The sequence below is a fragment of the Arachis hypogaea genome, chromosome 13 (genome assembly GCF_003086295.3).
Source record: "Arachis hypogaea cultivar Tifrunner chromosome 13, arahy.Tifrunner.gnm2.J5K5, whole genome shotgun sequence".
Taxonomy (NCBI): Eukaryota; Viridiplantae; Streptophyta; class Magnoliopsida; order Fabales; family Fabaceae; genus Arachis; species Arachis hypogaea.
Window position 1 is genome coordinate 21,551,187 of NC_092048.1, and position 72,089 is coordinate 21,623,275.

The following is a 72,089-nucleotide window of genomic DNA, read 5'->3' on the forward strand; positions in this document are numbered from 1 at the left end:
ATTGAGTTTTTCTGTTCGAGTTTAGTTTTATATTTTAAGTTTGGTGTCAATTGTATATTTTATATTTTCCTTTAAATTTTCGAATTTGTGTTCTTTGTTTTTCCTGGATCTTCAAGTTGTTCTTGTTTATTTTTCTTGTTTGATCTTTAGTTTTTCTTGTTCTGTTTCTTTTCTTGTTTTTCTTGTGCTTTTTCAAAACATTAGTTTTCGAAAAATTTTATTCTTAGTTATTAAAAAAAAAAAAACTTCTTTAAAACAAGTGTTACATTTACAGCTCAATTGGCTAGAGCGTTGGTTTATGTTCTTGGTAATTGGGTATCTTCTTTTTAAAATCTTTTTTTTTTCAAAAATAATTTTTCTTTGATTAAATCTTGTGCCAAACTTTAAGTTTGGTATTTTCTTGTTAATCTTTCTATAATTTTTGAAAATTTTATTGAGGTTTTCTAAAAATTTTAAGTTTGGTGTTCTTTCTTCATGTTCTTGTTGTTCTTGTGAGTCTTCAAAGTGTTCTTGAGTCTTCCTTGTATTTTGATCTTAAAATTTTTAAGTTTGGTGTTCCTTGGTATTTTTCCTCCAAAATTTTCGAAAACAAGGAGCATTAGATCTAAAAATTTTAAGTTGTGTGTCTTTTGTGTGTTTTTCTTTTTCATCATAAAATTCAAAAATAAAAAAAATATATCTTCTCTAACTATTTTTGAGCAAATATTTCGAAATTTTTTCAAAAAAATTCAGATTTTTATTTTAAAATTTCTATTTTATCTTATCTTAGTTTTAAAATTTTCAAAATTCAAATTTCTTTAAAAAAAATCATATCTTTTTCAAAATTTTATCTTATGTTATTTCAAATTTCAAATTTCAACTTTCAAAATTTCAAAATTCAAATTTCAAAATTTTAAATTCGAAATCTAATTTTCAAATTTAAAAATCAAATCTTTTCAAAATTTAAATCTTTTTCAAATCCTTATCTTATATTGTTGACTTTTTCGAAAATTCAAAATTCAATTTTCAAATTCCAACTTTCAAATTTCAATTTTCAAATTTCAATTTTCAAAATTTCAAATTTCAAAATTTCAAATTTCAAATTTCAAAATTTAATTTTCAAATTTAAAATTTAAATTTTAAAACTTTTTAATTTAAATTCCTGATCTTCTCTTACCTAGCTTATCTTATCTTTTCTAATCTCAAATCTGAAAATCAAATCTTTTTCATATCTTTTCTTTTTTATTTTATTTTATTTTCTTACAAGTATCTTTAATTTTAAGACATATCTTTTTCAAAACTTCCTAACTAATTTCTCTCTCTTTATTTTTTCGAAAATCCTCACACACATCTTTTTTAAATCTTTTTAATTAATTAATTTAGTTTTCAATTTTTTTATTTTATTTATTTCTTTTTCTTCTAATTTTTGAAAATATAGTCAATTTTTCATTTTTTTTATTTTATTTTATTTTAATTTCGGTTTTCAAAAAAGAAATATATTTGCAATCTGCATCATCTCCCTTTCTCCATCATGGACATAAGTGGAAATGAACAGTCTAGAAGGACTCTGGGGTCATATGCTAACCCCACTACTGCTTCATATGGGAGTAGTATCTGTATACCCTCCATCGGAGTTAGTAGCTTTGAGTTGAATTCTCAACTCATTATCATGGTGCAGCAAAGTTGCCAGTATTCCGGTCTTCCACAAGAAGAACCTACAGAGTTTCTGGCACAGTTTTTACAAATTGCTGACACAGTACATGATAAGGAAGTAGATCAGGATGTCTACAGATTATTACTGTTTTCATTTGCTGTAAAAGACCAAGCTAAGAGGTGGTTAAATAACCAACCTAAGGCTAGCATAAGGACATGGAAACAGCTATCAGAAAAATTCCTAAATCAATACTTCCCTCCAAAACGGATGACACAGCTAAGGCTGGACATTCAAGGCTTTAAACAAGGAGATAATGAATCTCTTTATGATGCCTGGGAGAGATACAAAGAGATGCTAAGAAAATGCCCCTCTGAAATATTTTCAGAGTGGGTGCAGTTAGACATATTCTATTATGGGCTTACAGAGAACGCTCAGATGTCTTTGGACCACTCAGCTGGTGGATCTATACACATGAGAAAGACAATTGAAGAAGCTCAAGAGCTCATTGATACAGTTGCCAGAAATCAGCATCTGTTCCTAAGTAGTGGGTATTCCATGAAAGAAGAGGCTAAAACAGTAACTGTTGAACTCAGTCCTGTAGAACAAGTTACTGAATTCAATCAGCAATTAGATTTTCTAACAAAACAGCTAGCCAAATTCAAGGAGATACTACAAGACACAAGAATGGCTAATATGAATATGGAAGTACAGTTGAAGCAAACAAAACAGCAGTTATCAAAACAAATAACAGAAGAGTGCCAAGCAGTTCAATTAAGAAGTGAGAAAACATTAAATACCTCACTTCAGAGCAGCAGAAAGCCAAGAAAAGAACAACTGACAGAGGATGAGCAAAATACTATCCAAAATCCCTCTGAGGACAGTAAGAGCCCAGAGAGGAATAACTCTGGCGTTCAAACGCCAGAAAAGGGTGCAAAGCCGGCGTTAAATGCCCAACCCACGCACAGTTCTGGCGTTCAAACGCCAGGAACAAGCAAGGAGCTGGCGTCAAACGCCCAGTGGAAGCTCAGTTCTGGCGTTCAAATGCCAGAAAAAGGTAGGAAGTTGGCGTCCAACGCCAATCAAGCTTCCAACCCTGGCATTCAAACTCTAGTGAGGGATCAGACACACACAAGTGCTGATAACAATCCCTCTAAAAAGGCTTTCCCAACCACTTCTATAGGAAATAAACCTGCAGCAACCAAGGTTGAGGAGTACAAAGCCAAGATACCTTATCCTCAAAAACTCCGCCAAGAGGAGCAGGATAAGCAATTTGCTTGCTTTGCAGACTATCTCAGGACTCTTGAAATAAAGATTCCGTTTGCAGAAGCACTTGAGCAAATAACCTCTTATGCCAAGTTCATGAAAGATATCTTGAGTCATAAAAAGGATTGGAGAGAAACTGAAAGAGTTCTCCTCACTGAAGAATGCAGTGCAGTCATTCTGAAAAGCTTCCCAGAAAAGCTTAAAGATCCTGGGAGCTTTATGATACCATGCATATTAGAGGGTAATTGCACCAAGACAGCTTTATGTGATCTTGGGGCAAGCATCAACCTAATCCCTGCATCCACTATCAGAAAGCTTGGCTTGACTGAAGAGGTCAAACCAACCCGAATCTGTCTTCAACTTGCTGATGGCTCCATTAAATACCCATCAGGCATAATTGAGGACATGATTGTCAAGGTTGGGCCATTTGCCTTCCCTACTGACTTTGTAGTGCTGGAAATGGAGGAGCACAAGAGTGCAACTCTCATTCTAGGAAGACCATTCCTAGCAACTGGACGAACCCTCATTGACGTCCAAAAAGGGGAGATAACCCTGAGAGTCAATGAGGATGAGTTTAAGTTGAATGTTGTCAAAGCTATGCAACATCCAGACACATCAGACGACTGCCTGAGCATTGATATTATTGACTCCCTAGTGGAAGAGGTCAATATGACTGAGAGTCTCGAATCAGAGCTAGAGGACATTTTTAAAGATGTTCAGCCTGATCTGGAGGATTCAGAGGAATTGAAAGAGCCTCTGAAACTTCCTCAGGAAGAGGAAAAACCTCCTAAACCCGAGCTCAAACCATTACCACCATCCCTGAAATATGTATTTCTGGGAGAAGGTGACACTTTTCCGGTGATCATAAGCTCTGCTTTAAATCCCCTAGAAGAGGAAGCGCTACTTCAAGTGCTAAGGACACACAAGACGGCTCTTGGGTGGTCCATAAGTGACCTTAAGGGCATCAGCCCAGCAAGATGCATACACAAGATCCTATTGGAGGATGATGCTAAGCCAGTGGTTCAACCACAGAGGCGGCTAAATCCAGCCATGAAGGAAGTGGTGCAGAAAGAGGTCACTAAGTTACTAGAGGCTGGGATTATTTATCCTATTTCTGATAGCCCTGGGTGAGTCCTGTCCAGGTTGTCCCTAAGAAGGGAGGTATGACAGTGGTTCATAATGAAAAAAATGAACTAGTTCCTACAAGAACAGTTACAGGGTGGCGTATGTGTCTTGACTACAGAAGGCTCAATACAGCCACCAGGAAGGATCACTTCCCTTTACCATTCATAGACCAGATGCTAGAAAGACTAGTAGGTCATGAATACTACTGCTTTTTGGATGGCTATTCAGGTTACAACCAAATTGCAGTAGATCTTCAGGACCAAGAGAAAACAGCATTCACATGTCCATCTGGAGTATTTACATACAGAAGAATGCCTTTTGGTCTGTGCAATGCACCTGCAACCTTTCAGAGGTGCATGCTCTCTATCTTCTCTGATATGGTAGAGAAATTTTTGGAAGTCTTCATGGATGACTTCTCAGTATTTGGAGACTCATTTAGCTCATGTCTTAACCATCTAGCACTTGTTCTGAAAAGATTCCAAGAGACTAACCTAGTTCTAAATTGGGAAAAATGTCACTTTATGGTGACTGAAGGAATTGTCCTTGGGCATAAAATTTCGAACAAGGAAATAGAGGTGGATCAAGCTAAGGTAGAGGTAATTGAAAAATTACCACCACCCACCAATGTTAAGGCAATCAGAAGCTTTCTGGGCATGCAGGATTCTATAGGAGGTTTATAAAGGATTTTTCAAAAATTGCAAAACCTCTGAGCAATGTGCTAGCTGCTGACACACCATTTATATTTGACACAGAGTGTCTGTAGGCGTTTGAAACTCTGAAAGCTAAGCTGGTCACAGCACCAGTTATTTATGCACCAGACTGGACATTACCATTTGAACTAATGTGTGATGCCAGTGACTATGCCATTGGTGCAGTACTGGGACAGAGGCATAACAAGCTTCTTCATGTCATTCATTATGCTAGCCGCATTTTAAATGATGCCCAGAAAAATTACACAACCACAGAAAAAGAGCTGCTTGCAGTGGTTTATGCCATTGACAAGTTTAGATCATACTTAGTAGGATCAAAAGTGATTGTGTACACTGACCATGTCGCTCTTAAATATCTACTCACAAAGCAGGATTCAAAGCCCAGGCTCATAAGATGGGTGTTGCTTCTGCAAGAGTTTGATATAGAAATAAGAGACAGAAAAGGGACAGAGAATCAAGTAGCTGATCACCTGTCCCGGATAGAACCAGTAGCAGGAGCATCCCTCCCTCCTACTGAGATCTCTGAAACCTTTCCGAATGAGCAATTGTTTGCTATTCAGGAAGCTCTGTGGTTTGCAGACATTGCAAACTATAAGACACAAGGTTCTCCTTCTGTAACCATGGAGAGGAAGCATGAAAAGCTTCTCTCAATACAGAGTCAAACAAAACCCCCACATTCAAACTCTAAGTTTGGTGTTGGGAGGCCACATCCAAACTCTAAGTTTGGTGTTGGGAGGTTCCAACCTTGCTCTGATTATCTGTGAGGCTCCATGAGAGCTCACTGTCAAGCTATTGACATTAAAGAAGCGCTTGTTGGGAGGCAACCCAATGTTATTTAATCATATCTATTTTATTTTCTTTTTGTTATTTCGTGATTTATTAGGTTGATGATCATGTGGAGTCACAAAAACTACTGAAAAATTAAAAATAGAATGAAAAACAACATTGAAAACAGCACACCCTGGAGGAGAGCAGTCTGGCGTTTAAACTCCAGAAACAAGCATCTGTCTGGCGTTTAACGCCAGAAACAAGCATCTGCCTGGCGTTAAATGCCAGAAACAGGCTACATTTGGGCATTTAACACCAGAAACAAGCAGCAGTCTGGCGTTAAATGCCAAGATTGCACAGCAAGGGCATTTTACATGCCTAATTGGAGCAGGGATGTTAAGTCCTTGACCCCACAGGATCCCCACCTACCTCACCATTCCAATTCAAACCATTTTCCTCCCATACCCACCCATCCACACTTCTCTTTCTACTCCCTTCTATCTTCTTGTGCTCGAGGACGAGCAAACCTTTTAAGTTTGGTGTGGAAAAAAGCATTGCTTTTTGTTTTTCCATAACTATTTATGGCACCTAAGGCCGGAGAGACCTCTAGAAAAAGGAAAAGGAAGGCAGTTGCTTCCACCTCCGAGTCATGAGAGATGGAGAGGTTCATCTCAAGGATCCATAGTTCAGTGGTAGAGCATTTGACTGCAGATCAAAGAGCTATGAGGGAGGAGCAACAAAGACAAGGAAGAGACATAGAGGAGCTCAAGAGCACCATTGGTTCTTCAGAAAGAGGAAGACGCCACCCTCATTAAGGTGGACCCATTCCTTAATCTCTTTGTTCTTATTTTCCTGTTTTTCGTTTACTATGCTTCATGTTTAATTATGTTTGTGTCTTTACTATATGATCACTAGTATCTAAGTGTCTATGTCTTAAAGATATGAATGTCCTATGAATCCATCACCTTTCTTAAATGAAAATTATTTTCTGAAAAAGAAAAAGAAGTACATGAATTTCGAATTTTAAAATAGTTTAATTATTTTGATGTGGTGGCAATACTTTTTGTTTTCTGAATGAATGCTTGAACAGTGCATATGTCTTTTGAATTTGTTGTTTATGAATGTTAAAATTGTTGGCTCTTGAAAAAATGATGAAAAAGGAGAAATGTTATTTGATAATCTGAAAAATCATAAAAATGATTCTTGAAGCAAGAAAAAGCAGTGAAGAACAAAGCTTGCAGAAAAAAAAATGAAAAAAAAAAGAGAGCAAGGAAAAGAAAAAGCAAGCAGAAAAAGCCAAAAGCTCTTTAAACCAAAAGGCAAGAGCAAAAAGCCAATAGCCCTTAAACCAAAAGGCAAAGGTAATAAAAAGGATCCAAGGCTTTGAGCATCAGTGGATAGGAGGGCCTAAAGGAATAAAATCCTGGCCTAAGCGGCTAAACCAAGCTGTCCCTAACCATGTGCTTGTGGCGTGAAGGTGTCAAGTGAAAACTTGAGACTGAGCGGTTAAAGTCGAGGTCCAAAGCAAAAACAGAGTGTGCTTAAGAACCCTGGACACCTCTAATTGGGGACTTTAGCAAAGCTGAGTCACAATCTGAAAAGGTTCACCTAGTTATGTGTCTGTGGCATGTATGTATCCGGTGGTAATACTGGAAAACAGAGTGCTTAGGGCCACGGCCAAGACTCATAAAATAGCTGTGTTCAAGAATCAACATACTGAACTAGGAGAATCAATAACACTATCTGAATTCTGAGTTCCTATAGATGCCAATCATTCTGAACTTCAAAGGATAAAGTGAGATGCCAAAACTGTTCAGAAGCAAAAAGCTAATAGTCCCGCTCATCTAATTAAGACTGATCTTCATAGATGTTTTTGGAATTCATTGTATATTCTCTTCTTTTTATCCTACTTTGTTTTTAGTTGCTTGGGGATAAGCAACAATTTAAGTTTGGTGTTGTGATGAGCGGATAATTTATACGCTTTTTGGTACTTTTTTAGGTAGTTTTTAATATGTTTTAGTCACTTTTATTATATTTTTATTAGTTTTTAATTAAAAATCACATTTCTGTACTTTACTATGAGTTTGTGTATTTTTCTGTGATTTCAGGTATTTTCTGGCTGAAATTGAGGGAGCTGAGCAAAAATCTGATTCAGGCTGAAAAAGGACTGCTGATGTTGTTGGATTCTGACCTCCCTGCACTCAAAGTGGATTTTCTGGAGCTATAGAACTCCAAATGGCGCGCTCTTAATTGCTTTGGAAATTAGACATCCAGGGCTTTCCAGCAATATATAATAGTCCATACTTTGCGCGAAGATAGATGACGTAAACTGGCGTTCAACGCCAGTTCCATGTTGCAGTTTGGCGTTCGGCGCCAGAAACAGGTTACAAGTTGGAGTTCAACGCCAGAAACAGGTTATAACCTGGCGTTTAACTCCAGAAACAGCCCAGGCATGTGAGAAGCTTAAGTCTCAGCCCCAGCACACACCAAGTGGGCCCCAAAAGTGGATTTCTGCACTATCTATCATAGTTTACTCATTTTCTGTAAACCTAAGTTACTAGTTGAGTATTTAAACAACTTTTAGAGATTTATTTTGTACCTCAGGACATTTTAGATCTGAAATTTGTAATCTCTGATGGCATGAGTCTCTAAACTCCATTGTTGGGGGTGAGGAGCTCTGCTGTGTTTTGATGAATTAATGCAACTATTTCTGTTTTCTATTCAAACACGCTTGTTTCTATCTAAGATGTTTATTCGCACTTCAATATGATGGATGTGATGATTCGTGACACTCATCATCATTCTCAACCTATGAACGCGTGCTTGACAACCACCTCCGTTCTACCTTCGATTGAATGAATATCACTTGGATTCCTTAATTAGAATCTTCGTGGCATAAGCTAGAATCCATTGGCAGCATTCTTGAGAATCCGAAAAGTCTAAACCTTGTCTGTGGTATTCTGAGTAGGATTCAGGGATTGAATGACTGTGACGAGCTTCAAACTCACAAGGGCTGGGCGTAGTGACAGACGCAAAAGGATCAATGGATCCTATTCCAGCACGAGTGAGAACCGATAGATGATTAGCCGTGCGGTGACAGCGCACCTGGACCTTTTTCACTGAGAGGACGGATGGTAGCCATTGACAACAGTGATCCACCAACACACAGCTTGCCATAGGAGGAACCTTGCGTGCATGAAGAAGAAGACAAGGAGAAAGCAGAGATTCAGAAGACAAAGCATCTCCAAAACTCCAACATATTCTCCATTACTGCAGAACAAGTATTTAATCCATGCTCTTTTATTCTTCGCAATTCATACTGATAATTATAATTGATTTCCTGACTAAGATTTACAAGATAACCATAGATTGCTTCAAACCAAAAATCTCCGTGGGATTCGACCCTTACTCACGTAAGGTATTACTTGGACGACCCAGTGCACTTGCTGGTAAGTGGTACGAGTTGTGAAAAGTGTGATTTACAATTCGTGCACCAGCCACCGACCACCCAGACCCCGCCGCCACCCACCCCCCTTCCTCCTTCCCCCTTCCCTCTTCTTCTTTCTTCTTCTCCCCCCCTAACCGCCACTGCCCACGCCGCGCCACCACCACCACCGCGCCGCCGTCACCGCCCAGCGCCCCCCATTCCTTCCCCTATTACCCCCCACCCCCATTACACCCCCATTTCCCTCCCTTCCTCCGAACAGCAGCTACCGCCACCGCGCCACCCTCTTCCGCCGCGCCGGACGCCACCGCCGTCATCCCCAGCCACCTCTCTGCCCCACTCTCTCTCTTACGCCTACCAGGTTCCGACGAACGCCACCCTTCTATCCTTCGTAGTTAATTCACATTTTTCTGTTTATGTTCGTCATTAGGCTAGTTAGATATGCATGTTGTAGTGGATTTTAGGTTGTTAGGTAGCCTAGAACGTGGTTAGTGGATTTAGTCTGTTTAATTGCGTTGTTCGTGTTTCTTGTTTCATTATTTTCGCAAATCTGTTGTTGCTGTGATGATTGTAATGTTCATATGCTGTACTTTCTTGTTTCTTGCTGCTCTGTACACTGCATTTTCATGTTTATATTCCTCATATGTAATTGCAGCTTTAATTTTGATTCATATGGACTATTTGATTGCTGTTTATTTTCCGGGATAATCCAATTTTAGCCGGAATGCTGCCCAAATTTCTGTAAAATGTTTTCATTCATGTTTTAGTTTTGGCATTTTGAACTCTGCTTTCCTCTACTTTAACCAAACCAATTCATGACTGCCAGGGCATGCTTTCTTATCCCTTTTTGATTTCCTGGTTCCTAAACTGCATTTTTGATGTTTGATTCCAATTTTTGCTTTCTCTATATCTATTTGAATTATCATCACCCTATTTTTCTTATTTGGATATGAGTTACTTATAGCTTCTAACTGTGAATACTTGTTACTTGGACTATTTTCATTATGTTACTTACTTTAACCCATTTTTTTTACTTACTCACTAATGTTAACTTCCTAAACTCTTTTTCAATTCTAACCAACCTAACCTTTCAAAACTTCTCTTCTGATTTTCTTTCACTTTCTCTTAACATTCTAACCATGGCATGATGTTAATTTTTCTATTTAACATGAATTCAATTACATTTTGGATTGTGAATTCTCCTTTTCAGACTTTTAACTCCTATACAATCCTTAATGCACATTTACTTAACTCATTTTCCTTATCCTATTGCTCGTTTGCTACTTTGTGTTTCTTTTGATTCTTTGCCTATTTGATTTTCTATTATTATTATATCCTGGTTTTCTATTTTTCAGGATGTCTGCCAGCCAGAGAAAAGGAAAAGGCAAGGCTACTACTGGCAAACGTAAAAGAGGAGAATCCTCCATGTCCATCATAGATATGATGCATGATGAATCCTTGCGGGAGAAAAATTTTACCCCGCAGGAGAAGGCCGACCAGCTAATCCCTGCTACCGATCCAGTGAAGTTTGCAAACCTATACCTGGAGAGAACTTTGAAGATCCCAGAAGAACTCCAGCAATACACCTCTGATCAGATCAAACAAAGAGGCTGGTTCTTCCTGGAGAGAAACCTGACTGAGGTCAATGCATCTTGGGTTAGGGAATTCTACTGCAATTACTTCAAAACCTTCCTAGATGCAGTGAACCTCAGAGGGAAGCAAATTCTGGTTACTGAAGAGGCAATTGAAGATGTCTTGAAGCTTCTGCCTAAAACTGATCAGCTGGATGGTTATCAAAAAGCTGAGGAGGATATGCGCTTCATGCAATTTGATTGGGATGCAGTCAAGGCCCGGATAGCCCTTGACCCGACCATTCTTTGGATTATGGGTCAGAACACCACCATGCCAAAAGGAATCAAGCGGATTTACCTGAATGATGAGGCTCGGCTATGGCATCAGATACTTAGCAACTTCATTATGCCGAGTACTCACGAGACTGAGATACCAGCCGCTATGATCACCCTCCTTTGGTATGTGATGGAGGGTAAGGATCTGTACCTGCCACGCTTTATCCGGTACCATATGGCCAGGGTCCACGTCCGAGGCACTCTTCCCTTTCCCTATCTGGTTACACAGCTAGGTCGTCGAGCTGACGTACCTTGGGAGGATGCTGATGAAAAGCCACCTGCTGCAGAATGCAAGAAGATTATCCCTTACAGCAGGAACTTTCTGGCTTTGGGCTACAGACCTCCTTTCCTCACTGCTACTGCTGACACAGCCACACCATCTGCCGGCCCCTCTTCTTCCACAGCTACCCCTGCCACCACCACTGCACCTCCACCTACCCCAAAGCCCATCTATCATTTAGTGCACCGCCTGTTTCGACGACTTGACCAGATGGAGCGTCGCAACAAGCGACGCTATGAGCACCTGAAGCTGATGATACGCTCTGGCGACATCCCCTCCGAGCCTGATACACCATCCGAGGCATCTGAGGAGGAGGCGGATGATCACGAGGCAGAGACCCATCCCCAGAGCGAGGCAGAGCAGGCAGGCACCCAGCATGCCGCATCACATCAGGAGGCTCCGCCTCAGATTCAGGCTGTAGACCCCGAGATCCCTATCTAGTCAGCACCTCCTCTGCAGCAGCCAGATCCTCAGACCACCACCACAGAGACTCTAGCTACCCACCCTTCCAGTGATGACACCCTTCACACCCTGCTTGAGTGAGCATCGGGGACGATGCTACATTTTAAGTGTAGGGAGGTCGCCATCTCTGGCGTATTTTTTTGGTGAACCACTACATACTCTTTTTATTTATTTTGCTACTTTTCTGTATTTTATTTTTATTTTTTTTATTTTCTCAGTACTTATATATATTGCGATTTTTATGTATTTTTACTCTAATTCTGCATGTTGCACTTTAGTTCATATTTTAGCCATTTAGTTTAGTTGCAATTCTAACTTATTAGTTATAAAAATTGTGGATTAATTAGTATAGTTTACCCTTTTTAGTATAAGATAGCTTAGTTTAAATTGAAAATATAAAAAGGAAGTAAACTAGGAACTTGAACATAATAGAAACAATCCACCCACCTTGTATATATAGCATTACATGTTAGTTAGTTAACAACATTTCATCAAGGAGAAACACTAGAACTTTAAAGCCATTCAATATAAGTTTTACATTGAGAATAATGGAAATTTTTAACTAAACCTGCATGACATACATAAGTGATAAATGATTTTTGAGCTAGAGAATACACAGCCTGTGAGTTTTGAGCTTAATTGTATGGTTACATTCAAACCATAATATTTTATTCCTGTGTGTTTCGCCCTTCTTTTTTATTCTGATGTTCTTTATTTTGTTTTAATCTATATGTCCGATTATAGAATAGAAATACATACCAAGAGAGTGATTGAGGCCATTATTTGATTTTAGCTCACTTATCCCAAAATAGCCTACCCTTTACATCACCCTTGTTAGCCCCCTTGAGCCTTTAAATCCCTTTTTATTCTATCAGCCACATTACTAGCCTTAAGCAGAAAGACAAAATAAAAATCCCAAGTTGAATCCTTGGTTAGCTTAAGATAGAAAGTGTGTAGTTGTTTAAGTGTGGGAAACCTATTGGGAACATGGATGATAAAAATAAAAAGGTAGAAAAGTTGAAAGGAATAAAATAATTCAAATAAAAAAATTTTGGGAAGCATGCTCATGTGAAATCAAAATAACTGAATTACCATGTGCATTAAAAAAAAGTGTTATTTTTCAATAGTTGAATAAAAGGGACACAAAAAAAGAATTCCCCAAATGTGAAATAAAGCAATGCACATGGGATAAAAAAAATAATAAACATTGAAACATGAGAATGTAACATCAAAAGTGGGAAAATATGGAAAAATAGGTAAAGAAGCTTTGCTTTACAAAGTATGTATGTTAGGTGAGATCTTAGACTAATTAAGGATTCACTTATTAGCTCACTTAGCCTTATACATATACCCTTACCTTTACCTTGGCCCCATTACAACCTTAATTCAAGACCTCAAGACTTTTGTATGTCTATATTCTATAATTGTTGATTGGTTAGATGAAGAACGAAGTTATAGAAAGAAAGAATAAAAAGAAGAATAGAGTGATTAACCCAATAAACACTGAGTGATTATAGAGTAAACACAAAATCCAGTGAGGGTTCAATAGCTCATTAACATATATCTCTGCTTAAATTATTAATTGTCTTGCAAGTTTATAAAATGTTTTTCTCTCCCATCTCAACTGTAAAAGTGCTTTATCATTATCTAAGGTTTGACTATATATATATATATATATACATATGACTCCTTGAGAATGTGAATTAATTCGACTACATGCAAGCTTTATATACAAGTGAATAAAAATAAGAATTGCATGATGCATCATTCATTTAGGTAGTTGCATTTAGATTAGATTGCATTGCATGACATTCCACCACCTCAACCTAACATTACTCTTGGACTTAGCATGAGGACATGCTATTGTTTAAGTGTGGGGAGGTTGATAAACCCATATTTTATGATATATTTTGTGCTTAATCTGAGTGATTTATTCAATCCTTCACCCACTTATTCATATTATTTGCATGGTTTTACTTTCCCTTCCTTATTATGTGATGTATGTGAAAAACATGTTTCCTATGCTTTAAAATTAATTATTTTAATTACCTTTATTTCCATTCGATGCCGTGATTAGTGTGTTGAGTAGTTTCAGATCTTCTAAGGCAGGAATGACTCAAAGGATGGAAAGAAAACATACAAAAATGGAAGGAAAGCATAAAACGGAGTTTGTGAAGAAACTGGTAGCCACGCGATCGCATGGACGACGCGGACGCATGCCAAGCGCGAAGAAGCAGCGACGCAGCCGCATGAATGACGTGACCGCGCGCCTCGAGCGAAACACATATGACGCGGTCGCATGACTGACGCGACCGCGTGACAAGGAAAACTCCGAATGACGCGACCGCATGACCCACGCGGACGCGTGACAGAGGCCACGCACCAGAAATTGCAGAAAATGCTCCCAGCGAATTCTGAAGCCCTTTTTGGCCCAAATCCAAGTCCATAAGGCATAGACCAGAGGTTATGAAGTGAGGAAATGCATCTGTTCAAAGAGAGTCACCACTTTAGTTAGTTTTCATAATTTAGATTTAGTTTTGAGAGGGAGATTCTCTCATCTCTCTTCTCTCTTTAGGATTAGGATTTAGAATTAGGATTTTATTCGCTTTCAGGATTATCTCTTTATCAGGTTCAATATTCCTTTTTATTTACTTTTGCAATTTAATTTATGAATTCTTCCATGTTACAGATTACTCTTTTGAATTAATGTTATTTGAGGTATTTCAGTTTATTATCGCTTTTCTTTACATTATTGTTATTCCCATCTGAAGGCATTTTTATTCCAGTAGATTTATTTTTCTTCTTTTGGTCTTGGTTAAGAAATCAGTAACTCAGGAGGTTATCAAACTCAAGCATGATTGATAATTGTTATCTTTGTTAATTAAACTGAACTTCAATAATCCCAATCTTTTCTTAGAAAATAAATAGGATTCAAAGACCAATTAATCCCTTGACCTTCCTTTATCTTAGTAAAGGTTAATAAAGTGGAATTAAGATTCAATTCTCATCATCATTGATAAGGATAACTAGGATAGGACCTCCAATTTCTCATACCTTGTCAAAAGTTTATTTACAGTCATTTATTTATTTTACTTGCCATTTAAATTACTTGTTCTTCATTTACTTTAATTACTAATTAAACTATTCGCTCCTCATTCTCAAAACCCCAATTTACAATCTCCATAACCAATAATAAGAACATACTTCCCTGCAGTTCCTTGAGAAGACGACCCGAGGTTTGAATACTTCGGTTATCAATTTATTTAGGGGTTTGTTACTTGTGACAACCAAAACGTTTGTATGAAAGGACTTTTGACAATGTCGCGTGGGTCAACCAAGGATGGCTTCGGGCGACACGTGGCAGCACCAGGAGCGTTGGATCTGCACCAAGATCAACGGTTGCTAAAAACTGGAGGCGAGGAAGGCTGACGTCGCGACATGTGGGAGCGTGAGGAACGTCCGATCGGCGCCGAGATCTAACGGCTGCTGAAGCTTCTGGAAGGAGAAATAATGGAGGTGGACAGTGAACTTCCGGCGGCGCGTGACAGCGCGTCCGGTGGCTGATGGCGGCGATGTCGGTGGCGTTGGAAAGCTGACGAAGAGAAGATCACAATGATGCTGGAGGTGACGAACGAAAGCGTCGAAAACAGATCGAAAAATGCGAGCAAAGAGGCACGGGTGGAATCTGGAAGGAAGAGCAACCTGGTCGTGGCAGCGTCTTTCAGTGGCGCATGGAGGCGCGTCTCGAGGCGTATGGTGGCGGTTCTAGTTGCATTGGAATCACGGCGACAAGACGAACAAGATGGTTATAGGGGTGACGAACCAAAGCGTCGAAAAGGGAACGAAAAAAGAGGCCAAAGAACACTGCCAGAATGGAAAAAACAATGGGGCTATGAACTAATATTCATTGAAAAAAAAAGACCTAAGCTCTTGATACCATGTTAGAAACAAGAGACTGAGAGTAATCTGAAAAGTGTATTATTGAGTTGTGATCAAAATGTACAATATACAAGGGGTATTTATAGGTGCTAAATGAATCAAAGTAATAAAGACATAGAATCCTACAATTAATGTACAGATATACTATATAAATATAGACGATACTAATTGATTCTAATGATTCTCTAACATGTGGAACAAGGGCAAAATAGACACAATGGTGGCATGGATGATTTTTTTTGACGTAGTGGCAGCACGGACGGTGGCAGTGAAAAATCGGCATGGTTGGTTGCAGTAGGATTTTTTAAATAAATTGCAAAAAAATAATAGGAAGAGGGAGGATGACAACCTACCTGGAGGGAGGAAAGAGGCAGCTCCAGCGATAAAGGAAACAGTGGCGGCATCAGCAGTGATGGCAGCAGTGGCGGGAGCGACGAAAAACGGAAATGATAGAGCGACCAATGCGGCACAAGGAGCACCAGCCCAGTCCACGTTGTCTTTGAACGCTGTTGGTGGTGGCCGACACTAGTGGAGGGAGCTGCCGGAGGTAGTTTGTTTGGGGGGGAGGGGGAAGAGAGAGAGAAGAGAAGGCCAGAGAGTAGTTCGAAAATGAGGGAGAAAGGGTTTGCGATTCAAATTTAGGGCGAATATTACCGTCAAATTTACTGTCGAATATCCGACGGTAACACTTTGCGAGTGACCAAAATGCAGTGTTACATTAATTAGGGTTACTGTTGGATTTATCTGCCGATAATATTTGCGATAATTTTTCTCCTTTTTTTATCCAATTATTATCAGCGAATTTATCGTCAAAAAAAAGAATCCGTCGGTAACTTTTTTACCTAACAAATTTATTACAAAATCTACTAGTAAATTCGCCAGTAATTCCACTGCTAAATCCGACAAAAATTCTAATGATATTCAACGTTTCTTTTTTAGTGGTGGCTTATCTTTTATTATTTATTTATTTATTTAGCAATTAGTAGTTGTGTCTTTTATATGTTAGCCTATACGATGAGTGATGAATTGCCTCTTAAATTTATTATAGCAGTTTATTGAGATAATTAAAACACAACTTTTTACTCTATTATATTCTTTCATTTTTCGTAGTAATGGTTACTATATTGAATAAATGGTCAAATTGGTTCTTTAAAGATTACGCGATCTTCAATTTGGTCATCGAATGATTTTGTTAAACAAATTCGTCCCTGAAAGATTTAAATTTAGTCACGTTAGTTCTTCTGTTCATGTTATTGCGAACGACGTTAACAAAAGTTGACCTAACTCGTTACGTTACGCATCAGCATTAAAATGACGTAGTTTCTAGTGTCAAAGCCGTGGATTCAAACAACAGCGTTTTGGCCATTGTTTCAGTATCCCTCTCACTTCCATTCACTTTCTGTAACATTTAAGCCCTAACTTCCAGTTCAATGTCGCTGAGGAGAAGATGAAGAAGCATTCATCGCTGCCGATTAAAGCTTCTGACGGGTCTTGTTCGCGAGTTCGTTATTGAGGAGTGGCTTCGGCGCAATGTTGAAGACGTGATTGACATTTTTGTCGCTATTAAAGGTATTTTTCTATTTTTTCTGGTTACTAAAGTTGTTGTTAGGGTTGTGCCATTGATAAAATCTATTTCTTGTTAGTGTTTTTTCCTGGAACTAAAAATATTTTGTGGGGTTAGGGTTTTAGACTTTTAGTTTTTCTTGATTCATGAAAAATGATCAAGGGTTCTGTTTTTTTTATTATTAAAGGATTCTATTGTGTAAAATATTTCTTTGTCCATTGTTTGTGTTTAGTTTTTGTTTTATTGTTTGGTTTTGATTTTTTCGTTTTCTTCTTGGATTTGACTGTTCTAAACGTATGGTTTTTCTTCCTTTTTTTTGTTGTTACTAAACTTGTTGTAGAATTGTGGCATTTTTAAATTTGGTTTGTCTTGGGTTGTTTTTTGTTTTTTGCTAGAACTTGAGAACCGTTTCTAGGGTTAGGGCCGAGTTTTATTCTTGTTGATTAAACAATTTGGTACCTCAAAGTTGATCAATGCCTCTGTTTTTTGGATTATTGAAGTAATCACTATGTATTGTATCAATAAAACTCATTGTTTGTGTTTAGTTTTTATTCTGGTTTTCCTTTGGTTATGGTTTTTGCATTTTGTTTACAAAAGAATCTTCTAACATCATATTACACGGAGCTTTAACTTATGCCGTAAAATAGAGGTAGTGTGGTATTACGACCTCTAAAATAAAATATATACATAATAATATTAAAAAAGAATACAATATACAAAGAACCTTGAAAAATGGATAAAACAAAATCGCAAAATAAAAAGCGCAACGCGAAGAAAATAAGATTACTTGCCATTGAGGCAGTTACTATCAACGGGGGCGTTTACATGTTCTTCATAAGCAACTAAGCATAATCGCCTTAAGAGCTTTGCAGCAAAATTCCCATTTAGTAATCAAACATCACATTGAGAATAACCCACAATAAGGGGCCGAAGCCCAACAAAAATGTTAAAGCATATAGAAAGAAATAACATTAGAAAATTTTAGAGACAAACCCATTATAGACACTATTCGTTCATAGAAATCGACCATATTGTAACAAAACCCTACAAGGCTACCATCGAGTCCAGAAAATGAAAAACCAAACCCAGCAAAGTCTTCATCATAAATGGATGTTTTTTTTAAAATAAATAAATAAATTTTGTATTTATACTATTTTAAAATTATTTATTTTTTATTTTATTACTTATCTCATTTAACATATAACCAAGATATATACCATATTTTTGTTATGCAAATAAAATAGTTATAAAATGATAGTTAGACATATCTTGTTGATAGTATAAATAAAAAGATATTGCAATCATTTGAATTTAAATTGAATTAAATTTAAAAATAAATCAAATTATTACAATCTAAAATATAATAAATTATATCGAATTCTTTTATCTTTTAAATTGATTTAAACTACATTACAAATATATTTTCTTCTAGTTGTCTAATGAACTCATTTATGTGCAAATATATAATAATAACAAATTTGAAAGAAAACAACAAATGACGTAAATTTATGCTTGTGATTGTCTTATTGGAGGCCGCTAGATGTGAGAATAAATCTTTTTAATTTTTTTAATTATTTAATAAAATATGATCCTTCATCTTATATTTTTTTTAAATAGAACAAAAAAAAATATGTAAAAAAAATATTGAATGGTGAAAATTACATCTTACTAAATAATTAATGAAAAAAAAAATTGAGGCCATCGACTCCCCAGCTAGATGTCACTCTGCAAGCCTCTCCACAAAATGTTTTATAGTTCTCTTTCTACGTGATGACATTGGCCTAATAACTATAACTAAAGTTCTGAAATTATTAAACTGATAAAATTAAAAGTTTAATAGTTTAAAAATTTAACTAAAATTAAATTAGATATAATAAAATAATATATTTATTATATAAAATATATGATTTTTTATAATTTATTATTTTTAACTAGTTAATCATAAAAAAATATACTTTTTTTTATTTTTGATTGATTTATTGTCAAATAATTTTTATTTTGAATTGAACTAATTTAATGATCAATTTTCGACTAATTAAATAATCAGCGAATTCGATCCGATTTTCAAAACCTATTAATAACTTAGTACTTATTGAAAGTAATTAATAACTTGGCACCATTAAAAAAAAAAGATGACATAATTTTTCAGAAGTAACAGCAATACCATTAAGAAGAAAGCAACACCAAATTAAAATTTTAAAGCAAAGATAAACAAAATTAGAAGCAACAACACTTATTTTAGAATTAAACTTAATTTGCAAAAATATAATTTCTATGTTCAACCAATAAAATAACTCATGATGACGCAATTAAAAATTACTAGATAATTATATAGAAATATTTATTCTAACTCTAACTCTGTAAAATAATAAATAAAAAAACCAATCTTAGTCATAGCTGATGCTAAAAATATATAAAAAAATGAGTCTTATTTAATAAATTAATAATGGCTTGACAATTTCCCTAGTTGGCATAGTGAAAATCTCACCACCCTTTACCTATTAACCACAACCAATCAAGTGTTACCCCAGCAAAAATGCCTGCAAGAAGAAACAACACCAATATGTTTCCCAAGGCATTTTGCTCTGGTCCCTACAAAATTAAAATAAATCAATCAATATTAACAAAAATTATCCGAATTATGGTATGTCAAATTTGTTTCAAACCTACCTTGTAACCTTTGGGTGCACTAGTAAGAACACAGACAGTGAGATAACCATTTGATAATCCCAAGAAAGATGTCAACAACATCATCCAACCTTGGTCACCATACTTTGAAGTGAAATAAAATGCCGGTATAAGTAAGATACGACTAATTATTGTTGTTGTGAGCAACTTTCGAGACTCCATTTTAATGCATTTCACTAGGGGAATGTATCTTCCGATTAAGTCAAACCCATTGTACATGGCAATCAAAACAAGAGCATACCTGAAACAATAATAGCATTGGAGAATATGTTAGATAATATCTGTATTTATAACATAAGATACATTAGAGATTTAAGCCTCATTTGATGAATGATATTACTGTGTTTATTTTCATGTACATACCAATCGCCCAAACTATGTTTTCCAGTGTCTTCTGACAAGAATCCAGGGAAGATAGACAGTGTTAGAGAATATATGAGGAACAAATCAATTGCATAATCAATGTTCTCCATTAACAATTGCTTCTTTCCTTTCCGCTCTTGTTTCTTTACATCTTCATTGTCCTAAAAAAGAAAAGAAATCTTATCTCATAAACGGAATCATGAAAAGTTTAGTAACTTCTATGAATACATAGGGAAGAAAAAAAAAGAATGGAGTCCTATCCTTTGGGATACATCTATGTATGTGAAAGTAATTCATGGTAATGTAATGGAGTTAAGCTCTAAGATCCTTCAAATTTGGTTGCATGTACTAAAACAGTCTTTGAGATCTCAATTATACAATTAAATCTCTGAATTGACAAAAGTACATTATATAATTCCAAAAGACATGATGAGTCACTTGATAGAAAATTATTAGGGATTAGCATAGTGCACTTTTGTCAATTTTAAGGATATAGTACAATTGAAATCTCGTGGACTATTTTAATGTACATAACTAATTTAAAACATCACTTTGAAATTTTAACTCTAATTTAATGTCCAAATAATTTTATAACCTAATTTGCAAGTCAATTGAAATGCATAATGATTTTAAATTGCAGTATGCAACGGTAACTAGAATGGAGCCACAACCTTGCTGATGTAGCGCTCATTGCACTAATTGTGGTAGCAACTGAAATTTGAAATCATGTTGGAATTGAAAAGAAAAGAAAAGAAAAAGTGGAGTACAGATGAGGTCTGGATGCCAGCGGCTGCAAGATCAGCTGAAACAGTTTTTGCTCCTTCTGATGCTGCTTTTGATCGGTAATACTTCACAATTGGTACTTTGGGAAACACAAATGCATAGAGAATGACACAAAGAAGCTCAAAGAATGTTGTTATGGCAAAGAACAGAACTGCAAATCAAAGGATCAATAAAAAAGAAAGAAAGCATGATCAGTGATTAGTAGTTTAACTAATTTTTTATGTTCCAGAGAAATTATGTTAGTTGGAACTTACGTGCTCCTTTGCGAAGACCATCTTTGGAGTTCTCAAATGCAGCTTTTGTAACTAACCTCAAAGCAGAAGTTAATGCACCCGATGCTGCTCCACCAGCAAGGAAAGACTACAACAAAATGACACCACATAAAAAAGTATGCAGGAGTTAATGGAACTATTTAACACATTCAGAGACACAAATTTGTTTAGAGAAGGAAATTTATATAAAAATAACTTCTTTTTCTGGCTTTTATCCAAAAACAAAAGTATTGGAACAAAAATTTATCTTCTATGTTATATCTTTGTTTAACATCTCTTTATTTAGTGTTAGTTTAGATTGGTTTTTTTAAGTGAAAAAAAATAATTTTTTTATAAAATAAAGTATTTTTATTTAATTTAAAATTTATTTAAATTCGTATTTTAAAAAAAAGTATTTTTATTAAAAAATAAATTATTTATTTTTTTCTAAAAATTAACAATACTTTATTAAAAGAAAAATAAAAATAAAAATGATTTTAATACTTAAAAACTTTTTTTAAAAAATCTATCCAAATATAAAATAATTTTTGTCTGTTAAAAAAAGATTTTATTTAAAAAAATAAAAAAATAAATACTTTTTTCAAAAGTCAATTCAAACCGATTCTTATTATCATAAAAGTCAAAAACACTTATCAATAGAATACGAAAATATGACCCAAAAAATAATTCACATATAACAAACAATAATAATATCATATTTAAAATGAAACTATCTATTACCTAGATCTCTTTTAACTATCTCATGTATAATATTTTAGGTTTTTCTTTATCTTTTATATTCTATCTTCCATCTAATTTACCATTTCAATTGAATATTCTACCAATCTTCTTTTCACATTTCTAAATTATTTAAGATGAGTTGTTACTATCTTTTCAATAATAAATGTTGCTCTATTTTTTTCTTTTATATCTTTGTTTCTTATTTTGTCCATTCGGTGTGTGACCGGTAATCTATCTCATCATCCTCATATTTGTCTCACTTAACCTCTATTCTTACTCACATTTTCCGTCTAACATTCTGTTAACCGGTCTAGTCGCAGTCCAAGAAAATCATATAAAATTATTAATAAAAGAAAGTAACATTGTGAGGAAGTTTATACAGAGCAATTTTGCAATGGTGACGCTGACCTGAAGCAATTCAGGATGCATATATGAAAGGTCTCCCACCATTCCACCTTGGACATGAGCATCTGCTATTCCAAATGCACCACCTACTGCACATATACCAATGAAAGTTCCAATTCCTCCTCTACCAGATGTTGCTAAATCTATCTACAAAAGACATAAGCAAAAATCATGTTCTGACTTCTGATGAATTAAGAGAGTAAGAAAAGTTCACAGACTAATGATCAAGACTTACAACTAACACCAAAAGAGTGGCTGCGAAGAAAAGAATGTATCCAAATAGGTTCCGAAATCTTGTGTTTATTCTTTCTTCGTTGTAGGCAAGTGTTGCAATCGTTCCAACTGCAAATGGCTGGTATACAAGAGTAAGAACTCTTGAGGGGTGATATCTCTGCACAAGAAAGGAAAAAATGAGATCAAAATTACTCTGGATTGAACAACACAACAATTGAATCATCAGAATACTGATAAATTACCGGAAACAAGATAGAGTAGTAATCTGTTATTGTGAGCATACTGTTCCATGAGAAAAGACATCCATTTCCAAGAAGCCAACACACTGCTATTGCTGTATACTTTCCCTTTTGATCATGCCAATAATGAACAATGCATGTTTAATTTCTTTGGTACCAAATAATAGATTCTTTGTTAACTTGACACTGAATCGAAAGGAAGACTTGGAGCAACGGTTGAGTTGTTTCTGTGTGACTTTAAGATCACTAATGTAGTTATTAGGTTAGACTGTATCAATTTCCTTTGCCAAAGCACTAAACCTACTCACTCACACCATAATTTCCAAAGAAAATATGAGAATTAAAAAAAAAAATTAAACCTGAAGTCTCGTTGGAGGATCTGCGGTAACCATGGCTGCCTCGGATACTTCCTTTTAAGCTAGCTCTGAATGAAACAAGTAATTGAAATCTCAATCAAGATAAAAATATGGAGCAGCAACTATGGGTTTAAATTTAAACCACACAAGCAGGGGAAGAATTGAAGAAACAAACAAGGATAACCGTTAATAATAACATTAGAAATAAATGAATGAATAATAGTCCAAATATTCGTTATAGTAGCGCAAGACAAACGATGATTAGTATGATCACCAACACAGCAATATCAATATTCTGCCACATCCATAACACTTCACTTTTAGAATTTTTGAGATGGTTTTATTGTAAGTTATAACCACACATGCATAGTTACCTTCTTTAAAATCTTAGATAACACATAACAATACGCTTTAGATAAACTCTTAGAATTCACTGCCATAGTGACAAAATTTGCAGTATAAAATCAATAATTGATTAAAAGCATACAACGATATTGCTGGCACAATGCGTTTTAATGGAATCCCAGTTGTTTTATGAAATGCAAATTATAAACAAACCGTACGAAGAAGAGATCAAAAGAAAGAAAAAAAGAAATTTAAATAAAACAAACCGTACGAGTTTATTTTGTTATGATCATTCCATTTTGTATTGCATTGCATTGATTTGTTTATTCCCTTGCTGCATTAAGGACGCTAAGAATAAAAAGGCATACATGCCTACCGTTTCGGCCGTTTTGCGGGCAATCATGTACAGCGCGCGCGCCCACACGAATCAAAATGCAGCCCCGATCAAGAGAACATGCCACTGGCCGTTGATTCCCTCCAGTTCGATACGGGCCACGGCCCATCCTGGCCGTCCAATTTCTTGGTCACCATCATTCTCATTTTTTATGCCCTTTTTGTTTAGGGAAACAAAGAAGGGGTCCCTCCTTATGAGGGTACTTTTTTATTCTCTCTTATGGGCCGTGTTTCTTGGTTGTTTGGATCACGTGAAGGGTGAGCTGATGGATAAAACCAGCGATGAGATTAGGAGTAGTTTGGTTCTTACACTTTTTTGGCTTAGTTTTGGATGGGGGGTTGGGTTTGGTATCTAGCTAAATTTCAGGATTCACATTCCATTGACATGTCCTCTATATCTGTACATGATGGGTGCTAGTAAATACCAGGCCTCACATTTTGCATTGTAACAAAGTGCCTTTTTCTTAATTTGTTTTTCCCAATTTTGATTTATGATCTTTTATCAATCAATAGTTGGAACTTGGAATATTCACCGTGGAATCAGGTCATTAATTTTTTACAATGATCATTGCTTCACCTATTCAATAAAAAAAAAAAAAGAAGTTGCTTTTAGTCTAAAGTGCGATCTATAATAATAGGAATAATTTGATGGGTTCATCTAGTGTAAAGATACTTATTCATACAGATTTACAGATTTTTATCTTTATTGAATTTGCTGTGGACACGTGTTATTTATGTAGGAGGCTGATCGAAGGGCTGGGTCAGCCGGCTGGAGTGCACAATTTAGAATGGGGTTCTCATTTTAGAGGGTCCCGTTAACGCTTGTTGGGCCTTCAGGTTTGTTCCCAAAAAGAGTGGGGGTAACCACTCTAGTTGTTGATGTGGGTCAGTCTTCTCCTATCATCCAAAAAAACCCTAGCAGCGTCCACCAAGATTATTGCTATAGGGCCTGGTTATGAAGAAACAATGAGCAACGACTAAAACATCAACGTTATCACATGACACAATAAGATTATTACTCGATGATGATGATGATCATAATAATAATAATAATAATAATAATAATAATAATAAGTAAAATCCTTAGAGAGTATGTTACAATAAATTCAAGAGAAAATTTCACTCTATTACTTTGCGAGATGCTAAAATTATATTCCCCTCCCTTCTATTTTATAAATGTACATTCTCTTCCCTTCTAACTTTTAAAAAATCTACTCTTTAATATATTTTAAATTTTTGTGTTAACTAATATTAACTTTATTCATTTTTTACGAAGAAAAAATTATTTTTTTAAAAAATACCCATTAGCAAAAATTTTATTGATTATCATTAAATTTTGTTTACCAAAATAGTCTTTAAATAAATTATTTTTTTATTGATTAAATTGTATTTTTATTAAAATACTTTTTAAGAAATTAATAATTATATTATTTTTTTCTAAGATACCTATCCTTCAATAATTTTTTAATTATTAAATTATGATTTTACCAAAATTTTTGTTAATAATTAATTTTATATTTTACTATTAATTTTTTTATATCAATAAATATTATTGTAATAGTAAATAAAAAAATCTTATCACTGTTAATATGTATAAAAATTATTATATGTTGATGGTAAAAAATAATCTTACTAAAATTTTTTATTTAATGATAAAATAATATATATAGATATCGAAAAATTAATAGTAAAATATAAAATAATTGATAACAAAAATTTTGGTAAAGTTATAATTTATTAATTAAGAAATTACTGAAGGGTATTTTTCACAAAAAATTATTTAATTATTAAGTTTTTTAAAAAATACAATGTAATCAATAAAAGAATTATTTATTAAAGAATAATTATCTCTAAATAGAGGGGAGAGAGTCTCATTTTAGCATCTCGTAGGGGAATGTAATTATCTCTAAATTCAGAGATGAAACAATTTGCTATTTTTGTATTTAACAGAATCAAAAGATGTCCTATATAAAAAGGGAGCCACTCAAATAAAGGAATTTGGATCCTCTAAAGTTTGAATTTCACTTTAGAGAGTAAAGTGTGATCTTCTCCCCTTGAATAGTTTCTCTTTCATATTTATTATTGGTCCCACCTATGAAATCAATGGTGAGAGATCACACTTTACTCTCTAAAGTGAAATTCAAACTTTAGAGAATCCAAATCCCAAATAAAGATACCTAAAACGTCTTTTATTAAAGATATTTTTTAATAATTAAAATTGAACATAACTGATAGGTTAATTGACCTTAATATTTAAATTAGCATTTTTTAGAGTGCACCAATATTCATAATATATATTTATAGAATATAAATGATGAATCGTATATAAAAATAAGTTGCTTTATCGTTAATGTTTATTGTGATAAGTTTAATCATATCAAGTTTGGAGTTCACTAATTGAAATATAAAATTTAAAATGAAAATAAAAACTAAATTAATTAACCTCAATTTAAATATAAGAATAATATAAGTTGATATTTTTTTTAGTATGAAAATAATAATAAAACTTATTCATTAAATTAATTACATAATAAAAAATACAAATAATTCGTTAACTAAAAAAATAAAATTACTATTTTCTCATATTATATTTTTTTAAAAAAATTAAAAATTAAATTAACTCTTAATAAATTACATATTAAATATTATTATTTATATAATATATCTCTATATAATCAATTATTTTAAAATAATTTAATTTATATTTTTATTGAATAATATTTATTTAAAATTATAATTTTAATTCCCGTGAGCACAGGAGATAAAACTAGTTTCCTTTTTTTTTTTTTTTTTTTTTTGGTCTTGGAATAACCTTATGCTAACTCCATCGGGTTAGTAGTTTCACTATAAGGACAGCTTTTCTTTTGATTTATTTTTCTCCTGCGTTTTTTTCACTCCTTTTTTTTTCCACCACTTCCTTACTTTTGACTTGAATAAATTATTTTTTCAGTCCATTACTAACACGGACCAAACGCTCTCAACAAAGTATATCATTGGGCCATTCTTTGAGGAATACGAGCAACCCACCGTTACGTTGCACGGGCGTTATATGTGTCCCCGTAAGAGCTGCCTCAAGCCAGCCATCAGCCATCAAGGGCCCCCTATGCGACAAATTTGTCAAGCCGCCTCCCTCCAGCCTCGACACCATAACCACGTGTCGCTCACGAACTAAAGCAGAGGGAATATACGAATCTCTGTATGTTCATTCATCTGTACACTATAATTCTCCTAATTAGCTATGAGGCAAAACCCCGTTGATTGATGAATAGTGTGCAAGCTTATTTTCACTTGACCAACCCGTTTATTATTTGAGCTAGCTAAATATTAGTTAATAGGGTATGGACAAATTTTGTCTAAAGTAGGCAATGCACTAATGTGAAACCATAACTATGAAAGAAAAAGAATTCATAAAACTTAGTCATAGTACATGCTGCGGTGGAAAGGGAAAATGATGATGAAATGAAAATATGAAAATATTCTTTGATGGATAATTAGATAGTTATCACATGAAAGATATCATTTTATTTCACTACAATAAAAATCATTTTTAGCGGTCATTTATTTTGTTTTTAGCGGAAATAAAAATAGCTGCTAATATATTTATCGGTAATTAGACATTAGCCATCTTATGCTTTGTCGTTAAAAAGTTTTAGCGGCAATTATAACATTTGCCGGTAAAGACTTTTTTAATGGTCGCAAAAAGTATATAGCTATTAGTGATCATTTTTTTGGCAATTTATATGGCCACCAAAAGTAATTCTAAAATTGCAATGTTATTCATTTTTAGCAGCCATTACTATTGCCACCAAAACTCTTTACTAGCAATTTATATGACCACTAAAAATAATTTTAAAATTGTAATGTTATTTACTTTTAGTTGCAATTATTATTGCCGCTAAAATCTTAAGACCTTTTTTAGTTATATTATACTCATTTTCTTAGAAGCAAAAAAATTTCTTTTTTTTTTCTTAAATCTCAATTATTTGTGTCAACAACAACAACAACAACAACAACAACAATATTATTATTATTATTATTATTATTATTATTATTATTATTATTATTATTATACTGAAATTAATTATTAAAAAATAAAATATTTTATTAAACTCAAAATATTGATACAAAAATTTTTTTTTAAAAAAATAATAAATCATGTTATAAATCTAAACAATAAAAAATGCTACAAGCCTATAACTATGTTTCATCAAGTTAAGCTATAATAGTAGTAAGGGAGAAAATAAAGGAATAAACATAAATTGTATATAAGTAATAAGTTGCCACTGCATCTGAAACAGAATAGAAAATCATTGTCTACAGTAACAATTCAAAACAAACAAAATAAATAAATGAATTAAAAAAAATCAGGAAACCATCATTGACAATAACAATTAAAATTAACAAAACTTAAATCAATAGAATTAGCCTATGCTCGTATCTGAAACCACTTAAAGTGTCAATTATCTATGTGTAATGAATCAAAAAAGTTTGGTTAATCAAAATGAAAACAAACTATATCAAATGTTCTTCAAATTTTTGCTTCCATCTCTCTTCATAGTTTATATACCTTCTGAAAAATATCTTTAAATCTGTAACACTATCAAACTGTAAATGAGTTTAAATATCAACAAAATAGAGAATAAGTTACTAAATCTAATTGTGTTTAGCAGATTGGATTAGCCGTATTCACACAAGTCTGTGACTAGGCTTACAATTACAAATGTTTTATTTATGCTACTAGAGAGATATATAAAATAGTAAATACTCCAATAAAGATTTTATTATTGTCATTATGTGAAAATATTTTATTTTGATCATTAGATAATAAATTATAGGGTTTGATTTTTATATATTATAAAAGTGCTACTTTTATTTAAAATGTGGCCAAATAAATAAATTACACTTTTTAAATAAAAAATTACCATAAAAAATATTTTTAACATCTTCGTTGAAGTAATTATCATATAAAATATCTTTATACATCTTTTATTAAGGGCATTGGTATAATTTTCAAATATTTTAATTTTTAATAACGACAGTTCATTGATAAACTAAATGAAATGCATAATAGACCGTATAGGTCATCAACAATAGAAAGAGATGAGATTTTTCTTTTATTTAAAAAAAAAAAGTAATCTAATTAGGAGTGCATAAGATCCGGCTAATCCTAAATTCAGCTTGGTCTTGAATTTTTGTCTTTTCTAATCAGTTTTATTTTCTCTCTCGAGTTCAAACTATATTTCTAATACTTCTAGTCTAATCCAAATTCATATTCCATATCTAAAATTATATATATTTAGTAAAATTATTAATGAAATGCTATACTTTTCTATTATAATTAATATTTTAAATTATGTAATATTATTTTTTATAGCAATTTATTTTTATATAAATATTATATAATATGTATAAAATTTAATTTTTATGTGTAAAATTTTATTAGTTTGTTATATAATTTTAAAAGTTATATATTTCGGGTTACGAGATTTTTTAAGAGTTATAATATGAAGAGAAAGAAAACGCAAATGATGAATGTGATATTCATATGAATAGTAGTTGTGATACAAATAAAGAGTCTTTGCTCTATTTACACAGAGTTATGCACCAACTTCAGCATATGTATATGTTCGGTAGGTCGAATATCGGATGGTTTGAAAAGATCTTTGGGTCAGTTGGTGGGTTGTGGCCTGGATTCGAGTCGCGAGGGTTGAAATTGGAGCAGCCGACTTTTCGAGCTCTTCGTGTGGAGGGGGTGGCACCTGCAAAGACATTCTGACGCTCTAATCAGTCAGGTGTGCAGACGGAAAGTGAGATAATGGTATGTGACGTACCTTGGGGGAGGGGTAGGACCCTCCCATATATACCATGTCAGAGGTGGGTCCCACAGGAGCAGACCCACCTTCCCCGAAGCTTCCTTCACACAGCTGTAGCAGTGAGTTGTCAGGGACGCGTGTCCGGGTCAACCATTGGCGCCTCGCACCCGACCGTTCGGGTCGGGTGGTCCACGGGTCGGATCGGCCCGCAAATGGTCTGGGGCAGGCCGTAACAGTGCCCCCAACGCGCCAGCAATGATCGTGAGGGCTATTGGTGGCGTGTTATGCTCTCTTCGAATGTTGTCGCTAGATCGGCCGCTCGTGGAGAAGACGTGTCTCTTGCGCGTGTGTCTGTTCGTTGCCGGGGATAACCGTTCGTCACCTCGTTCTTCGCGCTGGGCATTTAATGCTCATAATGGGTTGTTTCAAACCCTGTGAGTAAAGACTCTTTTACCCCTGCCTTTCGCGCTTCATGTCAGTTTTTTAATCTCCTAATCAGTTTCACGCTCCATTTTCGTTCCATTTCCTTTGCATTCTCCTTCTTTCTTCCTGAATTTCCTACTGTGATCTTCGTGTTTCTGAGCATTCATCCCTTCCTGCTTTCCTCTCAGCTATTACAATCAATCAGGTAAGCACTCTTCTCCTCTTTCTTTGCTTTACGTTTGTTTCACCTTCATTATCAGTTCTTCTGTATGCATGTTGCTTGTTTGATTTGCATGCTAGATGATCATAGTGTTAAGTAGGTGCGTTAGGGGGTTACCATTCCAGAGTATTAGCTTTTTAGGCTTTTACTTGAATTCTGCTTCAGCCATGCTTGATCTTAGTTATTGAATAGGATATTAGTTTTTCTGGACTCTCGAACTCATAGACTAACCGAGTGGTACCCCCACTGTAGGTATGCCTCGCGTCGTCTCACGAGCTTCCACCTCCGCCGCAGGTTACGATCCCTACGCTTGGGTGACTTCCGACGTGAAGGACTCCCCGAACCAGATGGGCGAGGAGGAGCTTACCGAGTTTCGCCAAGTCGAGTACTTGTGCGGCGGGACTGACGAGGAGGCCAACTATGACGTTTTTGTTCCTGCCCCCAACTAACGACTATACGAACTCAATTTTCACTCCCCCCGGGTTGCCGATTGGATTTGGTTTTACAAGTCCATGTTCACCCAAGTGGGGGTTCGCATCCCTTTTCTGCTTTTCAAATGGCGCTCCTTAACCGGATCTCCGTGGCGCCATCGCAGCTGCATCCGAACAGTTGGGCTTCCATCCGATGTTTCGAGATGGTGTGTGAATATCTGGAGCTACCGGTGTCCGTCGACGTTTTCCTTTTTTTCTTCAACCTCACGAATCCTTCCAAGGAGGGGAAAGCGAGGAAAGGGTTCATGTCCTTCTGATCTGCCCAAGGTCGGAGGATTTTTGGCTTGTTCGAAGACTCTTATCATGGGACAAGTATTTTAAGGTACGTCCAGTCAAAGGTCGCCATCCCTTCTGGTTGTCATTAGAAGGGGAATGCCTCATCCCGACGTATTGGAGTTTCGGGGCGGGGTCCAACACCTTTATCAAGGTGACTTATAAGGGGATGTCCGTTGTGGACAGAAATATGCCGACGTGTTGTTGGCCGTTTTTGGGAGGAATCATGTGAATCCCCACCTCCCGGTTACCAGAAATTATATTTGTGAGTAGCTTTGACTTGTATTTCTTGCATTACTGTTGCTTTGATTGGTTATGCCGATTTCACGACTAACTTGTTTACTTACTTGTTGCAGTGAAGATGTCTGCTTCGGTGACAGGGCTTGAGGGCTTGTACAAGACTTTCTTGGCGGACAGCGCTGATGAGAAGGCTGACGGGAAGCCGGAGAACCCTCCTGAGAACAAGGAGGATCAGGCGGTGACTTCACCCCGTGACACCGAGATGTCGGACAAAAATTCTGGCGGGATGCGCGTTTCTCCTTTTCATGAGGAGATGGCCGGCATCGGGCATTTGTCCTCCGCTCAACAAGTCGAGGATGATGACTTGAAGATTATCCCTACCCCCAAAAGGCAGAGGGCATCCTCCAGCCCTGAAGGAGCTCTCATCGTGATGGAGAGAAACTTCGACGCCGAGGCCTTTATAGACTCCCAGTTGTTTCTCGACACGAAGGATCACTTCCTTGGCACCGAGCTTGCGGGGCAGGCAAGGTGGATGTACCGCACCCTCCTCCGCGGTGCTGCAATAGCTCAAAAGGCCGAGTTCGAGCTGTCGGGGATGCAGTTGCTGCGTAGGAAGCTCGAATCTGCTACCAAGGCCAATAATGAATTAAAGACTCAAGTTGAAACGCTTCGGGAGCAGCTGTCCAAGACGGGGGAGAAGCTTAAGGCTGCCGAGGAGAAGGCCACGTCTGCCGAGGAGAAATTAAAGACCTCTGATGCCACCGTGTCCCGTCTAACAGAGCGAGAGATGAATTTGGAGAGCCAGCTCAATGCCGTGCAAGGTCGGGTGGTCGCTTTGGAGAAGGAACGTGATGTGGCCGTCTCGTCGGCTAAGGCTGCTCAAGCTGAGGCCGAAGAGCTTAAGAAGAAGCATAAAGAGATCGTGAAACAGGGAAAAAGCGCGATCTTCATGACTGAAGAGGCTCTCAAAGCCCAGGTGAAGATCGTGGCTCCTGATTTCGACACGTCGGCATTTGGGGTCTTTAAAACAATCAAGGATGGCAAGATTGTCGATATGCCCAAGATGTGATCTCTTTGTACTTTTGTATGGATTTGTGATTTTGTTGCAGATCTTGTGGAACTTACTTTTTGTTATACTTTAATAGTCGCTTGGTCGGCTTGTGATTATCATCTTTCTCTGCTTATCTGGTAGAGTTTTCGTTTTGTTTTGTTACTGTTTTGTCGGTGTAGGCTTGTCGCTCATGTTTGTTTACCATTATGTTGGTAACTCAGCGAAGCCAAGTCGTGGCTTTGCTATTGCCGTAGCCGTTTGTTATGGCTTTAACTTAGTTGGCTCCCGGGGTGATCAGTCCCGGGGAACCGTATCGTTGTCCTGCTTACCATACGTTATAGGGAACATGTTGTCGTGGGACGCATAAATGGGGGGAAAGTAAATGGGAAAGTAATTTTGACAAGTAAACATTAATCGACAGCTAAACAAGTCTATTGCCATGACAAGTATTTAAGAAAGTAAATCACTGAGCTCATCAGATCGCCTAATCGGCGTGTTTGAGCTAAGAATAAAACCTTCTCAGGTTACCTGCATTCCAGATTCTCGGGATTTCCTTGCCATCGAGCTTCTCCAATTTGTAGGCGCCCTTGCCAATTACTTCTTTGACCCTGTAGGGGCCTTCCTAGTTTGCCGCCAGCTTTCCTTCCCCTTGGGTCGGAAGCCCGATATCGTTGCGCCGCAGGACGAGGTTGTTTTGTTTAAACTCTCTCCTGAGCACTTTGGTGTTGTAGCGGAGGGTCATTCTTTGCTTTAGTGCTACTTCTGACAAATAGGCCATCTCCCTAGCCTCGTCTACTAGGTCCTTCTCTACAGCTTCTTCCACTCCCTTTAGAAGTAATCGTGGGCTCGATTCGCCGATCTCTACGGGTATCATTGCGTCTACCCCGTACGTCAGGCGGAAAGGGATTTCTCCTGTGGAGGACTGCTCGGTTGTACGGTAAGACCAAAGGACTGAGGCGAGTTCGTCGGCCCATGCACCTTTTTTATTATCCAGCCGCTTCTTGAGGCCCAGCAAGATGACCTTATTTGCGGCCTTGACTTGCCCGTTTGTCTGGGGATGCTCTATCGAAGAGAATTTCTGCTTTATGCCCAGTCCGGTAAGGAACTCCACGAACTTCTTATCAGTGAACTGCGTCCCGTTATCTGAGATAACGACTTCCGAGATGCCAAATCGGGTTATCACCTGCCTCCACATGAACTTTCGACAATTGGATGAGGATATACTGGCCAGTGGTTCAGCCTCTATCCATTTGGTGTAGTAGTCGATGGCAACTATGAGATATTTGACTTGCCATGGACCAACCGGGAAAGGTCCCAAGAGGTCGACTCCCCATTGTGCGAAAGGTCGGGAGGACGTCAGTAGGCTCAGCTCGGTAGCCGGTGCTTTGTGAAAGTTGGCATTCTCTTGGCACTTGACGCATTTCTTCACGAATTCTTTGGAGTCCTCCATCATTGATGGCCAGTAATATCCAGCTCGGATGAGCTTTCTTGCTAGGGCTTTGCCCCCGATCTGGTGACCACAGCACCCCTCGTGGACTTCTCTGAGTACGTAGTCCGTTTGGTCGAGATGCAGGCATTTCAGCAAGGGCTAGCTGAGTCCCTTTTTGAACAGTTGACCTTGTATGATCGCATATTTGGCCGCCTCCCTTCTTAACACTTTAGATGCCTTCTCGTCGTCAGGGAGTTTGTCGTTTTCTAGGAAATCAGTGATGTGGTCCATCTAGGAGGAGCCTATCTTTGTCATGTGAAGGGCAACTGCTGGTTCTTTTATCATGCCTTGAATGAGAGACCGGTTGCCGACTCCTAGTTTCGTGCTTGCCAGCTTGGATAGTAGGTCTGCCCATGTGTTCCTTTCCCTCAGAACATGCTGGATCGAGACCTCCTCGAATTGTTTGCTCAACTCTTTGACCTTTTCCAAGTACTTCTGTAACAGCGAGTCTCTGGCTTGGTAGCTTTCGTTCACTTGCGAGGTAACTACTTGTGTCACTACACACTTCCAGCCTCGTGGCTCCGACTTCCCGAGCTAGGGTTAAGCCGCCCAAGAAGGCCTCGTACTCCGCTTGGTTGTTCGATAATGAAAACTCGAACTTGATTTATTGTTCGTATATGACCCCGGCAGGGCTTTCTAAGATGATCCCAGCACCTCCGGACGTCTGGTTGGAGGCCCCGTCCACATGGAGCTTCCACCGTATGCCCGCTTCCTCGGTTGGGTCTCTCGTTACTTCCACCAGGAAGTCTGCCATTGCTTGCGGCTTAATCGCATGTCGAGGCTCATATCTCAAATCATACTGAGATAGCTCAATGGCCCAAGTCATCATCCTTCCCACTAAGTCGGGTTTTTGGAGCACCTGATGAATTTTCTGGTCCGTTCTCACGACAACCTGGTGACCTTGGAAGTATTGTCATAGTCTACGGGAAGAGGTCAGGAGTGCTAGTGCCAGTTTCTCTAACTTGCTGTATCTCAGTTCTGCTCCTTGCAGCGCTTTACTCACAAAGTAAATTGGATGTTGAACTTTCCCTTCTTTCCGCACCAAAACCACTGCCAGCGCTTCTTCCGTTATGGCTAGGTACAGGTAGAGTGGTTCTCCGACCTCGGGCTTACCGAGTACAGGTGGTGTTGCAAGGATCTCTTTGAAATGATTGAATGCTTCTTCGCATGCCGGGGTCCATTCAAATGCTATCCCCTTTCTCATCAGGTTGAAGAAAGGCAGGGCCTTCGCTGCCGACGCCCCAAGGAAGCGAGATAGCGCGGTGAGCCTTCCTGCCAGTCTCTGAACGTCTTTGACACAGCCTGGGCTCTTCAGTTGGAGTATTGCTTGGCATTTTTCAGGATTGGCTTCCACCCCGCTTTGGGTTATCATAAATCCTAGGAACTTCCTGGCCTTCATGGCAAAGGCACATTTGAGAGGGTTGAGCCTCATGCTGTGTCGTCGGAGGGCCGCGAACACATTTCCCAGGTCGCTTAGGAGGTCCTTAGGCCGGGTGGTCTTGGCAAGGATATCATCCACGTAGACTTCCACCGTCTTGCCTATGAGGTCACTGAATATCTTTTTCATCAACTTTTGGTATGTGGCCCCCACATTCTTCAGGCCAAAGGGCATTACCTTGTAGCAATAGAGTCCTCCCGGCGTTATGAACGCTGTTTTCTCTTCGTCTGGCCGGTGCATCGGTATCTGATTGCAGCCGAAATAAGCATCCATAAAGCTCAGATACCGGTACCTCGCCGCCGCGTCGACGAGCGCATCAATGTTGGGTAGGGCGTAGTAGTCCTTGGGACACGCTTTGTTGAGATCGGAATAATCCACACACATCCTCCATTTCCCATTGTGCTTTCTTACTAGAACTACATTCGACAGCCAGGTCGAGTAGTCGAGTTCCCGGATAAATCCCGCTTCGAGGAGGCTGGCCGTCTGCTTGGCCACCTCCTCTGCTCTTTCTTGTGACGTCTTCCTCCTTCTTTGAGCCACCGGTCTGGCCTTTGGCTTGATGGCCAAATGGTGTGACATGAGTTGGGGGTCTATCCCTGGCATGTTGGCCGGTGTCCAGGCAAATAGGTCGCCATTGGCCCTGATCATTTCCACTAGAGGCTCCTTCAGTTCGTGAGGGAGGTTTCTGTTCACGAAGGTGAACTTCTCCTCCGTGTCACCGACTCTAAACTTCTCTAGGTTCCCTTCTGGTTCCGGCCTGGGCTTGTCACTGACTCTGGCATCCAGGTCGGCGAGGAACACCCCTGACACTTCTTTAGATTTCTTTCTTAAGGAGAGACTGGCATTGTCGCAAGCGATTGCCGTTTCCAAGTCTCCTTTTACGGATCCCATAGATCTGTCTTCAGCGACGAACTTCATTACCAGCATCTTTGTACTGATCACTGCCCCGAGGTCGTTAATGGTTTTTCTCCCTAGGATGACATTGTAGGCCGTGGAGTCTCGTAGAACTACGAACTCAGCCATTATCGATCTTCGCCCCTGACCTTGTCCTATGGAGACCGGCAGGGAGATTATCCCGTCTGGCTTGATGAAGTGGTCGCCTAGCCCTACAACACCGTACTGGTAAGTCTTTAAGTCGGCATCCCGTAGACCCAAGGCATCAAACACGTTGCGAAACATAATATTCGAATTGCCCCAGTATCTACAAGGATCCGCTTGATGAGGCTGGTTCCCACTCTGGCCGTGATGACCATAGGGGGTTTTGCATGACCTCGTCGAACCATTGGTCCTCCGAGCCAAATGAAATGGATGGGAGCCTCTTGGAGCTTTGTACAGAGGATGAGGAAACCACCAGGACTTTGACGTCTTTCCTATGTGCCGACCTCGACCTTGGCGCCGCATTTCTTGCCGTTAGTACGTTCACTATAGTAAGGCCGTAGTCGTCGTCCTCCGGCTCTTGACGTCGCTTCACTGCACGGGTCTTGTTCTCCCCCTCGTGGTCACGGTTTCGTCTCCTCGGCTCCCTGATGAGGTGGGAGAATTCGGCTAGTTTTCTGTCCTTGATTGCTTGTTCCAGCGCGTCCTTCAGGTCGAAGCAGTCCTGCGTCTTGTGTCCATAGCCCTTGTGATAATCACAATAGAGGCTCTTGTTCCCCCCGGTTCGGTCCTTTAGAGGTCGGGGCTTCGACAAGATTTCCTTCTCGGCTATCTGCTGATAAACTTCTATGATGGGGACGGTGAGGGGAGTGTAATTGGTGAACTTTCCGACTCGAGGGAACGGCCTGGGTGTCTTGGTAGGACCGCCGTCTGGCGTGTTCCTTCTGCCTTTCTCCGCTACCGTACTGCCGGGGTTGATTGTAGGAGGGCTGCCGCTTGTTGGCAGCCACGACTTGACTGACTTCTTCATCATTAATGTATTCCCTAGCTACGCTTTGGATCTCCTGCATCGTCCATACCGGTCTCGTGGTAAGATGCTTTCTGAAGTCCTCGTTCAGGAGTCCGTTCGTCAAACACAGACTAACTACCGAGTCAGTTAACCCATCGATCTCCAAGCACTCGTCGTTGGACCGGTCTAGATATTTCCTGGTCGGCTCACCGGTCCTCTGAGTCATGCCGAGAAAATTGATTGGGTGCTTTGCCTTTGCAATTCTGGTGGTAAATTGGGCCAGGAAAGCGCGGCTAATGTCCGAGAACCTGGCTACCAAACCCTGCGGGAGGCTGTTAAACCACCGTATCGCAGGTCCTGCCAGAGTCACCGGGAAAGCGCGGCACCTCACCTCGTCTCCCACTCCCTTCAGGTTCATCCTAGTCTCGAAGGACGTAAGGTGTTCCTGTGGGTCCTGGGTTCCATCGTACCTCATGTTCGTCGGTTTATCAAAGTGCTTTGGTAACCGGACCTCGAGGATGGAACGATGAAATGGGGTGGTGCCTATTATCACGGGTTGCCGAGTTCTCCTTGATCTCTCCTCGCCGTTTTCCCGACCTTGCTCCGTGGCCCGCCTCCTTTCCAGTCGTGCGTATATGAAAGGGTCACGACGTCTCCTCGGGCGCTCCTCCTCCTCCCGGGCACTTTCAGACTCTGTTCGTGGGATGGGCGTTTCTCGGGAGTGACTCCTCGAAGGAGACCGGGAGCGGCTCGGTTCGGAACTTCGGTGACGGTGTTCTGATCCGCCAGTTGCTGCTCCAGATTTTGCATCCTATGGTGCAGCTCTTGCATTATTCTGGCGTTGTTGTCGCCTGTCCCTCCAAAGGGGCGTCTCTCTTGAGATCGCGAAGACGGCTCGGTTCGTCGCGGAGGGGATCTCGTGCGTTCCCCGGAGGAAGCCACCGAGGCTTCTCCTCTGTGATCAGCCTCGCGGCTTGTGCCCCTAGGGTCCCGTGCGACGTCCATTCAGGCGCTGGATTCCCACAGACAGCGCCAATGTGCGGTAGGTCGGATACCGGATGGTTCGGAAAGATCTTCGGGTCGGTTGGTGGGGTGTGGCCTGGATTCGAGTCTCGAGGGGTGAAACTGGAGCAGCCGACTTTCTGAGCTCTTCGTGTGGAAGGGGTGGCACCTGCAAAGACACTCCGGCGCTCTAGTCAGTCAAGTGTGCAGGCGAAAAGTGAGAGAATGGTATGTGACGTACCTTGGGGGAGGGATAGGACCCTCCCCATATATACCATGTCAGAGGTGGGTCCCATAGGAGCAGACCCACCTTCCCCGAAGCTTCCTTCACACAGCTGTAGCAGTGAGTTGTCAGGGACGCGTGTCAGGGTCAACGATTGGCGCCTCGCACCCGACCGTTCGGGTCGGGTGGTCCACGAGTCAGATCGGCCCGCAAATGGTCTGGGACAGGCCGTAACAGTATCCTAAGTGATTTTGGAGGAAAAAATAACTAACCAGTTCTTGAATACCTATTTAATACTATCCTTTGTTATTTTGTGCTGTATCCATTACACCCCTCTCCCATAAAAAAAAATAAAGCGCTTATTCCATTGATTCAATGTGGGGTTATGCGTGAACTGTGAGAAAAGTCTATAGTCAGCACAACGAGAAAAAATTAAACCATGACTTATCGTTCCACACAGCTTTATTCCATTGATTCAATGTGGGGTTGTGCATGAACTGTGATACTCTCTATTCACAGAGTAAGAAATATCGGGACGTATCACGGTAAGATACTAAAGCGCTCCAACCACTGAATTAATCATGGAACGGTAGAGCTTTGGGTCATGGAACGTACAATTCAAAATCATTCTTGTGCAGTTTAAGTGAGGTCACCATTGGAGTTGGTAAGGGATTGGCCTCATCCATGCCAGCCATTCGTAGAACTTCTAATACATATTTATGGTGTTAGAGAAGGTATAGTTAAACAATGTATATTGTGAACAACGGTTTAAAATAAATATAAATATAAATTTAAAATTCAGATTCTTAATTAATTAAATAATTATTAACATATTTTAAAATTTTAAAAATTAGGATTAACACCTAAATTCATTCACACTATATACGGTTACTCCTAATCCCACCATAATCTTATTTCTGATATTTGCGGCATAGACCACATAGTCCCTCTCCAATACCCCTATCACAATTTGTTGTCGTTGCCGAAGACAGATATTCAGACGTAGTAGAACGTTGCTGTTCCTCATCACTCCGTTTAGATGTAGTAGAAGCCTGCAGTCTGTGCCGACGCCGTCTGTCTCATGCTGAAGCCGTCATTTGTCCTCTTATGGACGAAGTTCTTCTGTGATAGTGAAAAACAAGGAAACATTTGGGAGAAGAAGACATCAAAAACACATACAATTGTGGGTTAATAACGTGGATCAGTGTGGGATTAACATAGGGAACTTAGGAAATATGATATGTGCGTGAATAATTATAGGTACTCAAACCAAAAACTACGCCACAACAAAGGTAGCTATTTCTTTTCCTTTGGGAATAACAAAACAAAACTCTTTCTTTCTTTTTTATAGAGAAATGAGAATGGTGGGTGATGCTAATGGTGATAGATTATTGTTGTTCACGTCCTCTTCGCTCCTTGATTGTTATTTATTTTATTAGGTATATAGATGGTTATTTTTATTATAAAGTGAATGTTTATTTAATTTGGATTGGATTTAATTATGTATATTGAAATTTACTGGATGTTCATTTTGTTAGCTATGTAGATGGTTACTTTTCATTCTAAAGTGGATGTTTATTTAATTTGGATTTGATTTAAGTAGATATAATAAAATTTGATAGATGTTCATTTTACTATGTATGTTAATGGTTATTTTCATTTTAAATCGACGGCTTAATGAATAAAAAGCTCAGCGGCGCTGAGGCTGACGAGTGAGGAAAGGACCGACGGTGCAGTGAGGGTTTTGGGAGAAGTATGCGGCGGTAAAAGGGTTAGAAGGTGAATGGTAAAGTGTAAAAGGTGAAAGTAAAATTTTTGGGAGGACAATTTGTAATGGGCTTTTTTTTTTCATCTTCTGTGGGACGGAAGTTGTAACACCCTTACTATCAGAATGTCACGCTTCCGGCTGCGCCACTCTGATAGCAAGAAGTATTATGACGACTTCATATACTTAATAATATAATGGGAGCCTTTTGCTCGAAACCGTACCGCTGATTTTCTTTGAAAACTGAGAAAAACTACTTTGTCTTGAAAACAAACAAGCATGTACCAATATACATAACTTATTACTCAAGTAGCCTATACATATTATATACATACTAACTCATACAAATCGTATCTCTCTTACAAAATTATAATATTAATAGCGAGGGAAGAATAATAATAACTGAACTAATACATCCATATCGTATAAGTTACACTCAACAACTATTCATAAGCTTCTTCGTCCATTTCCTGAAAAGAGAAGTCTGTAGGGGGTGAGAACCTAACCACATGGTCTCAACACAGATTTTTAGAATTTGTTATAAGAAGATATTTAGTAGGAAAACTGTTTTTCAAACTTAGTGATTAAGTATCCAGAAATCCCAAAACTCAGTTTTTCCTATAAAAGAAAATTAAAAGTTTCCTAACAGTATGAATGACCAATCTGTTCTAAACATAGGTTCATTAAGTCTATGCTGAACCAGCTTGATTTTTCATACTTTACTAAATCTCAATCGGAAGCCAATCACACCATCAACCAACACTATCATCAATTCAACACCAAAACTTAATCTCAAAGTACCACACCAGAACAAACACAGGCAAAACAGACAAGAAAAACACAGGTATAGATAGTAGTTATAGCAAGTAGCTCATATAGCAGTTAAAGATAGTTAAGCAGATAGGCAAACCAAAACAAATTCAAAACTAAACAAAGCAAACAAATGCATATGATGAATGCCTATTCTACGACTGATGATATCATCTGTCAGTTATATAGCCAACCCGACACGTCCTGGTAGCTAACCATGGACTGAAACACCCATGCAGAGCAAGTGGGTTTGAGCTACAATCCCCTTGCTACTACCCACTTAATCCAGAACCAGTGGAATAACCACTACTGTGACTACTACCCAGGCGGGTGTTTAAAAGCTCAACCTGGAGCAAGTGGAATAATCCATTACTGCTGCTACTATTCAGGCATCACAATCACTTACCTGGAGCAAATACAAATCTCATTTTCACATTCATTCTCATTGTCATTCAATTATTCAAAAATCATACTCAAAAATCAATCTTCATTCTCATACTCATTCTCATCATACCACTTATTACTTTCTTCAATAATTCAAATTCAAAATATAACTCATTCGTCAATCTAACATGTAATGTCCTGGGAAAGCCGAAGGCAATCCTAGAACTTCCAACAGATATATCAAAGCTTATAAATAGGCTAAATCATAAATGGCAATTGACTAAAAATCTTCAGTCTAACTAATACTTCCCTTTCCAAATCCTTCAGACCTCCCAACCACCAGCAGTAATATAATATGGCAAACACAATTATATCAGACAAGGAGATATACAAATAGGAAACAGATACGGCATTTAAACAATTAGCAAGTAATATGCAGTCAACTAGGCAATTTCAAACAATTCACATAATATGCACATGATATATGCCTGTCCTAATGGCTGATGAGTCTCATCTGTCGGTTATAAAGCCAAACCGACAAGTCCTGGTAGCTAACCATTGGACTGTCCCTCTGTCGTGCATCCCCAACTCGAGTTATTCACAACATAAATCATAATTCATATCCAACACCCTCACTGGTGTATATTCACGGGGGCGAGCTCATCCGGAACTTTCACAGTGTCCGGCCACACTTACGACATAGGGTCAGCAGAGTATCGAGTCTCCACCTGAGCACATGGTGGCTAGCCATTGCTTTTTTCCAGGGAAACTCGTATCTCAGATAGTGGAAGTGCAACATTCACATTTCATTCAATACGCATATATGCAATCATACTCAGCCATAATTCAATAATGGCTCAGCCATAATTTGGCAATAACTCAGCCATCTGGTGCATAATTCAATCCATAACCAGCAAATTCATTAACAGTTACAGCCCTTCGGCTCATGGCATATAAAGCACTTCCACCACCATCCTCCGTATCTCATACAATTCTCTTTGATCATCATTGATCATTAATTCTCCCCTTCTTTCATTGACAAGTTACCATATTTTCCTAGACCTTCCCATTGCTAGGCATATTATAAAGTTTTAAGACATAAGGGGTGAGATCGGAGGCTTAGAAGTTTGGAATTTGGCTTTGAAAACTCAAAAATCAACTTTGGGATGAAAATGGGGTCACGCCTGGAAAGCCAACAAGTCATAGTGACGCGTATGCATCACCCACGCGCACGCGTGGGTGGGAGAACAGCCAAGTGATGCCTGCGCGTCAGCCACACGTATGCGTGGCTGCGGTTTGTGCCCCACGCACAAAACCAGTGCAGTTTCTCGCACAACTCTCTGGAATTTGGCTGGGCAATTGATTCAGCTCATCGACGCGTACGCGTAGGCCAGGCGCACGCGTGGGTAGTGAATATTTGAAAACGACGTGTGCGCGTCGGCCACGCTTACGCGTGGGAGTGCGTTCTGCCAAAAATTTTACTAAGTTAAAAAGCTGCATAATTCACAGTTTCAAACCCCGATCTTCCGACGGGCAGAAGTTCTCCGTTTCAAATCATTTTTCATCCGTTCTTCAAACGGCATAAACATCCCGGATCCAATTTTATTTCTAAATAAGTTTGGCACAAATCGGGGATCCGAAGTCCATGTTATGCTCCGTCAAAGTATGCCCAAAAATCACATTTTCATACAAAACCACAAAGTGCCATTTTCAAAACAAACCAATTTCAACCCTTTTCAAAATCAACCAAAATATGCCAAAAATCAACCTCAAGCCTCCTCAACTCATATATTAACATTTTTATCAAAAATCACAAATCACCATCCCACCATTTTAACCAATCTCAATCTAATAACTCAATTTCAAACACATTATCACATCATACATCCTTCCTCATACCAATTTCCAACAACACTATTTCCAATCAACTATCATTACATACAATTAATACCATTCTCACCATCAATATGGTTTCACCCACAATTCAACCTCAGTCAATCATTAAACATATTTTAACACATGCATACCTCTCATGCATCATACCATCATAATACCAATTTTCATTAATCACATACATAACCACACAATTTCTTTCAACCATTCAACAACATCAACCATTCAAATCCTATCTTAGGGCCTCTAGCCTAAGTTTCACACCACATTACATTTTAGATACAGAAAATCGAGAACATACCTTAGTCGCTTTTCCGCTTAACCCGGAATACCTCCAAATCACTTTTCACAAGCTCTCAAAATTTCAACACCTCCAAGAACATATTTTTAGCACACAAGAGCCCTTTTCCAAGCTTTCCAAAACTTTAATCAAGCTCCAACACACATATATATACTTCCTAAACCACAATACCACATTCAAACACAACAACTCAATACCCAAACATCATGAACCAACAATTTCCATTAGGGTTAAGAATCTTACCACACCCAAGGATCAAGGAGATAAGATTAAGCCTCTCCTTCAAGCTAGTTGGATCCTATAACATCAAAAAGTCCAAAATCTCCACACTTTTTCTCCAAAAATTTGAATTTAAGGCTGAGAAAACTAGACTAAAATCGTGGCTTACCTCAAAAATAAAGTAGTGAGTTTTTTAGAGCTCGTCGCGGTGAACGCGTGGCCGCAAATGGTGCGGCAATCGGAGCTCTAGATCAAAAGTTATGGTGGGTTGAAGATCAAGTGAGAGTTAGAACTTTGAGAGAGTGTTCTTCCCCTCCCTTACTCCATTTCAGCGTGTTTGAGGGTTTAGAGAGGAGAGAGAGTGCTGTTTTTAGGGTTTTAGGTTTAGTTTAGTTGGGTCAAGAGCCCAATATGGGTCCGGTTGGTTCGGTTTGGTCCGTTCGATCTAATCTTGGACCGATTTCTATAAAATTGGTATCAAAATTCTCGTTTCAATCTCCTCTATCATATTAAGCCATAAAAATCACATTTTTAGCTTTTTAGAATAAATTCTCGTTGATGGACTAATTAGTCATTAATTAACCGGATTTTACAGCGATGAAGATGAGCGTCGACGAAGAGGAATGCGGCGTTGTGGATGAGCGCCGAGGAGGAAGGTGGCGTCGAGGATGAGTGCCGATGAGGATGGTGGCACAGATGAATGGCGGAGGATGACGAACCACAGACGGCATGCGCTTGTGGGTTTTTTATGTGCGGCGAATGTGACTTCTCTGCTTCTTTCAGGGTTTTGTATGGTATTAGTTAATAATTAGATAGTTTAAGGTTTATTTTAGAATTTTAAAATTAAAATTTTGAATTTTAATTAATTTGATTTTTAGACGTATATTTAAATTGTAATATATTAATAATTAAATATATATTAAATCTAAAATAGAAATTTAAAATTTAAATTTTAAATTCTAGTTTTATTTAATTTGTATTTTGAATGTATATTTAATTTTAAAAAAATACTAAATTTATTCATAATTTTTAGATGTGTTTATTTTATTTTTTTTAATTATTGTAATAAAAAATTAAATATTATACCATTTTTAAAGAATACCTAATTGAATTATTTGGCTTTATCCCATAAACAGTCATAACCCTCAATTCAAACTTAAAATGCATCATAAACAGTAAAATAAATTAGCTACCAAATTTTGGATGACAATAGGACTTATTGCTTAGGAAACTTTCAGTTGTAGATTCAACTCATCTCCATTTCTGTATGATTCAGAACAATTCCTTGTCAGTCTCTTAGCTTTCATCCTCTTGTACTTTTAAATTTCTTTTTTGTCTGTGGTAGAAATGCTTCAATTTGATAGAAAGAACATGGATTCTTCAATTTCCTCCTTATTGTAAGGTTCTAGCACTGCTTCGCTTTCTATCAACAGAAAATAACACAAAAATTCATTCATTTCATTTCAAGGCCAAATCATTCCAACTAAAAATCTTGGATTACGAGTATTATAATACAAAAGAGAGGTCGCCAGTATATATTATATAAACAATAACAATAATGAATGTATCAGTTAAATATGATTAAAGCGTTAAAATGAGTTAAATTCATTTTTTTTATCCGTTTAAATAAGTAGAGTTAAATGGCTCAATTTACGTATTAAACAGATGGCCCACATTATCCAACTCAATTGAAAAAAATCCGACTCCACAGAAATCAGATTTAGAGAATTATTAAGCTGTGAGTCTATTGATATGCATAATTCATCTAAAAGAATACGACCCAAAAAATGGCTCGACCGAACACAAATCATAAACAACACAAAACTCTCAGTCACTCATTCGCTCAAAATTCAAAATTGAGAAAAAGAGAAGGTAAAGCACTCTAGAGCAGTTCTTATATCCCTTTATTTTTCGTTCTAATTTTTTTATAGCATTTGATGAGCTTAGTATTCTAATAACTAAGATAGCTTTTTTTTAACAAAATATAAAAATTTTATTTTGTATAAGAATGTGCAAACTCTTATTTATGCTGGTAATTTGATCCATGGGTTCATATTACATTGGTTTAGTTTTTTTATTTTTATTTGTTCTTATTTTATGGAGGTTAAATTTGAGTGTAAAAATGAGAATGACAAAGAAAATTATGAAAATAAAGAATTAAAGCGGATTTAATTTAACATAAGTTTTTTATATTTTATTAGTATTATCGAATTATTTCAAACCTTTTCATTCTTAAATTTTTTTTACCATTAAGTCACTAAATTTTGTTTGATAATTTATTCTTCTTGCAATTACAGGTGTTGGATTAATTTGGTGGAATAGATAAAAGATTTTAGAATTACATTGTTTGTTGTTTTTATAATATAGGGTAAAGTACTAAATTGGTACCCTAGGTTTGGGCGTAATTCTGTTTTGTTCCTTAAGGTTTAAAATGTTCTATTTAAATTCAAAAAAGTTTCATTTAGCATCAAATTAGTCCCACAATGAGGTCAAAATTAAATAATTAACAAAATGTCCTACATAACATAAGTACAAGAACAAAATCGATAATCTGGAGAACAAGTACAAGCTCCAGAGGCATAAAATCAACCATTGATACATCAATACATTTATTTATTATTTTTTTATAATATAAATAAAATATTTTCTATAAAACTAAAGAAAATGATAAATAAATGTATTGATGCATCAATGGTTGATTTTGTGCCTCTGGAGCTTGTACTTGTTCTTCAGATTATCGATTTTGTTCTTGAACTGTTGTTATGTAGGACATTTTGTTAATTATTTAATTTTGACCTCACTGTGGGACTAAATTGATGCTAAATGAAACTTTTTTGGATTCAAATAGAATACTTTAAATCTTAAAGACCAAAACAGAATTACGCTCAAACCTAGGGGACCAATTTAGTACTTTACCCTATAATATATTTGCATGTCTTGGAATCTATTACATACTTCCTTTTTCTTTTTGTGTGGCTTGTGATGTTGTTATGTAGGTTTCTAATACTTTGCTAAACCTATGAGGGGAATCAAATGTGAGACGGGTTCAAAAACTAATGCCTAAGTGTGTTTATTGGAATTTTAATTTTTTTAGCCAAACATGATAATTTTTTTTCTTAAAAATGGACAACAGTCTTTCTCCTTAAAGTTGGACTTTTTTAAAAAAAATTAAAATAAAAAAATAAATAATAAATAAATGAATTATTCCATTTAACTTGTTAAGTTGACCATAAACAATCTAATTTATAAAATCTTATCCATAAACAAAACATAATGAATTCGATTATATAACTCACAAATTTAAATAATTTATATCTAAATAGGACAGATTGACTCTCTGGCCCCTAAGTATAATATGTTTTCACTCTCATAAAAAAATGTGAAATACATAACAAGTAAGAAGACACTTTTATAATTTTGTGTGTAAAAGAAGTGAAATTTTATCTCAAAATTATTAATCTTATCCATTTTATCAATTATCTTTTTTTTTACAAAGTTAATTTTTTTATTCTTAATTTAAAGCAAAAAAATTAGCTAAAAAGGTAATATATTGGACCACTTTGTGTTTTACAGTAATGAATTAATTATTTGTAACTATATAAGTACTTACACAAAACAAGAGAATAAATAAAGGCCATTAATCAAGATAACAAACATATATACGGTTTTAAAAAAAAAAAACAACTTTATAAAAGGAGAAGAAGAAAATAATAAAAAAAACATACACATACATAAAAAAAAAAAGAAAAAGCTACAATATGTATGAAAACTCTAGGAAAATGATATTCGTAATCCACTTTTGGAATCTACACTTTTATTAAAAAAAAACAATCATTTTCCATTTTTAATTCTGATGTTTTATTTTTAGAATTTTATAAAAAAAAGTAAAAAAAATGAAACATTATATTTTATTTATATTTACTATCTTCATATTTTCATTCACACAACTCAAAAAACAAAAAATATTACAACTGAAACATAAAATGAAAACATACAAACCAAACACCTCCTCTCTTTTGTTTTTTGTCTAAGTCTTGTTCTATGGGACAGGGTAGGACTTGTCATGACACATACACTTATAAGCCAATGGACATGGCTCAGCTTCTTTAATGCGTGCACAAGAGGTCACCATCACCAACCGGCATGGCGAGCATGATCCACAGGCATGAGAGCAATCTGGCAATTTAGATCCTGCCAAAACCATTGTTTTTGGTATTGCTATTCCTTTTTAGGAATCAGTAAAACTCTTGGTCATCATCAAAGTTTTTGAAAGAATAATGCCTCAATGATTGAGCATTTGATTACTGGTATTCTATTTCGAAACTACTCAAATTTTATAAAAAAAAAATGATTATCTGTATAGTATATAAATCAATAAATAATCGATAATAAGTTGATTAATTGCTTTTTGGCTAAAGATTGAAATGTTGAAGGAAAAATTCTCAACACAAGTATGAGAATAGAACAATCAGGCAGCAGTAAAACTCACAAAATACTCTACTGCAAACAACTAAAACTCACGTAAATACATCCAAAACTCAGTGAAAAATATAAATACTTCTAAAATACAGAAATTGCACATGCAAAAATAATTTAACATTGTAATATATATGAAAATCTCTTCAGGCCATTTTATTCGATTTTTAATTTAAAAAAAAAAAGAAATTTATATAGAATAATAAGAAGAGTAATGGTGTCAGAGAATGCGCAAAGAAAAACTCTATGAACAGGGACCCATCCAAACCATAGGTACGTTTTCGGCGTGGATGAACGGCGACAAGGAGGAGGAAGGCGGCGATGAAGATGAGCGTTGACGAAGAGGAATGCGGCGTTGTGGATGATCACCGAGGAGGAGGAAGGCGGCGTCGAGGATGAGTGCCGAGGAGGAAGGTGGCGCGGATGAATGACAGCGGAGGATGACGAACCACGGACAGCATGCGCTTTTGGGTTTTCGATGTGGGGCGAATGTGACTTTTTGGCTTCTATCAGAATTTTGTATGGTATTAATTAATAATTAGATAGTTTAAGGTTTATTTTAAAATTTTAAAACTAAAATTTTGAATTTTAATTAATTTGATTTTTGGATGTATGTTTAAATTGTAATATATTAATAATTGAATATATATTAAATTTTAAATAGAAATTTAAAATTTAAATTTTAGTTTTATTTAATTTATATTTTGAATGTATATTTAATTTTAAAAAGACACTAAATCTATTTATAATTTTTAAATGTATTTGTTTTATTTTTTTTTAATTATTATAATAAAAAATTAAATATTGTACAATTTTTAAAGGATACCTAATTGAATTGTCTGGCTTTATCCCATAAATCGGCATAACCCTCAATTCAAACTTAGGAATTTCATATTCCCATCTTAAAATTTCTGGGAATGTTCTATAATTCTCCCAACCACACACACCTTTAGTGTTTATGATGCATTTTTATGTGTGATTCAAAGTTGAAAAAAAATTCTAAGATAACTTTTATTCCTTGGAATTGAATTCCCATCTCCCCCGTTATCTCTCATTCCATTGGAATGTAAATAATGAAATAAAAAGACTAAATTATCCCTATTATTTAATACTAAGCTTCACCTTCTTCTTCATTTTTCTCTGGAGAATGAAACCCTAGCAGAGCAATTTTTTTCCCACCGGAGCCGGCACCGACACTGCCGTTACTCTAAACAGAAGATTCGTCTCCTTCTCTTCTCCGATTCATGTTCGCACTGCTTTTCTCTGTGAATTTTTTTCGAATCTCATATTAAGGTTTGAGTTTTTTCCTAAAACAGTGGAGGCTTCACCAACGCCACCGCCATCGGAGCTACGCCGGCGCCACCGTTACCCTAAACGGAAGACTGTTTTCCTTCTCTTCTTCGAGTTCATGTTCGCATTGCTTCTCTCTGCGATTCTCTTTGAATCTCTCATTAAGGTTTGGGTTCTTTTTATGCTTTCTACATCATATTACACTAATTTCCTATAATAGACTGCTAATTTGATTAGTTATTTTTTATTTTGCTTGATTTCTTATACGCTTTCTGTGATTGTGTTGCATGCAAACATGTTTGATGATTTGCTTCAATAAAGAGTTTAAGTTTGTGACATATTTTTACATGCTTAATTTGGCTTGAATCTGACAAAAACATATTTTTACATGCTTAATTTGCCTCAATAAAGAGTTTAAGCTTATGGTTTCTTTTCTTGAATTTGACAAAAACATATTTTTACATGCTTAATTTGGCTTGAATGACTGCTCAATCTTTCTCATCTCCCCTTTGTTTGCTGCTCTGCTACCTCCTCTGTTTAAGTCTTCACTTCTTTTCTCATTTAGAATCTTCTTATATAACTTGCAAAGCATTTACTTTCATTTCTTATCTTGTTGCATATTAAGGATCTTGTTCGATTTTATGTTGGTTGAAATGAAGTAGTTGTAGCTTAGGAACTTATGATATTAGCATAATAGTAGTAGTAGTAAAGTTCCTAATTGCTACTTTGTTTTCATTTATGTCCAAAATCAATCTCTTTAAAAACATGCTAATTTTTGTTCCTTTTTTCTGCCTTCTTTTATTATTATCTTTAATTCTCTGCCAATCTGTTGTTGAAATGCAATACAACAATAAATTTAGATTTCAAGGGATTTTTCAGTTTTTCATTTCAAGTCTAAATTTAAACCTGGCATATTAGAGTAGAATTATTATTCAAAGAGTAGAAATTATTCTTATTTATTAATTTGATTGTTAAAAAACTAAAACAATTCCTGCATTGCATACTCATTTGGCTTGATCTTGTCATCTATGACTTGCTCCATTTCCTCCATCAGGTGATGGAGTTTCATTATCCTTCTTCTCTTCTCTAAGTAATTGGCAAAGCACCTCTTCATATGGTACTTACTCTGCCTCAATGCATCCTGCATGTTCTCCGTTATGGAATTCGTGCGCTTCAACTTCGGTGCTGAAGAAGAAGTAGCAGCCATTTATGAGAAAGTTCCTGATCACAAAACAATAGCTCGTCTTCAGGTTCGTGTCAGCTCTTTGTTATTTGCTTTTCATTTAACACTAAAACTATACTCTACTTGTTGACTATTTGGTATTTATGTTAAACAAAGTAGAGGGTAGATTCAAGATTCACATGTACATAACTGATAAAGAAAAAAAAAATGGGGGCAGGGAAGGAAAATTACATGTGACAAAAAGAGAGACACTTAAGAAATAATTAAATCATTGATAAGAGAGTTGAAAGAGAAGGATGTGTGAATTGAAAAAGGGGTGCATGAGACAGACTACTCTGCTGTTTATATTATGAATACGAAAGGCCACCTTAACATTAACATTGACATAGATAGAAAGATAGATATATAGAATTATAGATAGATATATGAAGTGAAATGAAGAAAGGACAAAAGGGGATGTGTGTCTTTGATTGCATTGTGAACTAAACTTGATGGCCATAATTTTAGAACCGTACAGTTACAAAAGTTGGAGAATTAGCAGTGCAAAAGACCTGAGAGCTCTATGCTGTATTATATATATATATTTTTTATTTCAGGAATTTGGCTAATTATGCTGTTATGGCCACAATTGGCTTTTACCTCCATTAATATGCAGACATTGTTTATACTAAAAAATTAGTAACTGAAAGGTAGGTTGTGTTGGAAATAAATTTTATGACTACGATTTAATTTTTTTTTATGTTATTTTATATGGTTAATTGTTTAAATTTTTTCAGGCTGTTTTCTTCAACACACGTTATCTGACAAATTGATTTCACATCTTTGAAACCAAATTCAGTAGTTGGCAGATGCAAAGGATATATTGGAAGGCATTCAAGATGTAAAAGGTGTTAGTTTTCCTATATTAACTCCAAACCTCAAAGTAAGATATATATGCTTTAAAAATTATTATTGCCAATCAGCCATTTGACTGGTTTAAACTCTGTTTATTTTATTTGTCAAATAACTTGCTAAATTCTGTGGTTTGAATTCTGTTTATTTCTTTTGCTGAACTTTGCGATTTGAATTCTGTTTATTTTATTTTTTAGCATACCATTCATGATGGAGGAGATGTTCCGGTCTATGAGTGATATCAGACTATCAAATATGGAAGTGGATCCACCACCAATCTTCAGTCAAAGGTCTGATTTCCAATTCTTGCTGCAAGACATTGAAAGTGATTCTCAGTAACCTAGCAAAACTTTAGTGTTCATACACAGTTATACTTTCTGATTTTTATTGATTTGATTTGAGTTTGATGTGAGGAGTGTAAATTGAGTGAAGAGGTGAGGGATTCTAATTATTTTTTTGTATCTATTCTTTTTCATTTATTTTCTGGAAGTTTCCTATTTTTTATTCTTCTAGGGCTTCTTTTCAAGAAGAAGGAAGACCACGGTGAAATTTGATATTGTTATACAGTATAACTTTTGAAAGGAATGAAATGAAGGAAGGCTGAATTTTTGTTATGTATATTTGATTTGATATTGTTTTTAATACATATGTGTTTAGAAAGGTAGAGATTTGTTTTGTATAAGTTCAATTATGAATTATGAGACAAATTATGGATTACGTGATTTTTTTTAATTTAGATAAGTATTTGTGCTAATTTTAGTTGTAATATTTGTTATTAGGGATATTTTAGTAAATTTAATTGTGATAATGTTAATTTTAATTAAAGGTATTGTTATTAGGGGTATTTTAATAAATTAAAAAAAATTAGAATCGATAATAATTTTAATTAAACATATTTGTTATCAGGGGTATTTTAGTAAATTTAATTGTGAAAAAATAATAATATTCGATTAGTTTTATATTTAAATTTAAAAAAAATTAAAAAAATTCAATATTAGGGATATTTTTGAAAATAAAAATAAATATTTTTATCTAAAAATGATTATATTGAATTTATTTTGAAATATATTTATAAATAAATTTTTTCATGTATTTATTAAGTTTAATCATGAACCTTTTAATTTAAATGAGTAAGGATAATTTTGACATATTAAATATATTTAATATTAGAGATATTTTAAAACATTTAAAAAAATTAAAACCAGTAATAATTTTAATTAAACATATTTGATATTAAGAATATTTTAATAAATTTTTAAAAATATTTGATATTAAGGATATTTTAGTAAATTTAAAAAAAATTAGAATCAATAATAATTTTAATTAAAGATAATTGATATTAGGAGTATTTTAGTAAATTTAAAAAAATTTAGAATCAATAATAATTTAATTAAAGATATTTGTTATTAGGGATATTTTAGTAAATTTAAAAAAAAATAGAATCAATAATAATTTTAATTAAAGATATTTGATATTAGGAGTATTTTAGTAAATTTAAAAATAAAATAAAAATAATATTTTATTATATTTATATTTATTTAAAAAATTAGAGTCTAAAAAATTTAATTAAAAATCTTTTATTTTATTATATTTATATTTTATTATATATATTTACTAAATTTAATCATTAATATTCTAATTAAAAATTATAAGGGCATTTTGGACAAAGTATTCACAATTTCCAAATATATTAAATATAAATCAAACAAAAACTAAAACATTCTTAGGCATATTATTATTATTTCATAGATTTTATTTTTACAAACCAAACATAGGAATACTATATACTTGGTAATATTATTTCAAGAAATTATATTTCTAGTAATGATATTTCTAGGCATACAAATTAATCATTGAACCACACACACCCTAAAATAAATCAGCTACCAAAATTTGGATGACAATAAGACTTATTACTTAGGAAACTTTCAGTTGTAGTAGGTTCAACTCATCTACATTTCTGTATGATTCAGAACAATTCCTTGTCAGTTTCAAATTTCATCCTCTTATACTTTCAAGTCTCAGATTTCATCCTCTTATACTTTCAAATTTTTTTCCTGTCTATTGTAGAAATGCTTCAATTTGATAGAAAGAACATGGATTCTCCTATTTTCTTTTTATTGTAAGGTTCTAGCACTGTTTCGCTTTCTATCAACAGAGAATAACACAAAAATTCATTCATTTCGTTTCAAGGCCAAATTATTCTAACTAAGAATCTTGAATTACGAGTATTATAATACAAAAGAGAGGTCACCAGTATATAACTATATATTATATAAACAATAACAATAGTGAATTTATCAGTTAAATATGATTAAGTGTTAAAATGAATTAAATTCATTTTTTTATCCGTTTAAATAAGTAGAGTTAAACGGCCAATTTACGTATTAAACAGATAGCTCACATTATCCAACTCAATTGAAAAAAAATCGTAGATTTAGAGAATTATTAAGCTGTGAGTTTATTGATATGCATAATTCATCTAAAAGAATACGACTCAAAAAATGGCCCGACCGAACACAACATAAACAACACAAAACTCTCAGTCACCCATTAACTCAAAATTCAAAATTGAGAAAAAGAGAAGGTAAAGCACTCTAAAGCAGTTCTTATATCTTTTTATTTCTCGTTCTAATTTTTTTTATAGCATTTGATGAGCTTAGTATTCTAATAACTAAAATAGCTTTTTCTTTAACAAAATATAAAAATTTTATTTTGTATAAGAATATACAAACTCTTATTTATGCTGGTAATTTGATCCATGGGTTCATATTACATTGGTTTAGTTTTTTTATTTTTATTTGTTCTTATTTTATGGAGGTTAAATTTGAGTGTAAAAATGAGAATGACAAAAAAAATTATGAAAATAAAGAATTAAAGTGGATTTAATTTAGCATAATTTTTTTATATTTTATTAGTATTATCCAATTATTTCAAACTTTTTCATTCTTAAATTCTTTTTTTACCACTAAGTCACTAAATTTTGTTTGATAATTTATTCTTCTTGCAATTACAGGTGTTGGATTAATTTGGTGAAATAGATAAAAGATTTTAGGATTACATTGTTTGTTGTTTTTATAATATATTTGCATGTCTTGGAATCTATTACATACTTCCTTTTTCTTTTTGTGTGGGTTGTGATGTTGTTATGTAGGTTTCTAATACTTTGCTAAACCTATGAGGGGAATCAAATGTGAGACGGGTCCAAAAACTAATGCCTAAGTGTGTTTATTGAAATTTTAATTTTTTTTTTGCCAAACATGATATTTTTTTTCTTAAAAATGGACAACAGTTTTTCTCCTTAAATTTGGACTTTTTTACAAAATTTTTAAAATAAAAAAGCAAATAATAAATAAATGAATTATTCCGTTTAATTTGCTAAGTTGACCATAAACAATCTAATTTATAAAATCTTATCTATAAACAAAACGAAATGAATTCGATTATATAACTCACAAATTTAAACAATTCATATCTAAATAGGACAGACTGACTGTCTGACCCCTAAGTATAATATATTTTCAATCTCATAAAAAAAATGTAAAATATATAACAAGTAAGAAGACACCTTTACGATTTTGTGCGCAAAAAAAGTGAAATTTTATCTCAAAATTATTAATCTTATCCATTTTATCAATTATGTATGTTTTACAAAGTTAATTTTTTTTATTCTTAATTTAAAGCAAAAAAATTAGCTAAAAAGGTAATATATTGGATCACTTTGTGTTTTACAGTAATGAATTAATTATTTGTAACTATATAGGTACCTACACAAAACAAGAGAATAAATAAAGGCCATTAATCAAGATAACAAACATATACAGTTTAAAAAAGAAAACCAACTTTATAAAAGGAGAAGAAGAAAATAATTAAAAAAACATACACATACATAAAAAAAGAAAAAGCTACAATATGTATGAAAACTCTAGGAAAATGATATTCGTAACCCACTTTTGGAATCTACACTTTTATTAAAAAAAAAATCATTTTCCATTTTTAATTCTGATATTTTATTTTTAGAATTTTATAAAAAAAAAATGAAACATTATATTTTATTTATATTTATTATCTTCATATTTTCATTCACACAACTCAAAAAACAAAAAATATTACAACTGAAACATAAAATGAAAACATACAAGCCAAACACCTCCTCTCTTTTGTTTTTTGTCTAAGTCTTGTTCTATGGGACAGGGTAGGACTTGTCATGACACATACACTTATAAGCCAATGGACATGGCTCAGCTTCTTTAATGCGTGCACAAGAGGTCACCATCACCAACCGGCATGGCGAGCATGATCCACATGCATGAGAGCAATCTGGCAATTTAGATCCTGCCAGAACCATTGTTTCTGGTATTGCTATTCTTTCTTTTTGGTGGTCGAAAACTTTTGTTTTAACCATTTTACCATATGAAAATTCAGCACCTGTTTTATTAACATGCAAATAAAACAAAGTCAGATTAGACATAAACTAGTATAACTAGACTAAACACTTTAATTTATTTTTCTTTAATATGTTATAATTTATAGATAATATATTATGTTACAAAAAAAAGTCAAAGCAACTTAAAATAAAATAATTTCAAGTTTCAACAACTCGAAGTCACCTTTATAAGTAAAAATAAATTTAAAAAAATATATATAACTTTAAAAATTACTTAGATATGAAGACTACTTACGCGAGTGTGATTGGCTAATGGGACTTGGTGAAATCATTATTGAAACATAAAGTAAAAAAATAAGAATCGCAGCAATACAGAAAGAGGCCTTTCCCATTATATTATTATTAACTTTTGACAATTTGTGAGTGTTTTTGAATCCACTTAATAGATGAAAGTATATAAGATAGAAACTGGATGTTGCACATATATATATAGAGATGAACATAAAGAACAAATGAGTGGCTTGAAAGCAATCATGGTTTAGTATTGAAGCGGTTCACAGGCAAAATAGGAGTTGATAAGGGGTCACATGAAAAAAGGTGCACAAGACTGTCTTCGGAAAAGACTGCAAATTCAGGACATATAAATTAATAAACGAATTATTCATGAGAAGCTACAATAAAATTGATACCATATTTTAACGTATATTATCTATACTGATACTTAATTGAAAATGTATTAAGATACATATTGGTGATGGTCACAGGAATTGGATCGTTGTTACAGGGAGAAAAGGGTGATGAGGGAGGAAGAATTTAAAGAGCAAGAGTTGAAAGAGCCTCATTTACGTGAGTTGTGTCTGATGAGTAGTACACAAGGCAGGTTCAATAAATGTAAGTCACTTGGATTTTCTTGCCTGATTCAGTACACTGCGGACTTATATTGCATATTGCATGCATGCCTCAATATTTGCTAATTAATGTGGACCTCATCTCTTATTCAGTAAAGACCCAAATAACCCTTCAAATTTCATTAGCACAATAGCACCTCAAATGGTGACTCCCAAATTTCAATTAAGTAAAGACAAGCTAAGAATTTGCCAACTCTATCCTGGTTCACCATCCTCGTCCAACTTCCATGTAACTGATTATGGCCATCCAACATGCTCAGGAAGACCATAGGTTGCAGAGCGATTCTTAGAGGGAAGAGAAATTTGGGGTTAAAGGTTTTTGGTATATGTTATAGTGTCTAAAAATTAGTGTTTAATTGTCAACAAAAATTAAATAGTTAATATTTAATTTAAAAGTATAAAAATTAATAAATTTTAAATATTTATTATTTATTATAAAAAATAAGTTACGCAAAAATTAGAAATTAAGTGATAGAGATTAAAAATTAGCCAAAATTTTTATCATAGTTGGATAGGTCTATATTGGGGCTCAGTTTTTTGTATATTAGAAAGTAAGGTGTATTATTCAATGATATTTGGAGAGTATTGTGTATTACTCTACTATGGGCCTGCTTTAAATTTTTAAAAGAAACAAAACGTTAAAGACGTTTTGTGGGAGGGTGACATTTTTTTATAATAAATTAGGGAAAATGGCGCTGACGAAATGAATAAAATTTTTTTTCAAATTTTGCAAGAAGAAAACGTGAGCGACGTATTGTGTAAATTTTTTTTATTTTATTTTATTATATGCAAAACGTCACCAACGTATTGTATATGAATTTATTTTTTAAATTGTTATAAAGGAAAACGTCAGTGACATTTTGCTAGAAGATATATTTTTAAAATAATTTTTGGTCAAAACGTCGTTGACGTATTGATAAAAGAGTAAAAACATTAGTAACGTATTGTGAAAACGTCAGCAACGTTTTGTGCTGGGGGGAATAAAAAAATATAAAAGTAACTATAAAAGAAGTTCTGGATTGTGTTAAAACGCAAAAATGGAATATGAGACTAAAATTTAAGTGAAGTAATGAGAGCTTTGTTCTACAAAATGTTCTCAGTTTGAGAGTGTGAAAAAAATTTGTGAGTGAGTGTGATGAGTGCATAAAATGGAGGGTTATATTAGTTTAAAAATATATTTACAATGGTCAGATTTTATCTCATACACATGAAGGTGTGAGTTTTTTATGTGAGAATCCATGTGTTATTGTTGTTCCTCTTTCAATAACATATGAAGGACTTAAGGTAGCGTTTGTTTTGAGGTACTGAGACAGAGACTTAGAGACTGAGACTCAGTATCGTGTTTGTTAGTTCAGAGACTGGTACTAAAATTTCTGTCTCTGTCTCTAAAATTTCAGTATTTCAGTACCTCCAAAAAGTAGGGACACAGGGGACTGGAATTTTTAGAGATGGAGACTGAAACTTTAATAACATTTTATACCTAAAATACTTTCATTTCAATTAATTAATTCCAATTTTACCCTTTGTGCAAATTAAATTAGAGTTTCATTCTTGTTTCAATTCATGTCTCCCATTTTGCACCAAACAGAATACTGAGATTTATTTCAATCCCTGTCTTTTAGTCTCAGTCTTTCCGTCTCTGTCTCTCCACCAAACGCTACCTAAGAGTATACTTTCTCAAAGTGTAGATCATCAAGTGCAAAAAAGAGCCATAAATATTCTGTATAGGCAGCCTGTGCTAGTATTTGGTGGTTTCGGCCAATTTCAAATAATGCATGTGACTGATGAAGCTAGTATGCAAAGAATGTTTTTTACCTATCATCAAACTAGAGCACAGGCCTCACTTATCGAGTTGTATATTGAGTTCGAAGAAATCGATGATGTTGACTTTCCAGAACCCAACATAGACTGGGTGGGTTATAATACTGAAAGCGATGAAGAGTTTGAAGGTAATTATGAAGTTGTTGGTCCAACTGAAGATGTAGAGGAAGATGAGATAATGGTTGAAAGAGATGTGGCTGATGTTGCAAATGCACTAACCGGACAACATCCATATGGAGAGCCATCTTTTATGCATGCTTTGAATCTTGATGCCATGCATGCACCAGAATTTCCTGAATACGCCAATACAGGTAATTTTGTTGTTGTTGTTATTTACTTTTTTAATATTAGAAATATTATTATTTGTTTTGCTTTTATGTTAGTATTATTTTTAATTTTTAGATTGTTATTACTATTTATTGTTCTCATTATTATTATTAATAATAGAATATTATTTAGATTTATTTTTGTTTTATTATTGGTGTAGCCCCAGCTGTTATAGCTGCCGGTGAATTTGTAGTTGGAATGGAGTTTAACTCTAGAGAGGCTGTTATTGCCTCAGTTAAAGAGTATATCATTCGAAGAGGAGTTGATTACAGGGTATATGAATCAGAACCAACAACATTCTATGCTAAATGCGTACAGTACGGAACAAGTTGTGATTGGCTTATCAGAGTTAGTCTTATGAAAAGACAGTATTGTTGGGTGATAAGGAGGTACAATGGTAGTCACACGTGCACCAGAAGTACCATATCTCAGGATCATGCTAAACTGGACTCTGAAACAATTGCAGAAGCAATAAAGCCATTAGTTGAAGCTAATCCGTCCATAAAGGTGAAATATGTCATTGCTGAAGTACAATCGAAGTTCAACTACACGATAAGTTATCGCAAAGCATGGTTGGCCAAGCAAAAGGCAGTTGAGAAAATATTTGGTGGGTGGGAATCTTCATATGAAGCTTTGCCCACATGGTTTGAAGCAATGGTTGCAAAAGAACCATCAGCAGCTGTTGAGTATGAAACTGCATATGGCTATCGAGGGGATGAGTTAGTTGAAGATCTCCGGATTCTGACACGAGTCTTCTGGGCATATTCCTGTGTGTATATTCCTGTGTGTATGGGTATGGGTGAAAGGTTGTGCATATTCCTGTGTGTATGGTGGGGGTGGATAATATGGATATGGTTGTGAGTATGGTGGATAATATGGATATTCCTGTGGGTGTGGATGTTGTGGTGGGTATGGATATGGCTATTGATATGGTAGGTATGGGTATGGTGCGTATGCATACGACTGTGAAACCAGTGGTTGTTCTTGCCGATGTGGTCCTTGTTGTTGAGGTGGTTGTTCTTGCTGAGGTTGTTGTTCTTGCTGATATGGTTGCTCTTGTTGACCTTCTTCCTCTTGCTCAGCAAGCTCGGATACCCGCAGGTGATCACCAAATTTACCAATATACCAGTCCATGTACTGGTCAGATGGTTGATAGTTGTCGACATGTTCACTTGTCAAGACACACATAGAACTATTTAACCATTGTGAGATCCATACTGCATCTTCTACGCCCCAGTTCTTATTCTTTGGACCTGTCAGCACTATGTTATGGGACGCTCCAAGTTTCATAGCTTCGACTGGGGGGTCTTGATGAAAGCCAAATTGTCTTCTAATCCTGTCAGTCGGATGCCACTCCACAGCCTCAAAACATATTAAAGGTACAGTTGCACTCAAAAAATTTGCACCGTTGTTAATGTCAAATGGAATAACATGAGGCGCAACCCGATTAGGACTGTATGCGTCCCACACAAACTGAAAAAACATATCAAATAGCAGAGGTATAAGTGCACTAATAATCAATTTAATTCACATAATGAAAGGTCTTAGCAACAAAACACTTACTCCATCCAGAGGAAGATCATCCAACCTTCTCCTAACGTCAGAGGTTGTCCAATTTTTATAGTGCTCAGTGGTGGGTTGATAATCATTCCACCTGTCATATCATGTTCATATTAGAAACTAATTAATACAAAAAAAAAAAAAACAAAAATCGACAACTTAGTTAAATATTACCTGCGAGCGAGTGGAAAGCTGGTATCCACCGGCAGAGGCCCTATTGTTGGCATTCGTATCCAGGCCCACACAAGGAGCAATGCCAGAGGACCATCCATGTCCTTACAATCATATCTCGATGCCCGACATAATGATCGATACATGTGCGCAAGGCAAGCAGAACCCCAACTAAACTTATGAATTTGAGAAAAGTCACGAAGCAATGGCAAATACTTCCAGTGCACAGAGATTCCAGACTTGTCACTAAATAACGTCGTACCAAATAGACACATTATGTGACATTTCACATAAATTTCCTTACTTACTTGATCAGTCAAATGTTGGCACCGCTTTAGGGTGCGGAACCATGCCAGCTTGATTCCGCTTCCTTTGTGGTCCTTCGACCCAAGAGCAACACCAAATTGGGCCAAGCACTCGTTTTCTAACCCACTTGTACTATGATCGGTTGATCCAGTCACCGGTAGACCATCAGTTCGGAGTCCAAGAATCATTGCGACGTCCTCCAAAGTGATCGTGCACTCACCATATGGAAGATGAAACGTGTGCATTTTCGGACGCCACCTTTCAACCAGTGCGTCTACAGTCGGCCTATGAGACACGATCCTCCCAATTTGAGAAACATAATAGAACCCGCTCGCCTTCAGTTGTTCTTCCACTCTATTATCATATGAATCTATTTGGTGTAAGTGTCTTATGTGCAAATTTCTTGAACTCTGAAAACAAAATTTAATCATTAATAGTAAATTACTATAACCAGTTCATGACTACTATTATAATCAACACTTACTAAATCACTACATATTCTAATAATTGATTATTACTAAATAAACTACTAATTATTAACTACTACAATAAACATAAAAATTACTTACATATACAGGATGTCGAAGATATTTTACAATATGATCTTCAGCATGTATGATGTCACGTTTTCCCATTTTCCTCTTTTTTAAACTCTGGATTAGAAATGACATATTTAAATAATTAAAATTTTTTTAAAAAATATTTAAAATAAATGAAAATTTATTATTAATATATCTTATAATTCTATTTTTTTATTAAAAACACATTCCAAAATTAAACCAAGATTAAATCTATCCTAAAATTAATAGTAATAAAAGTAACGTAACTATATAATTAACTCTATTTTCTAATAATAGTTCAAATTTAACCAACAAATATTTCAACCAAAACTAAACTAACATCCCTAAAAGCATGCGTTAATAATAATAGAAACTGATGTTTTATTTAAATTAAAAAAATTTAAATAATTTTTAAATAATTTTACTTTAAATATTTTTTATAATAATTCAGATTTAATTAAATATTTTAAGCAAAACTAAAATAAAAATTAATAATTACTGAAACTAATATTTTACGTAAATTAAAAAAATTTTCTGAAAATTATTAACTAATTCTTTTTTAATTCTGTTTTTTAAATTAATAAAATTATAAATCAATCATAAAATAAAAAAATTTCTTATAAAAAAAAGACCAAACATATATCAACAATAATCAATTATTAATACATATGTGTTTCAAAACAGCTATTTCAAATTTTAAATAGCACTAACCTAACCTAGTGCTAACAGTAATTAAGTTACTAACAATAATTAATTTACTAAAACTAATCCTAACACTAACTAACACTTATAGTCCTATTCTAACGCCGATAATACTACTACTAAGTACTAGCAATTAATTAACTTACTATTAATTAATAGTAAAATAACTTAAAAAAATTACAAAATCTTAGTCTATTTTTAAAAAAAATTTGTTCATGCTTTCGGTTAAAAAAAAAATCACTAAATCATTTACCTGAATGGCTTTGGTTAGTTGTGGTCCTCAGTGTGGAAGCTGCCGTTTTGCTTTGTGAATTTCTTTAGTTTTAGTGGGGTAACATTGATAAGGATGGAAGGAGGCGTTTTGTGGTGGAACTGAAGAGAGAAGATGAAGAAATGGGAAAGAGAAGGGTTTACTAACGTTAAAAATCTTCTCGCTGGTGAGAGGGAGAACTTTTCATCCACGTGTGAACCATGCACACACAAAACGTCACTGACGTTTTGTGGAAAACGTCACCAACGTTTTGTTGAAGTTGAAAGTAACGTTGCTGTGAAAACGGCGATGACGTTTTCCTATATTCCCACAACGGCGTTAAACGCTAATTTTTTGTCATTTTAGTGGATTACACAAAGTTAGGCCCAATATTAAAAATAAAAAACTCCTATATTGGCTCAGTATAAAACTTTACAATGTTAGCACACTGTTTTAGACCTTTCTATATGACTTTTGTCAGGGCTTAAAACAACAAACTAGAGGAGATTTGATGGTTTAGATTGGATTCATTAAAATATCGGAAGTCATTTGACAAATCTCAATCTAAACCATCAAATCTCCTCTAGTTTGTTGTTTTAAGCCCTGACAAAAGTCATATAGAAAGGTCTAAAACAGTGTGCGGTTCATTTTTTTTTTATATTGCAGGAGTGTGTGAGTTGTGCTTGGTTATGGTGTATACAGGTGTTAGACACAGGTGTGGGACAAATTTTTTTGAACAATGGCAGAGAGAAATCAGGACCGTCCGATTTTTTTGTTAAATGAATCCTCTGTTTACACTTTTTATTTTATTTTTTAAATGAAAACAGACCCTCTGTATTTAGACTTTTTGTTTTTTTAATTTTTTCTTAAAATGAAAACGGACCCTCCGTTTTTAGTTTTTTTTTTATTTTTTTTAAATCAAAACGGACCCTCCGTGTTTTATTAAAAAATATTTTTTTGTAGATACCCTTTAATCGGATCGTCCGAGTTCTTTGTTCTAAATTTCTCGGTCCTATTTCAGCTCCCTAACACCACATGTAGAGAAAGCACCCCTATTTTCCATAACGTTGTATCACCCCACACTCTTTTCCATATTAAAAATAAAAAGCGATTATAATATCACAAATTCATGTATACTATACACTCACATTTTTTTTACTAGGCCTTTGTCAAGTTTTAAATTCGGATATACCATATTAAAAAAAGGTGAATTTTATGGTATTTATAGTATGATGTCTAATTTTTGTCTAAATTATTTATTATAATAAATTTTAAATATTTAATCATTATTTATTTTTATATTTTTAAAATTAAATATTAATTTTTAACTTTTTTTTTTACGAAATTAGACAAATATTTGTAAGCACGTAACAATCACCTTAAAAAAAATACCAAAATTTATCACCTCAACTAAAATATCAAGTGAGTGAGGAGGAAAGGAAACAAAGTGGCACATCAACCAGGTCTAATGACCGTTAGTGTGTCATTTCCGGTCAAAAATAAATGGTAAAAACTCAGGTGAAGTCGACTTTACGTGAAGTTGATACCTGAGAGTCGTTAGATAAAAATTTAGTCAAATCAGTCAAATTATTTAATGGCTCTTAAATATCTACTTCACATAAAATCGACTGCATCTGAGTTTCTACCAACATAAATATATATAAATGGGTCAGTTTTGTTTTGGACAATTACAAATGGGTCAATTTAACTGTTTCCAGTTTCCACATAACTTAACCTTTTTTTGTTTGGATCTAGGCACATAACTTTACTAAAACAAGCTACGATTATAGAAATGGGCCGACATACTAATTACAGCCCACTTGACTGTTCTAGAGTGCATATATAATTATTATATATTTTAACCAAAAAAAAATATAATTATTATATATAATCATATCTGTTCATAACCTGACCCAACGATTAAAGCCCAGAATCCAAGTAAAAAGGCCCAACCCAAAGAGTTGACCTCACCTTTCACCAGATCAGCCACTACGAAGTCGGTACTCGTCACGACTTGCTATAAAGAAGTCGGGAACGAGGGTTAGCTGGCAGATAAGCACTCATTTGAATGAGTAACTGCCCCTAGAATCTCTCTAACCACTTCACGAGCCATATCTTAACTTCCCTAAGATAAAGGGACGGTTAACACCCTAGAAAAGTGGCACTACTCCAACGGTGGTTATTGGTTCACCACTATAAATACACTGACACCCCTCAGGTATCTCTAAGTTCCAATACTCTCTAGACCTGCTAACATCCTTGCTGACTTAGGCATCGGAGTGTCTTTGCAGGTACCACCCCCCATTCTTTCACACGTACAGGTCGGACGGAGTGCACCGAGTTGCAGACCCACTTGAAAGCCTCCTCCTTCGTACGTTTGGGCCAACCAACGCCATCCAGCCCATTAATCTCCGGTTACCCACCGTAACATTGGCGCCGTTGCCGGAGACCCGAGAGATCAACCAGTGATGGCAGATAGATCCCCTGAAGAGGGTCATGTAGAGACAGATTCTGAACAAGAGAATCTGAACACCGGAAACAATGAGGCAGACTTGACCCTTCACCAGGAAGCCAATGACCAACACAGGGAAGGCACTTCCGGAATAAAAAATCCGAAGGTGAATTCTTCAGAAGGGCGCGAATCAGAGAAAGAGGGACCATCCCAGACAACTGAGCTCATGGGATTAGTCCACAGTCGCCTCGAACAGTTAGAACAGGAACGGGAGCGACAAAAGGAAACTGAAAAGAACCTAAAAGAGGAGATGGAGCGACGAAAAGAGTTAGAAAAAAAAATCTTAAAGTTAGAATCCTCCCTCAAAGGTCGGAACTCCCGTGACGGCGGAGAAGAGTCACCCCTAGGAGGGGAAGATCCTTTTAGTGAGGACATAATGAGGGCAAAAGTTCCGAGAAACTTTAGAAGCCCCGATATGGACCTCTACGACGGAACCACTGATCCGAAGCATCATTTGAGCAATTTTAAAAGTCGGATGTATCTGGCCGACGCTTCTGATGCTACGCGATGCAAAGCTTTCCCGACAACCTTGTCGAAAGCGGCGATGAAGTGGTTCGATAGCCTCCCCCCGAGGTCGGTTACCAGTTTTGAAGACCTCTCAAGAAAGTTCTTGATGAGGTTCTCTATCCAGAAAGACAAAGTAAAGCATGCACCGAGCCTCCTGGGAATAAAGTAGGAGGTCGGAGAATCCTTACGAGCCTATATGGAAAGGTTCAACAAAGCATGTTTAGAGATTCAAGACCTGCCCACCGAGGTAGTCATAATGGGGTTAGTCAACGGGCTCAGAGAAGGTCCCTTCTCACAGTCCATATCCAAAAGACACTCCATCTCTCTAAGTGATGTACATGAAAGAGCTGAAAAGTACATCAACATGGAGGAAAATGCTAAGTTGAGAGACCTGAGCTGGCGACCTGGCCACCCTCCCTCAACAAAAGAGAGGGAGACGGAAGCCAAGAAGAAGGAAGAACTTGGTCTCGATAGACCAAGAAAATATCACTCTTATACTCCTCTAAAAGTCTCCATAGTGGATGTATACAGAGAGATTTGTAATACGGAAAGGCTGCCACCCTCCAGACCCATTAAAAATAAAAAAGGGGGGAGCCGCAACGACTACTGTGAGCACCATAAATTATATGGTCACTCCACAAACGATTGCTACGACCTTAAAAATGTAATAGAAAAGCTGGCTAGAGAAGGTCGGCTTGACAGATATCTCATAGAAAGGTCGGACAGTCATGGGAAGAGAAAGCGAGATGATATGGATAGAAGAGACCCACCACCGCAAACTCCGGAGAGACATATCCATATGATCTTAGGGGGGTTCGCGGGAGGGGGACTCACCAAATCCTCTCACAAAAGACACCTCAAGAGAGTCTACCAGGTCGGAGGAGAGTCATCCGACCTCCCAACCATTTCATTTACAAAAGAAGATGGGCAAGGAATAATCCCTGGACACGATGATCCAGTGGTAATAACTATGATCCTAGAAAATGCTCATCTCCACAGAACCCTAGTAGACCAAGGAAGCTCAGCGGACATTCTTTTTAAGCCCGCTTTCGACAAACTAGGGTTGGATAAGAAAGAATTAAGAGCCTACTCCGACACCTTATACGGACTAGGCGACACGCCAATAAAGCCACTAGGATTTTTGCCCCTCCACACCACTTTTGGAAAAGGGGAAAAATCAAAAACTCTGAGCATAGACTTCATAGTCATCAATGTAGGGTCAGCATATAATGCTTTAATTGGCAGAGCTACCCTTAATCGACTCGGAGCGGTGGTATCCACTCCTCACCTTTGTATGAAATTTCCGACCTTAGCGGGGATAGCAACGGTAAGGGGAGATCAGAAATTGGCAAGGAAATGCTACAATGAAAGCCTAAACCTAAGATGAAAAGGCAGAGAAGTTCACACAGTAGAGCTCGGAGGCGCAAGGGCCAAAGAAGAGCTGCGTCCACAACCGGGAGGAAAAACCGAGGAGATACAGGTCGGCGAAGAGGAGGGAAAAAATACTCACATAGGGGCCAACCTAGGGGAAACCCTAAAACAAGGGTTGACTAAGCTCCTAAGAGATAACTCCGATCTCTTCGCCTGGAAGGCCTCCGACATGCCTGGGATAGACCCCGAGCTCATGTCCCATAAGCTCTCGGTTTACCCGGGGTCCCGACCTGTACAACAAAGAAGACGCAAGCTCGGCCCAGAACGAGCCCTAATAGTAGAAGAGCAAGTACAAGCGCTCTTAGAAGTCGGCTTCATTAGAGAAGTCAAGTACCCAACATGGCTAGCTAATGTAGTGCTAGTCAAAAAACAAAATGGTAAATGGAGAATGTGTGTCGACTATACCGACTTAAATAAGGCCTGTCCCAAGGACCCTTATCCACTACCAAGTATTGACACCCTGGTAGAATCCAGCTCGAGGTATCAATACTTGTCATTCATGAACGCCTACTCGGGGTATAACCAAATCCCGATGTACGAGCCAGACCAGGAGAAAACATCATTCATCACGCCCAGAGCTAATTTTTGCTATGTGGTCATGCCGTTTGGATTGAAAAACGCAGGAGCCACATACCAGAGGCTGATGAATAGGGTGTTTGCCTCTCACCTTGGGAGCCTAATGGAAGTATACGTGGACGACATACTAGTAAAGACCAAGAAAGAAGTCAACCTCTTGGCAGACCTCTCACAAGTCTTTGACACCATAAGGTTACACGGGATGAGACTAAATCCCGCAAAGTGTGCCTTCGCGGTAGAGGCAGGAAAATTCCTAGGGTTTATGCTAACACAAAGAGGGATTGAAGCTAATCCCGACAAGTGTAGAGCTATCCTGGAGATGAAAAGCCCGACTTGCTTAAGAGAGGTCCAGCAGCTAAATGGCCGACTTGCAGCCCTCTCCAGATTCTTGGCAGGATCAGCACTAAAATCCCTTCCACTATTCTCTTTATTGAGAAAGGGATGTCAATTCGAATGGACTCCTGAATGCGAGGAGGCATTCCAGGAGTTCAAAAGATTCTTGAGCCAACCTCCTATTCTGACCCGACCTACAGCTGGAGAAGACCTCATCCTATACTTATCTGTAGCAGACAAGGCCGTCTCGTCGGCCCTGATAAGAGAGGACGAGGTAGGACAGCACCCAGTATATTTCATCAGCAAAGTTCTATAAGGCCCTGAGCTAAGGTACCACAAACTAGAGAAGTTCGCCTACTCCTTAGTGGTAGCCTCACGAAGGCTACGACCTTACTTTCAAGGTCACACAATAAGAGTCCGCACGAACCAACCCATGAAGCAAATCCTCCAAAAGACGGATGTTGCAGGGAGAATGGTTCAATGGGCAATAGAGCTCTCCGAGTTCGACTTGAAGTATGAAACTCGGACGGCGATTAAAGCCCAGTGCCTCACCGACTTCATCATAGAATATGCAGGAGACCAAGAGGAGAAACCAACTACATGGGAACTCTATGTAGATGGATCCTCAAACAAAACAGGAAGCGGTGCAGGCATAATACTGGTGGATGAAAGAGGAACCCAAATAGAGGTCTCCCTCAAATTTGAATTCCCAACTTCAAATAATCAGGCAGAGTATGAAGCCTTGATTGCTGGATTGAAGCTGGCGGAAGAAGTCGGTGCTACAAAAGTGATGATATACAGTGACTCGCAAGTGGTGACCTCCCAGATAAGTGGAGAGTATCAAGCAAAGGACCCAAATATGAAAAGGTACTTGGAAAAAACTCTGGAACACCTTGGGCGCTTTGCTGAAACCGAGGTCAAGCATATAACTCGGGATCTAAATAGCAGAGCAGACGCCCTATCCAAGTTAGCAAGTACCAAGTCGGGAGGAAATAACAGAAGCCTGATCCAAGAAACTCTCCAGGAACCCTCCGTGATAAAAGTAGAAGACAAACAAGAGGTCCTTGAGGTAGTCGGACTAAACCTCGGATGGATGAATCCCTTGGTCGAATACTTGAAATTTGACATCCTCCCGAAGGAGGAGAAAGAGGCCAAGAAAATCCGGAGGGAAGCACAACACTACACCTTGGTGAAAAATATTCTCTACAAAAAGGGGATATCAACACCATTGTTAAAGTGCGTACCGACCTCAAAAACCACCGAGGTGTTAGAAGAAGTCCATAGTGGAATCTGCGGAAACCATCTCGGAGCAAGGTCATTAGACAGGAAAGTGATCCGAGCTGGATTCTACTGGCCGACCTTGCAGAAAGACGCGACCGAATTTGTGAAAAGGTGTCAACCGTGCCAGATGCACGCAAATTTCCACGTGGCTCCCCCGGAGGAGCTCATCAGTATCACTTCTCCCTGGCCTTTTGCAAAATGGGGAATGGATTTGTTAGGACCTTTTCCCCAGGCGCCAGGACAAGTCAGATACCTGATCGTGGGAATAGATTATTTCACAAAGTGGATAGAAGCAGAACCATTGGCCACCATCACCGCACAAAGAAGTCGGAGGTTCCTCTACAAAAATATCATCACAAGGTATGGAATACCTCATTCCATTACTACAGATAATGGAACCCAATTCACCGACTCTACCTTTAGAAGCCTAGTAGCCAGTATGAAGATTAAACACCAGTTCACCTCGGTGGAACACCTGCAAGCCAATGGGCAAGTCGAGGCAGCCAACAAAGTCATACTGGCAGGGCTGAAGAAAAGATTACAAGATGCAAAAGGAGCTTGGGCTGAAGAGCTCCCACAAGGGCTATGGGCTTACAGGACGACCCCCCAATCCGCCACTGGAGAAACACCATTCCGACTAGTTTATGGCGTAGAAGCCATGATCCCAATAGAAGTCAACGAACAAAGCCCAAGAGTGATTCTCCATGATGAGGTCGGAAATATACAGGGGCACAAAGAGGAGCTCAACTTGCTCTCCGAAGTCCGAGAGAAAGCCCAGATAAGAGAGGCAGCGCTGAAGCAAAGAATGACTATAAGGTACAACAAAAAAGTCATTCGAAGAGCGTTCACCCCGAACGACTTGGTCTTGATCAGAAACGACATTGGAGTCAACAAATCAGGGGAAGGAAAACTCGCTGCAAATTGGAAGGGACCATACAAAATCAATGAGGTCTTAGGAAAAGGCTATTATAAAGTGACCGACCTGGACGGCACCGAGTTACCACGGTCGTGGCATGCTTGTAATATGAAAAGGTACTATAGCTAAAAGCGAACTCTACTCCCTGATGTACTCTTTTCCCAACTTCATGATTTTTTTCCAAAACCAAAGGGTTTTTTCTGGAGAAGGGTTTTTAACGAGGCATCATAGTAGGGACTAAGGGAAATAGACTGTCAAAATCCTTAGTAGCAATGAAGTACCTCCCCAATTAATAAAGATCTTTTTAGCTTACAAATATCTCTAAAATTCCTTTGTTGCTTTCTCTTTCTACGAAACGCGCCGACTTAAGCTCGACAAAACGTGAAAATCCCATGACCGACCTAGATGGTCGTCAGGATAAAACGACGAGGTACAAGTCGGCGTAAAGAGGTTATAAAAGTTGATCGTAAGAAACTCGGAAACATTCCGACTCATAAGTCGAAATAAAGAACCGAGTAGAAAAAGAAAACGAATCGCAAAAATAACCTAAGTCATAAAAACTCAATGAAACGAAATTGAGTACTAGGAATAACAAAAGAGAGGTAGGAAAAAACCCAAGAAAAGATTAAAAGGCTGTCCTAAAGATCCTTAAAACAAAAAGGTTCAGAAAGGCAGACAAGCCAAAGAAAAGGTTTTTTCAGAAAAGATCAAGGGAAATTCAAAAAAATTGTAATCAGAAAAGCATGCACGCATAAGGTAACTTAAACCCTTATCCAAAAAAGGGGTACTTATTTTTTAACGTAAACCCTTATTGAAAAGGGTATTATAAAGAGTTTTGTTTACGGCCTTAAAAGGCCAAAAAATTGTTCAAACACTACCCAAAAATAAATAAAGAGTTTAAAAAAGAGGGGATCCACAGGCCGGGCCCCCAAATAGCCAACAAATTACTTTTTTGCAAGAGGAGTAGACAGATCACCACCACCAGAGGCAGGAGGAGCGCCACCAGGACCGGGAAGAGAGGCATCCATAGGAGACGAAGAGGAAGTCGGAGGAACTGTAGAAGAACTCGGAGCGTCCTTAGGGCGAGGAGGGGACTCTATAATTCTCTGCCCCCGAGTCTTCAATTCTGACTCGGAAATAATCTCGGGGACAGGGGGATCCACAATGGCACCATCAATGACAACTTTATCAGGATCTAAAGGGGAAAGGTCCAGGCCAGGAGCAATGACTCCGACCTGCTCCCTAAAGATCCTCCAAGTCTCCTCAGCCCCATCAGCAATAGAGTCCTCCAACTCGGTATAGGCCCTCTGAGAATTCAGCAGCTCATTTTTCACAGACACAAGATCGTTAAATAAACTTTGGTAGCTGTCTTGTGCTGTCTTCCTCAAGCCCACCTCCATGTTGCATTGGGCTTGCAATTTCCTCTCCTTCTCCCGGAGGCTATCCCTCTCCTCCTTCAACTTGGCGACTTCCTCTTTCAACTCCCTCTCCTGCTCTTGATATAAAAGAAGGCTTCCTTCCAGCTCCTCGACCCTCGAGGTCATCCCTAAAGAGCTGAGAGGAGCCTTCTCAAAAATATCTAAGAGTTTGCCACAAACCCCCGCCGCCTTGAGGCTCTCCTCAACCAGAGTGGTAAGGTGGCGCCGAACAGAAACATCATCCATGCTTATACGAGCATGGGGATAGATGTTCTTTCGGACGAATGCAAGAGCATCCGCCTTAACCTCACCAGAAGAGCCAGACTCTAAAGCCTTGCTCTTCTTCTTCTCTGGCTCAGGAGAAGATCGGGCGGAGGGGGGCGGCTGAGAGAAAGCTGAAGAAGAAATCACAATGGGCTGAGAGGGAGTCCCAGCGTTCCGAGGAGGAGGAGGAGGAGGAGAGATAACC

General features: G+C 36.6%; 2 protein-coding genes and 1 long non-coding RNA gene across 8 annotated transcripts; 1 reads left to right on the plus strand and 2 right to left on the minus strand.

Annotated features, from left to right (window-relative positions):
- Positions 1–19,508: 19,508 nt before the first annotated feature.
- On the minus strand, positions 19,509–24,018 carry LOC112737635 (equilibrative nucleotide transporter 3). Of its 5 annotated transcripts, none has more exons than XM_072211429.1 (10): positions 23,878–24,018; positions 23,160–23,224; positions 22,804–22,908; positions 22,563–22,718; positions 22,331–22,474; positions 21,185–21,290; positions 20,915–21,081; positions 20,148–20,308; positions 19,767–20,025; positions 19,509–19,688 (listed from the first exon to the last, which is right to left on the minus strand). In XM_072211429.1, the coding sequence occupies exons 2-10, from the start codon at positions 23,190–23,192 to the stop codon at positions 19,581–19,583; spliced, it is 1,239 nt and encodes a 412-aa protein (XP_072067530.1). In that variant the 5' UTR covers positions 23,193–23,224; positions 23,878–24,018; the 3' UTR covers positions 19,509–19,580. The 5 variants fall into 5 exon arrangements, with proteins under 5 accessions (XP_072067530.1, XP_025643402.1, XP_072067531.1 ...); XM_025787617.3 differs by having other exon boundaries at positions 23,773–23,888; XM_072211430.1 differs by lacking the exon at positions 23,878–24,018 and adding an exon at positions 23,773–23,875 and having other exon boundaries at positions 22,804–23,046.
- Positions 24,019–49,183: 25,165 nt separating this feature from the next.
- On the plus strand, positions 49,184–52,133 carry LOC112737637 (uncharacterized). Of its 2 annotated transcripts, XR_003169040.3 has the most exons (5): positions 49,184–49,746; positions 50,635–50,830; positions 51,360–51,452; positions 51,540–51,685; positions 51,852–52,133. It is a non-coding gene; the product is annotated as an uncharacterized lncRNA (long non-coding RNA). The 2 variants fall into 2 exon arrangements; XR_003169039.3 differs by lacking the exon at positions 51,360–51,452.
- A 7,885-nt stretch (positions 52,134–60,018) lies between these two features.
- On the minus strand, positions 60,019–61,769 carry LOC140177484 (serine/threonine-protein phosphatase 7 long form homolog). Its single transcript, XM_072210597.1, has 4 exons — positions 61,704–61,769; positions 60,832–61,544; positions 60,661–60,751; positions 60,019–60,570 (listed from the first exon to the last, which is right to left on the minus strand). The coding sequence occupies exons 1-4, from the start codon at positions 61,767–61,769 to the stop codon at positions 60,019–60,021; spliced, it is 1,422 nt and encodes a 473-aa protein (XP_072066698.1).
- Positions 61,770–72,089: the final 10,320 nt, after the last annotated feature.

Coding starts and splice junctions, on each gene's coding strand:
- LOC112737635 (XM_072211429.1), bottom strand. CDS start 23,192: ATGGTTACCGCAGATCCTCCAACGAGACTTCAG. Junction 22,909..23,159: donor ATCCTCCAACGAGACTTCAG/GTTTAATTTTTT, acceptor CATGATCAAAAG/GGAAAGTATACAGCAATAGC. Junction 21,291..22,330: donor TGCATCCTGAATTGCTTCAG/GTCAGCGTCACC, acceptor ATTTTGTTGTAG/TCTTTCCTTGCTGGTGGAGC.
- LOC140177484 (XM_072210597.1), bottom strand. CDS start 61,769: ATGGGAAAACGTGACATCATACATGCTGAAGATCATATTGTAAAATAT. Junction 61,545..61,703: donor ATCTTCGACATCCTGTATAT/GTAAGTAATTTT, acceptor TTTTGTTTTCAG/AGTTCAAGAAATTTGCACAT. Junction 60,752..60,831: donor AGCTTTCCACTCGCTCGCAG/GTAATATTTAAC, acceptor ATGATATGACAG/GTGGAATGATTATCAACCCA.